Source organism: Patella vulgata, chromosome 6 (assembly GCF_932274485.2).
Source record: "Patella vulgata chromosome 6, xgPatVulg1.2, whole genome shotgun sequence".
Taxonomy (NCBI): Eukaryota; Metazoa; Mollusca; class Gastropoda; family Patellidae; genus Patella; species Patella vulgata.
This window is the reverse complement of record NC_065884.2, coordinates 49,804,301-49,863,294: the sequence shown is the minus strand read 5'-3', so window position 1 is coordinate 49,863,294 and position 58,994 is coordinate 49,804,301. Positions and strand designations below refer to the sequence as shown.

At 36.0% G+C, this 58,994-nt stretch overlaps 1 protein-coding gene across 2 annotated transcripts; it reads right to left on the bottom strand.

The window, feature by feature from the left end:
* Nucleotides 1-13,158: 13,158 nt before the first annotated feature.
* LOC126823208 (vesicular glutamate transporter 2.2) lies at nucleotides 13,159-47,291 on the bottom strand. Of its 2 annotated transcripts, none has more exons than XM_050551860.2 (12): nucleotides 46,862-47,291; nucleotides 33,061-33,179; nucleotides 24,722-24,839; nucleotides 24,151-24,238; nucleotides 23,271-23,357; nucleotides 22,402-22,535; nucleotides 21,730-21,876; nucleotides 20,938-21,070; nucleotides 19,814-19,924; nucleotides 19,081-19,208; nucleotides 16,352-16,436; nucleotides 13,159-15,005 (listed from the first exon to the last, which is right to left on the bottom strand). In XM_050551860.2, exons 1-12 carry the CDS (start codon nucleotides 47,156-47,158, stop codon nucleotides 14,884-14,886), a joined length of 1,569 nt encoding a protein of 522 aa, XP_050407817.1. In that variant the 5' UTR covers nucleotides 47,159-47,291; the 3' UTR covers nucleotides 13,159-14,883. The 2 variants fall into 2 exon arrangements, with proteins under 2 accessions (XP_050407817.1, XP_050407818.1); XM_050551861.2 differs by lacking the exon at nucleotides 46,862-47,291 and adding an exon at nucleotides 36,366-36,867.
* Between the last annotated feature and the right edge of the window lie 11,703 nt (nucleotides 47,292-58,994).

The following is a 58,994-nucleotide window of genomic DNA, read 5'->3' as shown; positions in this document are numbered from 1 at the left end:
AATTTGTTGACTAGAATGAAGATTGGGACATATTATTCAGTTACAACAAGAGTGATATTGGGTCTTTAAAGCCATTAGCATTTGAATATTTTAAATTTGAAGAGAGTACAAAATTATTTCAAGCTATTGTTAGCTGGTTTGGGAGACGATCCATCCAAAGTCACAGAAAGCACGTTTAATTAAGTAATAGGGCGAATCATATCTCAAATGAAGGTATGAGTACTATGGGACCAAGAATATTTTTTTTTATTGATCAAAACTACATGATTCTTAAGAGCTAGTGTTTGCATACTTGTTAAATTAAAGTTACAACATATATTTCTTAATCAATGTTGAGCTACATCTGCTCAGACACAGGTTTCAAAATGTCAACAATATGCATTCAAATTGAAGCTGTCTCTATAGTTTGTTTGTATAATAGAAAGACTACATATATAATATCATAAATTATTTATAAACATATATCTGAAAACTGACTTACCTAAGTCTGTACATCTTTTTTAAATTAACTGACTGATGAATGACTGAGTCTACTGAAATTTCTACTTTACTAAAATGACATAAATCATTACCGACTTACAGTTCTGACAACATTTCAATATCGATGATAATGAATATTTTAAGATTAAGAAAATGATTTGAAAAAATAGTTCCGAAAAATACTACTATTTTGGGAGTCTTTACACCCGCCTTCAATGGCCATATTTAATTGCCTACATGTAATCTTTATTCTCTCATAAATATACCACTGATAAATGCATTGCTGTGGAATCCTATGTTTTATTTCCATTATAATATAAGTAAATATTCCTATTCTCACACTAGAGGGGCTAAGAACACTGTCCAGGGTATTAATGTATCATAACTTTTACCTATAGTTTATAAGAGGTGTTGATGGAACAGCTAATAGTTGTTTAAACTGATGAGTATTTAAAACATGACCTTCTATATCAACCTATATATTAAATATAGTCAACAGATTTAATAGTATAAAGAAACAATCATTTTCTCTCTGATTTACAATTTTCAAAATGCAAGAGAATTAGGGTAGAAATAGGCTTTTATAAAATAAACTGCTTTGGAAGTTTGATTATCAAGTCGTTGGAGCCCAGATAGGAAAATCTAATGAATTTCAAAATATAAACTGCATTAGAAGTTTTGATTACAAAGTAATTGGGGCAAAAATAGGGGAAACTAATGACTTTTATAAAATAAACCGTGTTTAAAGTTCTTATTACAAAGTAATTGCGGCATAGATAGGGAAATCTTATGACTTCCATAAAATAAACTGTGTTGAAGCTTTGGTTATCAAGTCAGGGGGAATCTAATGACTGTCATCAAATAAACTGGGTTGAAATATTAGATTATCATGTGCTGCTCATAGGCAAATCTAATGGATTTCGCTGCCAACCTTGTATACTAGAGAAGCTCAAAGAATATTGATATAAATTTAATGTCATTACCTCCCACATTCTAGAACCTGGCCTAGAACAATATAAAACAGGAATTCTAGAAAATGGTTCCACAAAAAAACATGCACCAAACTCTCCTTCTCTGAAAATACACCAAATAAAAAGCTGGATTTTAATACATATCTATTTATAGCTCACAAGATATCAAGTATTTAGCAACAGATATATTTTTCTATGTAGTTTGAATATATTTTTCTATGTAGGTTGAATATACTTTTGAATATATTTTTCTATGTGAACTTTACCTTAATTTCTTTCCTATCTGTGAATACTGGTGTCTGTAAAATAAACAACATATAAAATATTTACATTCATATATTTTCCTAGAGGTGAAGAAAGTAGAAGATGATCTGTGCTGGAGTAAATGTTCTGTGAATGTTCTTTTTGTGGTTTTATGCATGTAAAATTGTAAGAGCATGTCCAAAATGTCTATGAATAAAGAATTTGAATACAGTCATATCTCAAATTTTATTTAACCATGTGATACATTTATCTAGAAGCAGTCAGAATTAATGTATATACGTACAAATATCCAGTGTATGTTCTACTTAAATTTTCGAAAAATCTGTTACCCAGTGTATAAGTTATAAGTTCATTTCTATTATTAATAAAAGGAATTTTCTTTCAAAATAAAATGAAGAATGACATATAATGTCACTCCACACATTAATTGTTATTGCACACTAATTTTGAAAAAACAAAAGAAAACCATTCATGCCACAACACCTTTAACACCAGTGCCATATTATTATTAGTATCACCCAGTGCCATATCTTTATTAGTATCACCCAGTGCCATATCTTTATTAGTATCACCCAGTGCCATATCATTATTAGTATTACCCAGTGCCATAATTAATAATTTTTATCATTTGCTCGATAACGTCTATAGACATACACAGAGAAATGGGTTTAACGTCCACCCGACACAAACTTGGACATTTCGAGACTAACATATGGTTCAATTTTATTTCAATAATTTCTTGCCCATATATGGGTATTAAGCAGTGGGATGAAACCGATGAATCCAGAGTAATCCCACAAGGTTGGACAATGGACAGGTGACCCTACTCCTTGTCGCGTACAACCGGGGAACGTTTATAGAACCCTCAACGAATTGTCGCTTTAATTAAAATAGTGTTCCATTTCATATAGTAAGTGCAGGAGGACTGCACTACACACAAAACAAAAATCTACAAGATAAACCTGCGCACAAGACAGAAAATAGACATTGCACCAAATAAACAAATATCAAATCGTGTTATTATTTAATACTTTTCAAATGGATCAGGAAATATTCATTAGTCAAAATAATTCATTCACAAATTACGACCACCATAACCAATTTATTAATCATAAATAAATGTATTCTTGAAATTGATAACTGACATGTGTATGGTGTATCACTGTGTAAAACGTACCTATTTGTATCAAAACCTACCTATTTGTAGCAAATCTGGGAATATTTTGTGCTGTCCAACTACTGGAAGTTACATTATGTAAAATGTATGATGGACAATGTAGCACAAAAAGACAAATAATATATTCAGATGTTGATGATACATAAATACATGTGATTTTATGTTTCTTCAACGTAATATTAACTCTAAAATAAACCATATTGAAAAAAAGCGGTTTAAAAACAAGGTTGCAACAACAAATGCAATAACTCTGCATAGAATTGATGCGGGATTCTGAATATTCAAGCAAATTTGGTAAAATAGGTCACATCCTCTGACCCGAAGAGTGATTATTATACGATTTTGATTGTCATGGGCAATAACTCTGCAAATAAATGATTCAGGACTCTGAATTTTGATAAGGTTTATCTTTATGACTAAGAGAACCTACAGAGAATTTGAAAAATAAATCTTAAAAACTGTAGATTAATTACAAGGTTTTAAACACAGTGGAATAATTGATGTGCAACCCTGAATTTCGATAAAGTTCATGTCTATGTCTAGTTGAAGTAAGTTTAAAAACAAACTCTCAGAAAATCTGACCTGTGGAGCATTACAAGCAGTTTGATGGACATCATGGGTAACAGCAATATACTACCACATTAAAATTAATTTCAATATAATTCATGTCTACGATTAGTTTAAGCTTTAAGAAAGTCTGACCCTGTAGAGAGAGAGAGAGAGAGAGAAATGGGGTTTAACGTCCACTCGACACAAACTAGGTCATTTCGGGACTAACATATGGTTTAATTTTCTTTAAATAATTTGCTTGCGCGTAGGGTTCTTTAGCAGTGGGAGGAAACCGGAGGACCCGGAGAAAACCCACGAGGTTGGACAGGCAACCCTACTGACCCTGTAGAGCAATTGCAAGAAATCTGATAAATGGTAATATACTACCACATTGATTTGTGGGCATATAAATATGGATGAATTTATAATTACCTGATAGTACTGAATAAATAACATCTTGTCATTGTTGAAACTAATAATTTATCCTCCATAAAGTCAACTTGTACAACAGCAGAATCTAATCTAGCTATTACCTCTGATGGTAGATTAAACAACACACTAGCCTGTATTATATTTATTACATGCTACTTTAGTATTAATGATTGCTTGTCAAGTGTAAAATTGTTTTATTTGATGAATGTTACAATTACCAATAATATACAGATTAGTATCCGGTACTAGTATAAACGTGTTAAAGACATTATTTGTTATGTTTGGATAGGAAAGGAATCGGGTTAACATATCGTCAACAAATTACATCAGTGATTCTATACCAGTGTGCCGAAATTTTGAACGGCACACGAGGAAATGTGAAAAACCATGTGATCCCAAATTCAGCATTCACTTGTGTCTACTGGTAAGTTCATAGCTGTGTTTTACTTTATTTAGTTTGATTCATTCTATGTGTCTTTGACTAGTCTCTGTCTACGGTTGTTTGTCTATGACTTGCCATGTTTTTTTTGCAAAATTCAAATATTTTTCATATATATTTAACCAGGTGTGCCACTATATTTTCATGTGTTTCAAGGTGTGCCGTTGGCAAAAAAAGGTTGATAACCACTGCATGACATGTACCTCTGTCATTTTCAGACTAACATATGGTATACCTTTTATTTTTATGGTTAAATGTGATATACAAGAATTTTATGATGGGATCTTTTACGTTCACTACCCATTTGCAAATGGGATCTTGTTTTTTAAGGGAGCCGTGTAAGACGTTAGCTTGCTAACCAGGACGTCTTGTGTTCGCTCCCTGTGTTGACTGAGAATGTTCTTCTGGATTTTTCGATGTGGTTCCCCCTTATCAGTGGTGCAGGATGGAGGGCCTGACTATTGCAGTGTCTATTCATTTGGATGGGACAAAAAAAATGAGGTCCTGTGCACGTAAAAGAACCCTTGACAGTTGGAATAGCACCATGTACTATTAGCCCAGTCTGTGCATTTCATTTCATTTCTAGCTTTTTAACAAATCCAAAGGACTAGACACACATTCATTGAGCCGCCCCTAAAAAGTGGGGACAGGGATATAAAATTACAAATATCTGAGATCAAACCTAGGATATTGCAGCCCAGCGAGGAGGTGGGAATCTAAGAAGTGAGAGAAATCTGTTTTAGACTAAAATATGGTGTTTCATATAGAATCTATGAACACTAAGGGTTGAGGCAGTTCTATATTACACATACCTTCGTAATTGGTACATGGACTACTGTAACCTTGCCAATATTATCACCGACATACAATCTATTACCATTTGTATTCCATTGTATATCAGTTATAATATACCCAACATGATCAGCTGTCAGACGGATTCTTTCTGGTTTCTGACGTTTTTCTATATTCATCTCCATGGCAACCACTTGACCAGAACTAGAACAATTTAATGAGGAAATTTTAGTAAAATGCACATTATATTAACTAAAGCAACATACTTTTCTGAAATGAAATTAATGTAAATCGTGAAATGCATTATTTAATTAATTACTGGTAAACCCCAAATTTTAAAATATTTACTAATAATATTTAAATCAGTATGGGTTATGGGTTTTTTTTTTTCACCTTGTTGGGAAGAGTGCTTGTAGTGATTCAAAATTGTACAGATTTGTGCCCATTTTCAAGTGGTACCATATTCAACAATGTCTAGAAACCCAGCTCATCTATTTAACAGTAGAAAGTTGTGGTAATGAAAATCGCTTAACTTACAATAGGCCTAAATGTATACAGAACATATACAGAAGGGTATATGACTTTGAGCTGAGTTTTACAGATTAATCAGACAATTTTTATTCTTGTTTCTAACTCATCAACCCACTTACAATATAAAATATTATATATGAGAGAACTGCAATCAGTGACATCAAATCAAGTTCTATCACTTGTCTTTCAGTCTAATTAACAGATATAATATGAAAAGCATCATGGTGATCATGAACATTTTGTTTATTCAGTTGGTGTAAACTTGTTCTTTTATTTACGAGAGGGGTTTTACATAGCCTAAGCCCAATCCCATTCAGACATCCTGAATAAAATATTGTTTAAAAAACCCCCAAAAAACTGTAATAATGTTTGTAGAATTCTAAGAATTTAATTCCTGAACATTTAATTGAGTAAGTAAATAAATATAATGATGCTGCTCTGTATTGACTTCCAAAGTATAACTTCCCACCACTTAAAATCCCAAGACACAGCAAGCTTAACATTTTTAATATTTTGTTAGTATTACTAACCTGGTTGTAAAAGCAACATGATTATCACTAGTTGGACTTAATGAAACTTGTAAAATTGATGTTGATTCCTGTAATAACAACATTAAAAATAAAACATATTTAACTTTTAAATGGTCCATAAACCATAAAAGATCCACAAACCATAAAAGATACATAAACCATAAAAGATAATCCTGCTATACATGTATGTCCAAATCGGAAAATTGAAAGTGTGATAAGAAATAATTTGATAAACTTATAAACATCAGTACAAAACAGATTTATCTTCCTGATTTATTGAAAACATTTAGCCTCTTCGTATTGGATTTGTTGCGATAATTAGAATTTTACCGATATTCGGATAAATTTACCCAAATAGCTGAAAAACTATGCCCTAAACATACAAAAAACACCTTTGCTACTTCTCAGTGTAATAGTCCCTCAAATATAAACAGGTCATGTATTCTACCCATAAAACATTATTATGATCTATCGGGCAAAAGTAAGTTGACATACACAAGAAAATCCAGGTTTATCTGTTATATTAATTGAGACATTATCAATGAACATTGTACAAAACACACCTTTTATACACATCGCAGGATTCATTGAATTGTAAAGACAGGATTATGAGTATTTTCTTAACATGCAGTGTTCATTTGTGGCAAAAATACTGGGTAAAACAGAGGGAAGGTGCAGTGTGACATAAAGAAACAAAACAGTACAGAGATGCCAGGATAAACACCAGAGGTACAACTCATCATTTTGGTCTCTCAACAGCAGTGCAATCACCATCATCAACCTTTATCCAGAGTTTTCAACATTCAAGCCAGAATAACATCCGGAAGGTCAAGGATCACAACCCAAGCTTGGTTAAAATAGATAATCTCAAATATTTCTTACCAAGTCGCCAAAAATAACTTGAAGATATTTAAGAGTATCTCGGCTAAAGATATACACACCACCTGTATTGCTACCTAGAGCTATATGTTTTCTTGATATAGATAAACATGTGTACTGAAAATATAGAGAAATTACACAATTAGTTTATTTTCTAATAACAGGTCAATATCGTTATTTTAAATGTTTATTGCATTGTTACTTCTGGTAATTTATTTCATCTTGTATATTCTTCTTCTGGGAGTCACGATGGCTCAGTGAGTAAGGTGCTAGCTCGTGAACCAGTAGGTTTGGGTGCGCTCTTGGAGTTGGCTGAGAAAGTTCCTCTTGATTTTCCAGGTTGGTTTCCCCTCACTTAAACGTTCGGATGGGACAAAAAACTGAGGTCCTGTGTACACATTGGTGTGCACATAACAGAATCTGTGACAGTTGTGATTCGAAATAAGATTAGGCTGGGCAAAACTTCCCTCGTATCACACTGCATGGTAGACGCCCGGTGTCATTATCCCAGTCGGTGCAAAAAAGTAAGATGTTAAACCACATTTCATATTTTTTTAATAGAGCTAAATCTCTATAATTATTGTGTTGTTTTATTTCATCTAATGTAATAAAGGAGGTAAATATCTTTAATTTGATAAAATCAATTTCATGTCTAATCCTTCAGTTTCCTGCTATTGCTATAATTAAATATGTTAGTCCCAAAATTACCTACTTTGTCTTGAGTGGATGTTAAAACCTAATTCCTCTCCTTCTCTGACTGACAAACACAGCGCACACAGTCATATAATATAACCAGTTGAAAAGGATCATGGAAGTAGAAAATGCAGAATTTCCATGATGCTTGTCATTTATTATAAAGTAGTCCTGAGTGTTGGGTGATAAGAGTGCAAATGTTCACAAATGTTGACAATTGTTTTCAATTGCATTGTGTTTGGGTGTTTTAATACTTGTCAAATAACAGGTGTCCCATAATTACCTGACAATACTCATATCTTCATTGCTCACCTTTAGTCTAGCTGATCTGTTTAATGGTACATTCAGGTCTTCAAGAGATGATATCTCTGCTAATACATGTACTGGTGCAGCCATCATTGTTCTAAATAGTGTTGTAATATTATTTTCTCAAAATTAACATTTTCGGATCATCTAGTCCTGTGAATTACACTGTAAAGCACGAAAAGATAGGTTTATAATTCATAGACAAAAAAAATGATCCCAAAAGCAGGTTTACATTTTTCAAACAGTTAATAAAGGGTGCCACCACATTGAGATTCGTTAGGAAAAAAAAGGGCAAAACCATTCTACTGATACACATTACTAAAGCTTTCACAAGACTTTATATGAAGTGCATAAACTTTGTGTACCAAATTTTTGATCATATTGACCAGGGGCTTGTTCTTATAGTGAGTTATACTGCTAGTTCTGACAAGAGAGGCATTCATTCAAATTGACTGGGTTCCATTAGTTGGACATTCTTTTGCCCTAATAAAGGATTTTGCTTATCCAGAAAAATCCCCTAGATTTAAAATCTGCAAGCAAATTCTAAACATGTAAGGATGATACAGCCCACTGACAAATTTATCTTTGAACTATGAGACGTTTTATTATTGCTTGCAATTGGTAGAATATTTTAAAATTTTTAATCATTAAAATATCTCCTTAATTAACTGTGGCTTGTGAATGCAATCAGGTAAGTAGAATTTTATCTGATTCCCAATCTCAAAAATCTGTATTGTTGCAATATTAGAAACTGCCCACCAATTGTTTCAATGATTTTAAGCTTACCAGAACTCTCTCAGCTAATGCAGTTAATTCTAATGGTAATAATGTAAATAAAATTATCATTTAAAATTCGAAGGTTGTGTGGCTATAATATAAATATAATACGATGTAACTGAGCTCCGAAAGATAGAACGTCAATCAAAATAGGTCTCAGATACCAAGGTAGCCTAAAGACAGTTTTTTGGGGGATACAAATTTAAGGGTCAATAAAAAGTGTCATTTAAAAAAGAATGAGACATATAAGATCTTTAAAATTATCGATTCACCTGTGTGTGTTTTTGTTTTTCGACAACTCCATTTTTATATCATGTGACCCACTAGGGCTAAACGTGTTTTCATTATAAAGAGTTTGCTATGGGAGCTAACAAAATTGGGTTGCCTTGGAATCAGACCATAGCTAACCGTCGAATCTGAATTTGTGTGGCGGCAGCTATATATTAGCATAATTTTGTCGTTTGAAACACAACTATCCAAAAATTGTTATCAGGGGTGTGTGTGTGCATTGAGAATGGTGTCACGGTATCAAAAGTCTAGCAAATTTGTCCTATAGTGAATTAGTCTTAGGCTACTAATTAGGATACAGCAGAACTACAAATCAAACAAGCTGAGTTGGCTGTTAGGGCTACGAAATGAAATGAAATTTAATGGGGTTTAATATCCTACTGTTCTGCTCCTATACTGGGCTAATGAAGACGGGCATACACCATACAGTGTGCTATGAGGGAAATTTTGCCCGGGCAGCGGCACTATCGCCTATTCTTATATCGAATTCCAACTGCCAAGGGATCTTTTACGTGCATTCCAATGTATACACGGGACCTCGGTTTTTCGTCTCATCCGAAGGACTAGACAGCTTTCCTTGTCAGGCCCTCCATTCTGCACCACTGTCAAGGGGGAACCAAGCGTGAAAATCTGGATCGAACACCCGACCTCCAGACTAGCGAGCCAGCGTCTTACCCACTTAGTGAAATTATGGGCGCATAAGTAATGTTTCCAAAATGTATAATAATTAGTCTAATTTGAAATATGGAAAGACCACATCTCGCCTCATTTAGAATCCCTTAAAGTTTTAGGACTCTAATTAAGAAAATGGAAAAATTTTTAATTTTGGCCCGATTCTACATCCTTATAGCGTGTTAAGTTACCCAAGACAGCTGACAATAATATAGATGTGAATGTTTATCGAAAATAAAACCCATTAAACTTTCTATTTTTTAGACTTTTCTGACAATATCTGTTGTCTGGTATTTGAAACAAAGATGTATATATGCACCCATTTCAATATTATTACTGCCTGAAAGGTTATAAATTTAATGAACGGTAAAACAGGTTGCCGTTTAACTCCTTATATGCCAATTTATTTCGTATTTAATATTGGATCTGGTGACATTGTGGTCAATATTGAGAGCCGGCTACCCAACCCTATTAGGAAGGGGGAGGGTAGGATTTCCCCAAGTGCACGATCAAATGGAAGTGTTTTCTCACTTTTAACCACAATACATTAAAAAAAACAACTAAACAATCAATTTATATAAAATCGAAGCTAATAATGAGTTTAAACCCAAAAGTTTATAAATTGTTCATTAGAAAAATGATACTTCAGCAATAATAGGTTCATTAATAGAAATGATAATTGATTATCCAATATAAACTATTGGAATCTAAAATGACTGCGGATGGGCCTTAAAGGGACAATAACACTCTAGCTGGCTGGACAGCTCCAGAAAATAAAAAAAATAGCCTTATTCTAAGTACTAGATGTGTTAATTTCCTACCTGTTGTGTAAATTATCCATTAAATCCTATTTTCCTTGTCCAGATGGTTCAAAAATATTTTTAAATCCAAGTCACGTTTAAAAAGCTTTACGTCAGGCTTTTCAAATCATTTAGTTGAATTTTTCCAATTTTTTAAATTAGGTGTGTTAAGATGAAATTTGTATCATCAATTAATTGGAATATTGTAAAATAGTACAATTTGTTGACCAGAATAAAGATTGGGACATATTATTCAGTTACAACAAGAGTGGTATTGAGCCTTTAAGATAATTAGATATAAGTAATTTGATTTAGATACATTGGCTTTTAGAGAAGGCGTCGGCTTAAATCTACGAAGAAATAGTACCGAATATTTGTTGTGTGCAAACGTATAGACAACCAGTAGCCTAAATTACTGTCTTTTACAACTTAATCCTTCTGCTTGACCAATTTCTTTAGCTTAGTTTTTGACAGTTGTTGATCTCTAACACTACCGAACCACCAAAATAAATCCCGCCAATTCTACAAATTTTAAATACCTGCCCGGTCTTGTTTCCTAATAGATACGCATTTAGTATAATTTTGGCTTCTCTCATTTAGCCTACCTTCTGTCCGTTTCCTAACCTTGACTCTTGAAGCGGAGCCTTTGCATTTTGCTCACTTTACCCGATGAGAGTTACTTCCCTTTGTCAACTTCTTTTTCAATTAACGATTTATGGGATTGGTCGATAAAAATAGCACAATCATCAAGTTGAAAGCGTGTCACCCAATAGATTAACCCAGGGTTAGTGGAGTAGAACGGAATGAGACCACTGGGGATACCGAGGATTAATAAAATGAAACTGAACTGGACTGTTCAGCTGATATCTCCCGAAGTGAGAGCCGACGGGCCCGCAGCCCGCCACCGCGCCCAAGAAAACGTCAAGTAGAAAACCTTTACTCTTCTTTTAAGGCAAATCGCTCGAACAGCCCACCGCTGCCTTGCCTGCATCCGCTCATCTGAGGCGCCAATCTGCATACACCAATCCGCGTGCTAAACAACAATCTAAGGGGTGGGAGGAGGGGCAATTAGTACATGTGCAATGACAAAATATCTTCAAGGAAAGCCAGATTTACTTCATCCTCACTAAAGTACCGGACAAGGAGTAGGGTCGCCTGACAACCTCGTGGGGTTTCTTTGGGTCCACCGCCCCCTCCCCACTCACTGCTAAATACCCATACGCGTAGTGAATTATTGAAATAAAACTGAACGATGTGTTAGTCCCAAAATGACCTAGTTTGTGTCGCATGTCCATGGTTACCGCCTCAAGCCCGACCGCATTTCGATAAAGATAGAGACAACGGTGTTTTTTTTTTTTAACATATTTTATTTTCAATTTGGGTGCGTGATGCATTTGCACCATTAGTCGACTTGTTAAATCGTACATCGATTAATACTGCTTTCCTGGAACGGATTTCAGGTTTCTAGAATAATCTATGGTGCCAAATGAAAGAGGGATAAACACTCTTTCGTTCCATGCCAAATATAGGGTGGCTCAAACAAGGAAATAGCAGCGGAAGTTTGGTAAATCTCAATCTATAAAAAAGAGTGCGGAGGGGGGGGGGGGTTGCTTTTCGGGGACGGATTTCAATCCATGCCATATATTGGGTGGCTCAAGAAAATAAAATAGCAGAGGACGTGTCTGTCAGGGATACCCCACCGCAAAAACTATCTGGCAGTGGTTATTCATGATCTCTGTGGTGGTGCTGAACAATTTATAATCATTTTAGGTGGTGCGGACTTCAGCTAATGTAGCCTAGTTGGGTAGGGGTGGGGGCGGTCATTTTGGGCGTGTTTGTCAGGGGTACCCCACCACACAAACTGTCTGGTGCTGAACAATTTCCTAGTAGTTTAAGGTGGTGTGAACATCAGCTAATCTAGCCTAGTTTGGGTGTGGCATTCTGGGCGTGGATACCACACCCACCAATAGATACCCGGCAGACTTACATTTTGATGATACTTGATATGAAGGCATTGATACCATATAGGAGAAAATTGGTACACTTTTCAGCTAGACTGACCCACCCCCACCCCCAGGCTCCCACTCTATATATAGTTTCACCGCGAAGCGAAGCAAGCCAGACCAGAATAGACTGTATGATAATACTCAAGTCTTTATCAAGCAAATGCAAAAAAGAATGACAAAAGCAGTGTCTTATAATTGTGCGGTCAACCACCACAACAGCCATACATGTAATGGCTAGGGAATGAGACGGTCACTTAAGGCAAATTCGAATAAAGACTTTCCCGACATCTTTTTGAATTCAGTTGATCTGATGTGTTATTCCAGTAACTGGTAGGACAACATCTAAGCGTTTAAAGTGTTTTGTTTATTAATTTTAGTTTCATCTTTGGCTTATATCGACAGTGGAACACAAAATCAGCTGTATCTCAGCATTAGCCCTATCCGTGGAACTAAACCCTTCAATTTCGACAGATATTCACTTCAACAAGATTATCAACACACTTCGCTTACTCAAACCGGCTTTTCTTATTTTACCCAAATGAAAAAGGGTTAGTCATAAATATTTTAAACAGTGGTTTTCATAACAGTAACATATACCGCCATCTTTATTATGATTCAACAAAATAACAATCCATTTTATAAATATACAGTAAATACCACGATGATTATCTAATTAATGATCGATGTTTTGATCCATTAAGCCAAGCAATGTTATAGATCATACAACGGGACATCAATGAAGCGCTTCAGAGATGTATAGTTCATTTCAGTTGGAGTGGCATTAAAGATACATTATGTAAGAGCTAAATCTGTCTATTACAGGTTTTTTATTTTGGCTTCAAATTATTATTTAGACATTTATTCACATGACGAAACCTATATTCAATTCTCTAGATCATCGGGTGACGCAGATTTAAAAGGAATAAAATACGATCGCAATTTAATGATTTAATTTTAAAATGGCGAAGCGAGGCTGAGTCTCGATTTATAAATAACGTTGCTATAATAATAAACAATCTATGTCAAAAGTCCAAAATAATGTCGCTCAGAATAAAGTAATTTGACTGAAATTTTCAATATATTAATTTTGAATGATCTATTTTAGAACTATTAAAACAAGAACGCCTAGCTCTTTATCTAAATCTTACATAATGCATCTTTAAAAGAGAAATTGTGAGATGAATATCGAGGCAACAAGGTGACTGAACCTGGCTCCTAGCGTAAGCCTGTTTTCCCCCTTTAGCCTTCTTCCAAGCAGAAGCCGGGCTGAAGGGAAAATTACTATCCGGAAACGCCACGTTACCATAGAACGTGTAGCTGATGGTAATTCTGATCAATTGTGTTTCCGTATCATTAGTCACCTATTACAAATAGTAATTTAATATATTGGTTTATAGTCCACCATAGCTATGTTTGTTGTGAGTTCAATTATTATACTGTATAATATGTGAACCTTTCAATTCAAATAAGTTATAGCTATATACATCAAATAGATTTTTGACAGATGGGCATCAATGTTTGATACAACACACATATTAATTATACATAGGTATATTATCACATCAAAATTATCACATTTTATTATTTTGAAAATATCACAACCAATTTCAATCTACATCTGTCCACTGACGTATTTATATCACTGTCCATTTTTAAATAACACGAAGAATTCACGATCAACATGCCCACTAGTTTCATTTTAAAACTCAATCTAATTACAAACAGCCCAAAAGTAAAACGAAACGAAATGTTGATATAATTTAATTTAGACTATTAAAACGTTTTATAATTTTATTTTCTGTAACATTTTAATAGATAACAGATTTACAGAATTACAGCTATACACTTGATCTAATTTAACGGCCAGATAGCGAAATCGACCAATTCTGTGACATGCCAGATGTTACTCAGTATACCGTATTCAATTCACAGGCACTTCGATTAATAATTATATGTAACGACAAACAAGTATTTCTTTATAGAATGCGATACCTAAATTTTTAATAGTATGTTAAGGGTGGGAGACATGCTGTTTTTAAACAGAAATATCTAAACTTCCGTTTTTCAACATAACCAAGACTGGAATAGCAAAATCCGCGCAAAAGTCCTTAGCGTGAAATAGAAGAAACAGTTTGAAAAGTTTGTACCTTAACAAAACGCTTTATACCTGAGATTTGTCTGTAAACTTGGTATTGTGTGTGCTGTTTAGGGTAACAACAACGTTTTATTAATGTCGTAATTAAGTCTCGATCGAGACTATGTCATAATTGCCCATTTATTACCGACACCGAACAAGTCTATGAAGTTGGTTTAATAGAGTCCTGTAATCGTTCTGCTTTGTATGGTGGGGCCTCCAAGGGATCTAATTGTTGAACGAGCAGCACCTTGTCTGGTGGATTTGACCAGGATTGTTGTTGACCTGAAAATAATTTGGCGAAATTAAAATAGTTTGTCATGATTAATGTCGAGCAAGCCAAGGGTTTAACGTCACTTTTCTGCAAACTCAGATCTTAGATTAAACACGCATTATGCAAGAGCCAAATCTACACATCAACTCTTGATGCCATCTGAAGGGTCCGATTTTAAACAGATTTGAATCCGATCTGCGGTTCAACGGCAATTGGTGATTAACAGTAAAAATGGATAATCCATTACGTTTATCATCGTAACAACGGTAACTTTGACAATCGTGGCTACGGTGTTAATGAAATGACAATTTCTCGGCTCAGAGTGAAGTAATTTGATTGAAATTTTCAGCACATTTCCTTTACACTTTACATTATCTATTTTGTAACTATTATTGCGAGATCGGTCAACGCTTTATCGTATCTTCCAAAATGCCGCTTTAAGTAATGTGCGGAGGATTCCTTATAATTGTCAGCCCCAACACATAATCCATTATATCATGCAATAAATTCAACATAGAAACCTAGATGACTATTAATATCTAGCCTGATCAACCATGGATATTGTTGTTTTAAAGTGGCTCACGTAAAATAATCCTTGAAAGAGAGAGAGAGAGAGAGAGAGAGGGAGAGAGATGGGGTTTAACGTCCACTCGACACAAACTAGGTCATTTCGGGACTAACATATGGTTTAATTTTATTTCAATAATTCGCTTGCGCGTAGGGGTCTTTAGCAGTGGGAGGAAACCGGAGGACCCGGAGAAAACCCACGAGGTTGGACAGGCGACCCTACTCCTTGTCACGTACAACCGGGGATTCGAAACCACGCCAGTTGACTCAATGACAGGCTTTATGATACAGCGCGCATGTGCTAACCATTCAGCCACCCAACCCCCCGTCTGGTTTATGGCCCTCTTCATTCACTTGATAGAAATGATATGAAATGGGGTTTAACGTCCTACTATTCTGCTCCGACTGGGCTAATGAAGACGAGCATACGCCATACAGTTTGCTATGAGGGAAATTTTGCCCGGACAGCGGCACTATGGCCTACACTTATATCGAATTTCAACTGCCAAGGGACCGTTTACGTTCACGCCAATGTATACATGAGACCTCAGGATTTTGTCCCGATAGCTAGATAGCCGTCCTTATCAGGCCAAACCACATCGGAATATCCCGATGAACTTTCTCAGCCAGCGTCTTACCCACTTCGCCACCGTGGCTCCCAACAAGGGGAAACCACGTCGGAAAATACCGGTGAACATTTTCGGCTAATGCAAGGATCGACCTCTAGGCTATAGAGCCAGCGTCTTACCCACTTAGCCACCGTGGCTCCCCACTTGATAGAAAACAGTACCTGAACCAAAAATTAGGAATGTAATCACTGCTACTCCCAACACACTCGATGTTATATAAAAAACAATACTCCATGATTCTAATGTCTGAAATGAAATAAAATTAAAAATAATCTACATTACTACAAATGTTCATCGGGTATGCGAAGCTTGCTGTACCACGGTGGCTCAGTGAGAAAGGCACCCTGGTTCCTTAAGCAGGGGATCCCAGGCTCGATCCCTGTGTTGGCCCAGAAACTTTCCGGTGGAGTTTTCGTCGACTACGTGATAAGTGTTTATACGCCCTCATTTTTACGTGGACGTATTGTCCTCGCCCCAGTACGTCTGTCTGTGAACACTCTACATAATTTTTATCCGATTTTGACGAAACTTAAAATATAGGTTTATCTCCAAAAGATCTCGGTTTCTTTCGATATTGGCATGTATCGGATCGTAACTTCGTGGATTATGGCCCCTGATTGTACGAAAAATCACGTTTTTAGCAGGTCACAATTTTTATCCGATGTTCATGAAACTTGAAATGTATGTCTTTAATCCAAAGATATCGGTTCCTTTCGATATTCGCGCAAATCAGACAATAACGTCTTGGAGTATGGCCCCTGATTGTACGAAAAAACACATTTTAGCTTGTGGACTCTAGAGGCTACAATGTTTATCCGATTTTATAAAACGTTTAAATATACCACCGTTACACTATAATGAAGGTTGAATTTGAATTTCGGGAAAATCGAAACGAAACTGTTCGAAAAAATTGACGATCCTTGTAAGCAAAATAATGTAAAGTATGTAATATGAAGGTTATAGACCCTCTAGAGGTTGGATTTTGATGAAACTTAAAATATATGTTTATATCACAAAGATTGTAGTTCCTTTTGATATTCGCGAATTTCAGACCATAACTTACTGGATTATGACCCCTGACTGTACGAAAAATCAAGTTTTTTTTTTTTAGCTTGTTCTCTTTCCATTTCTTGCAAAATGTGGGCGTACCTTGCATGACAAGCGCTAGTTAATTATTGTTTAAACTGTAAGCGTTTCTGTGTAATAAAAAACGTTTACATATATCACGATAGAATACATAACCGATAAGGCGTGTGAAATTGGTTGTCTGTCAAGTAATTGTAGACAATGACGTTATCTACATATGGTACAAAAGGGAAACATATTGAACTAACCGTGAAAACATTGAAAAAAGAATGAAATTAAATTAATATAGAATGCATAAATTTAAAAAAAAAAATAGTTAAAGAGCGTATATCTCTATTATACGGAACATTAAACCAGAGGAAAATGAGTTTGAAACATATATCAATGTAATGGAATGCATAATTATAAAGGGATTTATAATTATTTAAATTCTAAACGGTTATGTTCGGTGAAATACATTAACAGTCCAAATTGAACGGCAGTCGTTTACACATGCTTAGTCCATTCTACACGTTTTATACGCCCACATTTTCATGTGTACGTATATTGTCGTCGTCCCTGTCTGTCCATCAGGACATCCGTCCAGGTCACAATTTTTAACTGATTTTGACCAAACTTGAAATATAAGTTTGTATTCAAAGACAACGATCTCGGTTCCTTTCGATATTCACACCTATCGGACAATGATTGTAAAATAAATCACGTTTTTGCTTTTAGCTTGTGGTCCCCGTAGAGGTCATAATTTTATCCGATTTTAAAAACCGTTTAAATTTATCACCATTACATCCTAATAACAAGTTAGCTCTAATTTCGTGAAATTAGGACCAAAACTGCCCCACAAAATGGCCGCTCCTTGTACGCAAATAGTGTGAAAGTATGTAATACCAATGTTATGAACCCTCTGGAGGTCACAATTTTTTATATGCTTTTCATGAAACTTAAAATGTGTGTTTATATCCCTAAGATCTAGGTTCCCGTCGATATTCGCGCATATAGGACCGTAACTTCCTGGATTATGGCCCCTAATTGTACGAGAAATCGCTTTTGGTTATTATGTTCTCTGTCCACATCTTGCAAAATGTGGGCGTATCTTGCATGACAACCGATTTTATTTTGTCGTTTGTCAATCTGACATTACTAAGTACTTCCGCACTGTCTTGTATGTTATGTCTTTCTGTGTTCATTACAAAAGACGTCTAAAACCATAGAGTACACAACTCGTCTAATGATTTAACGGCAAGATATCAATATCAATATTAATTGAAATGGACCAATATTGAATTCTAATTCGTGTTTTTAATTCCGAATATTAAGGAAAATATTGAGTTTGAGGTTTAGCTCCTTTATTTATTACTTTGGTTGGCCGATTTCATTCGCATAGTATTTAACAAACCAATATATCCGGTGTACGATATATCGGTATATAGATATATATCGTGATACCATATTTGGAAGTCATTCACTATTTTTGTATAGCTATCGGTCCAATAGAACTACCTGCTCGTCTGTTTAGGGTTTGAGGACCACACCCCACAAAGACAATTATAAAAGAAACACGCCGACAGCCAATGATTGGTCCATACAGACTAGTCCATAAAAACGGGTTTTAATACATCGGGTTTAAATTTGGATGAACCCGAATAAAATTTCAAATTCAATGTAATTGCTCAATGTAATGCTCGATGAAATTAAATACGCAGTATTGAATTTGCACTAACATTTAAATGTTGCGCTGCATTTAACACATTTTCCTTTTGTTTTTGGAATATGTAAACTAGATTATAATTGAACTTTAATACTTTACATGATAAAATGTTATGTATCCCGTAACTAGTGGCACCGTTACAGAACCAATGTTACCCACTGTCGATGTTATGGCAACTAACAGACTGGCATGTCGAGCTGACAAATCATAGTGGTTTATTTGCCAACCTATAAATGAACAAATAATTATAAATCAAACACACATTTCATTTTGAGTACAAACAATTCAAAGTTATTTTTTAAAGTCTAAAAAATAATCAATAATGATTGAGTTTTTAGTTGCAGACCTAGAGCCAGGGAGTTTCTAGACGAAAGTCCATTATCCTACTCGATAGACTACCACGGACTCCTGTTATTATCTAAAGCAAACAGAACAACTTTGGAGATCAACCAAAAAAACAAAACATATTTGTATTCTATTTTAAAGATGCATTATGTATGATTTAGGTATAGAGCTGACAGTTCTCGATACAATAGTTTAAAAATGGATAATAAAAAAGAAATATATTATACATTTCAGTCAAATTACTTCATTCTGAGCGGAGTCTCCATTGTCATTGAAACAGATGTTAAGATGATAAAATGGCCGTCGTGGTTCAATCTGTTCAAAATCACAACGATCCGATGATCTAGAGAGTTGATTATTGGCTGTCATATGAATACATGTCTAATTAATAGTTTATATAACATTTAGGCCAAAAGAAAGATCTGCAATTGAAGGGTTTAGCTCTTGCATAATGCATCTTTACGACTGTAAAATAACGCAAGCCTACCTGATACAGCGAAACCGGTAAAGCCAACAGCCAGTGTCAAAAATATTAATACTATTGAGCCATCTTTTACAAATGTTAATATAAAAAATCCAATACATCCCACGCCAAATCCTTCAAAGAAAATATATTTGTGTACATTACTAGTGAAAGGGCCCAAAAGACGACAATCGGACCAATGGGTCGCTAAAAACATTCTTAGTTAACCGTTTGGTGATTTTTGAGTTTCGGTGAAAAACAAATGTTTAACGGGTAAGCTGCATCGCGGACGTACAAGTTAGTTTTTATGCAAAATTCAAAATAATCCCTGGTTGAGATACATACGTTTTAGGATTTCGAACGAGTCGCTTTGGGCACTATAGCGGAGCTCGTACAAAATGATTTGCTGAGTAAGGAGACCAGAGCTTCGGATTTCAATAATTAGTGGAATTTGAAATAATTTTAATGTTTAAGATTAATTACATTTATTTTCTTGTTGATAATGCCTACTTAAATCTATGAGCGAGTTTCACTTCTTTGCAACCTTCAAGCTATGCCACCGATACAGACAGTGTAGCGGTTTCATATGGTACCCGATTTGAACAGGATTCTTCTCATGGGACTATTTTATCACTGCCGGGAATCGAGTTTTCTCGTATTTTATGTAATTTCCTGCTAAAGTTCTTTTGACCTAGTTAGTCCTGTAGAACACCGGTTTATCTTTATTATCATATGATTACATTATTATATATCATATATACAGGCCCATCAACTTACTTGCAAAAATATCATGGTGGACTTTGTCTCGCTACCCTTGAGGTCCCGGGTTCGATCCCCGTTTTGGCAGAGGGGGTTCATCATGATTTTCCGGTGTGGTTCCCTCTTGTCAGTAGTGTAGAACTCGGGGCCCGACAAGGGGAAATGTATAGTTTTTTAGATGGGACGAAACAGCGAGTTCCCGTGTACACATTGGCGTGTACGTTAACCCTTGACAGTAAGGAATTCTGGCAAAATTTCCCTCATAGCACACTGTATGGCATATGACCGACTTCATTAGCCCAGTCGGTGCAGAAAAGTAGGATGTAAAACTCCAGATCATTTCCAAATCGGGTACCAAAGTTTACCACGGAATCAGTTAGTGGACTTACCTACACCAGTAAGTAATTTACGTATATGGGTTATAGTGAGTAGATTATCTAATAGTAAATAATCAGCGATATAACCACTAGAAGCCGCTGTTAGTACTTTCATTATATGTGGTATGGAAGCATATAAACCATTCTACAATAATAAAATAAAAACAATTTTCATTGCAAATGAAACATGCCAACTATTTTTATTATTATATAAAATTTATTTTAAAGGAATTAATGAAGGAGATCGAATTCCTCCCATGCCACAAATCAAAATTAAACGGCTTTCGTTTGGTCATGTTGAGATTAAAATTTAATATCCCTTCTCTGATATACAAGTGAAGAGAGCACTGTATAATTTATTTCTATACGGTAGACATAATGTTATAATAATGCATTTATTTTCGGACAATATTTAATTTTCAACACCGCTAAATCCAAGCTAATATGTACCCAGATTGGTCATTTAATATTTAAGAAACCCAAACCAAAATATCAACGGTAAATAGTCCCCAGACATGGATTCAGTCCGTCTGAAAAGAGCCCATCAAAATATTCTACTTATGGTTGGAAATGGCTTGATGGCTGTTGTTTTTATCTGCTACAGGGGAAACCGAATGATGTTAACAGTTTAATTCGTCATATCTTTGTAAATACTGAACAGAAATGAACCCTTTCTGGGCTGAAATTTCCGTTAGGGATTCAGCTTTCGAAATATTGTACCAACGGATTAAAAATCTCCGATATGTCGAACATAGCCTTTAAAGAGACCCTTTGTTTGGTTAAATGAATATTGAAAGGACTAACCTCTGCTACTGTAAAATTAAATAAACTCAGGTAATATGGTTCGTTTGTTAACATTAATATAAACACCCAATTACGTGCAAAATGACACAAACACAAACATAATACTGCTGGACACGTCAGTATTTCTTTTATCGGTATTTTTGTTTCCTGAAATATAAAATGAATAATCAAAATGTATTTATCTTTTTTTTACTATTCAAAGGTGAAGTATCAAATTCCAGACGCCAAAATGGGATAAAATTGCCTTCTAAATTGTCCAAAATATCCAAATCAAGATATAGAGTGGTTCGTAAATAGTCAACTGAATATCAATCGTGTTAATTAATTAAACGGTACTATATATTCATAGTACCAAAGAATTTGAAAACATGGATGATCTTTAGCTTCGCTGATCTAAAGGACAGCAAAATATGGTTACTTAATTCATTATGAAATTTTATTCTTAACTGTTATAGCTCGAATGAAATGGAGTTTAACGTCCTACTTTTCTGCACCGGCGGGACTTATGAAGACGGGAATTTTATAAGTGATTTTATTTTAACATCATATATATAACATTCCACTATAACTTCAGTCGGTAAGTATAAGGACATAGTTGTCTAGACAATTACATAGTGTGGCTTGTGGCTAACCGTCTCCTCCACAATTTCATAGCAACTGACGGGTACTCACCTTGCTATCTGTAACATCATATCCCTGCTCTTTGGTCATGTATTTCAACTCATTTTCACTTATAAAAGGGTGGTCTGAGGGTTTTTCACGCGCTAATACCAACCAGATCAATGCCCATAGAATACCAACACACCCTGTTAAGAGCAAATAATATGACACAGTTTAAAGATATGTGAAATGAAATGGGGTTTAACGTCCTGCTGTTCCGCTCCGATCTGGACTGATGAAGACGGGCATACAGTGTGCTATGAGGGAAATTTTGCCCAGACAACGACAATACTCTTTATCGAATTCCAACTGTCAAGGGATATTTTACGTACACGCCAATGTGTACACAGGACCTCGGTTTTTCGTCCCAACCTTACAACTAGACAGCTGTCCTTTTCAGAACCTTTGTCCTTCATCACTGACATTTTCCGGGTGAACCACGCCGGAAAATGTGGACGAACTTTCTCGGCCAGTGCAGGGATCGAACACCCGACCTCTAGGCTAGCGAGCCAGCGTCTTACCCACTTAGCCACCGCGACTCCCTTTCCTCGACAGTCGAGATCCTATAAATATAGATAACCTGATAATAGATTAATCATTTTCAAACTGTTTTCGAAAATTAGAAAACAATACTGGAATATTCTGATAAGTAACAGTTTTCAATTTGTTTTAAATAACAATTTTCATCAATGCCATTTACAAATTTCAGCTTTTACAACGGTGCATATGGGGATGCTTGACTATGAGTTCAGTGTCGAGGTTTACCCGTTTGGCTTGGTGTCTTGAACATGGTGCTGGAATTGAAAGCATCGGCGGAGAATCTTCGAAAATCGGCCTAAACTTAATCAGACAGTGATAAATTCTTTTAAGAAGGTGCTTACCGTTAAGATAAAATACGTACTGCCAACCTATATAATGAGTTATCACACCGGCTACTGGAAAACCAACCACAGCCCCAGCATACGCACCTTTAATAATAAACTACATCTAAACTACACAACTATAGATGTTATCAACTATATGATCAGCTTTTATAATGAACAAACATAGTCTAAACTATACAATCATATTATCCAATTTACAGGGAGAGAGGTTTAACATAGGCTGAGTCTGTTCCCCAATCCAATTCAGACATCCTGAATAAAAATATTGTTTAAATGTTATTTTTACAGAGTTATAATATGCTGCAATAATCTTTTCCATCCCGATATTTTCGGATTTGTGTTGATAGTGTGTGAAATTCTACCCTCTTTAAGACGTAAATTTCAAACGTGTAGAATTTTTCTTCAATCTCTATATTCGCCACATCATCAACCACCTGTGTCAACATGTATAACTAAATAACTAAATAAACACTCATTTCATATTTACATTATATTTAAATCAATGATTTTAGTTTTTCTAAGCTTTCATCATTGTTTTAGTTATGTCATATTGATACTACATACGTGTAACTCAAAAGGAGACCCTTTATGCAAATGACTATTAGCTTTTGTTTATATTTATTTCAAAACAACTAGGACGCTTTAATAATAATAATGAAGATTTGACTTTAATTACATATGTTAATTTCTTTGTTTTTGATCAAATATGTTGATGTCTTTGCGAAATATAATATATCTGGTGAAAAAGGTTAACGAACCAACTTGTCCGATTAATACTGTACTTGAAGCAGATCAAGCGTGTTCAGCAATTTATTTTGACCTATCTACTTTCAGTTAAGGCATATTATTGTGATCGAACGAAGCATTTTTATCTTACCTGTCAATACAGTCGACCCAGCACGACCTCGTTCTGAAGGTGTGGACCAATACCTTAACACTCCATAACATCCGGGATATAAAGATCCCTAAAAGAAAAAACACTTTTTAACGTTTACACATTCCATACATGATATTATAACATATTTATGTTTTTGTATTAACCGTGTATATTAAATTCTGGTGATAATTAAACGACATACTTTGTAAAAATTCAAAGCATTCTTGTTTCTAATATGATTGCCTCTTTTGAGAGAGAGAGAGAGAAATGGGGTTTAACGTCCACTCGACACAAACTAGGTCATTTCGGGACTAACATATGGTTTAATTTTATTTCAATAATTTGCTTGCGCGTAGGGGTCTTTAGCAGTCGGAGGAAACCGGAAGACTCGGAGAAAACTCACGAGGTTGGACAGGCAACCCTACTCCTTGTCAATACAACCGAGGAGTAGGGTTGCCTCTTTTGAGTTTGTTGGGTTTTCTGTTTGCTGCGAAATGAAGAAGGGAACAAAGATGATGAGTTTGTATAAAAGTATACTGTAAAAGATTTGTGTTGATCACTATTGTCTTACCTCAACTAATCCCTGAAGAAATCGAACTAAACAAGTTAAATAATATTCGTCGGCATTGATACATGCTGGTAAAAGTAGATTTAGAGCACAGGAAAGAAGAATACTTCCGGCAAATATTCTGAAAAACAGATTTTAAGTTCAGTTTAAAATGGTGAGAATAATATATATTGGGTATGTGGAATTTTGATGTTCATAGAGCATACTATGCTATACTTTATTCCACATACTTTAATAGATATGTATTATGTAGGATCTAGCTCACGAGATGACAGTTCTCGCTGTAAGTTTAAAAATATATAATGAAAAATGAATATATTGAAAATTTCAGTCAAAGTACTTCATTCTGAGTGAAATTATGGCTGTTTGGAGTCTCGATTGTCATTGCTACCGGTGTTACGATAGCATAAACAATCTCGAGCATCCGATAGTCTAGAGAGTTGATTATGGTCTTATATAATCATGTATATAACACTATCGGGCCACGGGCATGACATGACCTCCACCCCACCCCGCTTATCGCCGCCCATCGCCCCTTGCTTACACTCGTGTGTTAGTGACTCTTATAAAACACTTAAACATATTTTCAAAAACGGATGAGTGGATGTTGCTTATTCACTTTTATTCAAATTCAAATGTCTGCCACTTAATTGGATTCAATATCAATTTATGATAGACAGACTTGTAGACAGCTGTCAATCATCAATAAGATCATGTGCAAGATAAGTCGCAATACTATAACATTTATATAACTTCGAACGATAACTGGTGACAAACCGAGACGCAATTAAATGAAACGACCAATAAATAAAATTAATGTCAATTGTGATGAAATATTATGGTTTAACATCCTGCATTAACAGGGTTAATGAAGACGGCATTACATGGTCAACAATCTACCTAATTTAATTTCATCATCAACAAAATATTAGAATCATTACCATGCTTAATTTACATCTGTCATGTAGTAACAGGTGTCGTGCAACGAGACGATTATTATATTTGGAGCACCTGATACCACGTCTCATTTATTTGTGAAGTTCACACAGATTACAAGTTTGCTGTGTATAATATATCTAAAGAAGGGCTCGCCCGTTGCCCATAATAAGGACAACAATTTGTGTTTACTTATCTGGACTTCTCAAATCAAATAAAAGTGTTTTGCCAGCCGCGAGATATTATTCTTGAATAAATGGTCTCAGATGGCAAATGTGGTCGATGTTTTCATTGGTCTACACAGTTCTGAATTTTTGAGACCAGAAAAAAAATACTTATCTTTCTGGTTTTAATTAGTTGATAAGCGATCTTGGCTGACAATCGATCTTGATATAACAATGGTTAAAAAGTCTTTAGAGCTCGGGACATGGCCATAAAATGTTTTATTTCTTCCATATTAAAATTGACCAAGTATTACGTCGAAGCTGTATTAATCTTAGTGCTCATAAGGCCATAGTATTTATAAAATATTACTTTGTGTTTGTATCTTGGAGTCAGAAGAAAATAATTTTTCACTAAGTGACTTTTCATTATGCAAATGTTACAGCTGTTTCTGAAACTATTTTAACAATAAAATAATACAGATATACACATAAATGATAAAAAAAATAATAATATTAATATTAATCGATTTCTAAATAAAGAAATGGCGTTTCAGGCACAAACACGTTATGGTATATCAAAAATTATACCACAGAACAAAATGTAGGGGCAAAGTACGAAGCCCATTAGTTTCATTCAAATGAAAAAAAAAAAAAAAAATTCCGATTATCTTGTAATTACAAGATAGCGTAAGATAGCCTATCTTGTAATTACATGATACGCAGAAGCCCATGAGTAACTTATTTTACGAATGCTATTTATGGGAGCATGACATGAATGTGCCGATTCTGTAACTTAAAATAAAGTACGAAGTTGGCCTAGCTGTTCGCCTTAAATCGGTGTATGGCGACCTTAAAATAAGTTACTCATAAACCCGTTATTTTCATGCCTCCATTAAAATCATAAAGTTCATACTCTCATTAACTGCATACTCCCATCAACTTCATATTAATATCACGATTCATCAACTTTAAAGCTCGCCTTGAAGCCACGTAACGCTATTTATATTTTTCGGAAAACTTCTTTAAATTTTGATTTTCGCTGTTTTTTCCCCCCTTTATTTTGACTTTACACAATTTTTATTGTCTGCAGAAATTAACGAACGAAAACAAAAACCATTTTTATTGTTAATCATCAACGACCGTTAAACAACAGATATGATTCAAATCTTGTCATGTTAATAAATGTCTAATTAACAGTTTATATAACATTTAAGACCGAAAGAAAGACCTGCAATAGGCAGAATTAGTTCTTGCAAAATATATGTTTAAATGAGCTAAGTCTCTTACTCAATATTTTCCATAATATTTTAAATTAAAAACACGAATTCGAATTCAATATTGGTGTTGTTATCTTGCTGTGAAACTAGAGGATCCTAATAGCCAATATTTAAGACACAATTAACAGTTTATAATCAGTACACGAGTCGTGTACCCTATGGTTTCAGGTGCCATTTTGTAATGAAAAAATAAAACATATCCTACAACACAATGTGGAAGTAATTCGTAAAGGCTTATTCACAAAGGACAAAATAATAATTTAAAAATCGTGTAGAATGCACTAAGCAGGCGTAAACGACTGCCGTTCAATTTGAACTGTTCGCGTAATTCACCGAACATAATTGATTAGAAATTACAATATTATTTATTTTTTTTTTTTTCCAAAAATTGAATATTAATCACTTTACATATATTCATATTACATTAATATGTGCTTTTAGATATATTTTTTTTTATATATATATTTCAAGGTTCCAAAGGATAGAGCCATATAGACTTTAATAAGAACCCACTGACATAATTATATTTAGGTAAATTTTGATCACGTTTTAACTTTACACAGTCATATAAGTTTTGGTCGTTTTGGATTAGCGCCGTTTCGTCTATATCCCTTTTAAACAAGCCGTTGTCATCTTTACGTTTCGCTGAACCTCTTTGATGTGCCTCTATTTAATTCGATTGAATCCAAGTATGCAAATTATCTTGATTTTGGTGTATATTCAGGTTTTTTCAAAATTTTCTGAAAAATGTAAATGACATTCCGTGGTTTTAAAGATACGTTGTGCCGAAAGTATTTATCGGGTGGTTATTTCGTATAAAAGTATGGCAAATGTCGTATATATGGAAAGTATAGACACCCAATCTTACTTCAAAAATACTGGATTACCCGAAAACCACCAACGGGGCAAGCAATGGGCAAAAATGTCAGGGTAACCCGACTGTTGTCTACCAGCTTATTGTGTGCTAGCTTGACTGGGGAGCGGTTGTTATTTCTTGATCAAATAGTTACGCGGTTTTGGGAACATTGAGGGGTGTCAACGGAAAAAGTAGTTGACAGAAAATAATTAATAATTTACTTAGGTCTCAATATGTACGATAAATGGACAGTAAGTAACGAAAAATACATTCTGAAAAATGAACCCTCACTCAATGAAATGAGATGACTGACATATCGTCTAACAACAGTTTTTTTATAGCTTGCGGTATCTCCCAACGAATACAAAGTTTTAAGAGAGATTTGATGCAAATATTTGATAGATTAGTTAGTATGAATATGTTTTTAGTCCAAATATATCATCAAGTCACACAGTTTGTACACGGTAAAGTATCTTTAAGGAGAGCATGAAATCAATGTATTAATAATAATTGATATCAGTGAGGGTATGAAGTTTGTGGGACTATGAAGTTAATCAGAGTATGAACTTAATGAATGTTTTTTAATGAAGGCACGAAATAACTAATGATAATAATGGGAGCATGACCTGAGTGGGCCGATCCTGTAACATAAAAAAGTATTTCGTTGGCCTAGCTATCCGATTACTTAGTGTAGGGCGACCCTGAAATAAACTAATTAGAACACGGGCTTCTCCTTTTCTTGTAATTACAATATAGTTACAAGAAAACTTTATTGTAATTACAAGATAATTTTCTTGTAGCTATTTTGTAATTATAAGATAGTTATACCAAATTGTTATCTTGTAATTACAAGATAGCTATCTTGTAATTACAGGATACTCGGAATATTTTTTTTTCATTTCATTGGCCCTAATGGTCTTCCGTAAAACATTTCTGAAGTTGACTGTATTGGCCTAGCTATCCGATTACTTAGTGTAGGGCGACCTTGAAATAAACTAATTAGAACACGGGCTTCTCCTTTTCTTGTAATTACAATATAGTTACAAGAAAACTTTATTGTAATTACAAGATAATTTTCTTGTAGCTATTTTGTAATTATAAGATAGTTATACCAAATTGTTATCTTGTAATTACAAGATAGCTATCTTGTAATTACAGGATACTCGGAATATTTTTTTTTTCATTTCATTGGCCCTAATGGTCTTCCGTAAAACATTTCTGAAGTTGACTGTATTGGACTTCATTTTAGCATAATGTTTTGGAATGATACACACTGCTCAATTACTGGATTTATATAAGAGTTCAACAGCAAAGACGTAGGAACGCCTTGGAAGTTAAGCTGTGGCGACATTACTGAAAAGGTATAAAGATTGTGTTATCAGGTCCGTAGCTAGGGGTGGGGGTGGGGGCAAGGGCTTCTGGGGCGCCGATGTACGCACCCCCTTCGGAGAAAGGTCTAGGATGCTCTCCCCCCAGAAAGTTTTGAGGAGAGAAACTATGAAGATGACGGAAAATTTCAATTTTGAGGCTGGATTTGCGATATTGGCGTATTGATATGGACATTATAAAAATTTGAAAGAAAGGAATACGACTTTAGCGTACCTTTAATGATTTATGAGAAAACGAAAAGTTCGGGTGTAATACTATAGGGGTTATTTTAGTTCTAAGAAAGTTGAATCTCGCACAATAAATACTTAGCCCAGTTTTCTCGTTGTCCCATATTTCTTTAACCACTTCATTTCAATATATTAAACCAAGTACCGTTCATAGAACTAAAAAAAACTATAGTATTACAACACGCGCCTTGCAATGCGTTAAATAAGCACCGTTGCTTAATTAACGCCTATTACGTCAGTAATAAATACAATGCAATATCGATAAATCTTTTTTTTAAATATTCATGTTAAGTTGTGTGTTCGAAAGAATAGAGTCATACGCTATTTTAATAAGCCGGCAATACCATTAACCGAACTAGTCACCATGACCAAATTGCATAACTTTTAAAGCAGCTAAGTCCGTAACTCAATATCATCCAAAATCTTCGACATTGAAAACACGAATTTTTTTGCAATTTAAATCAGCATTGGTGTTGTGGTCTTACCTGGAAAAGATGGGCTTCTGATATCCAATATTTGAGACAAAATAAACATTTTACCATTGGTACACGAATCGTGTACCATAATGCGTTTCAGCGCCATTTGTAACAAGGTGCTCAAAGAATGAGGCTAGACATATTCCACAAGTCATGTCAAACGGTGAAGCCATATTCTTATTTGGAGAGCATGCGCAATATATACTATCGGTGTTGACTGGAATAACCAGACGCTAGAAACTGTCTTTCGGTTGAGACTTCTGGCGTATTTCGCCGAACATAACTGATGACAATACACAGTAAAACGGAAACGATTGAATGTAAAACAGTTTATATAAATTCATATTACATTATTATATGTGTTGCGACCTATTTGTGCCAATTTCTAGGCCCAAAATATTAGCGATTTAGCTCCTTTAAAGTCAATGTTCCTAAAATTACAACTAATTGTAAACTGATATTTATAAACCACATGTTGTGTATAATTTTAAACTTTTATTGACCGAGGTAACATTAAGGGCGTCATATTGCCTATATATGTATTAATTTGAACACGGTATTATAATAAGAAAATCAATATTCTATTCAGCTGTAAGACTCTCTTAATCATTTTATAACATCAAGATTGTTCTTCTACTCACTTTGCGATATTGGATGTCTTTCTAAAACTAAATTCCCTAATTTCGTAGAACGCAATTCAAGCACTTTCAACATGATCTATTTGGATATGTAGCCACACCGTATTTCTTATCTCTGGTAAATCCATACAGATACCCAATATCAACAATGCTGGTGCCAAATGCGAGCCAATGGCTGTTAAATACTAGAATCAAGATAGGTGATTCACATTTTAATACCTATTTGGTAAGAAGCTCTTTCGGCTACTCTAAAGAAAATATAGTTTGAACAATACAATGGCCGTTGAAATACTGGTGGTATCGTCGTCCGTTAATTTAGGGCTAAACTGAAAAGCAAGCCCAAATCTGCAACTGCCCGGCTATATATTAATCCTTTCATTGTTTTCATAAGCCGTATGCACTGTGTTGCACTATTCTTCAACACGGCACCAAAACAGATTTGAATGGTCACTTATGCACCAAAATGAAAGGAATTGTCCTATGGAAACAACTGTAAACAAGAATCTGAAAACTGCGCCTAAAATATTCTATAGTCGACAACCGGGATTGAAATCTAGATGACATTCTATTTACGCTATCAGTCTGTCAGATGAGTCTACAAGCTAGTTGCTAAATAGAATTCATAATTTGAAAACACGTTAAGTACGACTTAAAAACATATCTAACATTCCAGTCAGTTTGTTATCATATTCATGTTAGCTTGTTATATGGCATTAATCAATTATATATTACATTGCAAAGGAAGGGTTGTTAATGGCTAAAAACCAATAAATTTCAAGCAACCGAACACAACGATAAGCTTATTTTATGAAATTTAAACAATCATTTTCGATTTGTCACGATTGGCTTTATTTATCATAAACCCTTAAAAATGGCAGAAAGTAGTGTAAATTGCAAATGGAAGTACTTTTAATTAGTAGGTTTTGATAAAGGTACTTCTGATAGCGTCTGATCTGTTAAGACTTTAATTTATGCTTGCTCTTCAATTATTTTTAAAGGCGCTAAATCGCTATTCCTTGGTACATAGAAATGGACACAAATGGGTCGCAACGCATATAATAACGTATTATGAATGTATAAACTGATTTATATTCAATCGTTTCTGTTCTTACTGTAATTTCTAATCTGTTGATTTCACATAATTAAAGGAGCTAAATCTCTATTCTTTGGCACTCATAAATTGACACAATTAATAATGTAATCTGAATGTATATAAACTAGTCTACATTCAATCGTTTCTGTTACTACTGTAATTTTTAAATATTGAATGGCAGTCTTTGGCATCTGATTATTCCATTCTACACCGGTAGTATTCTCCAGTAGAGTATGTTAAGCCTCAATCATCAAGTCGCTTCATTAGAAATGGCGCTAGAAAGCAGTCTGGTGCGCGATTCGTGTCCCAATATTAAAATTTTCATTTTGACTTAAATATTGGATATCAGAAGCCCATCTTTTTTTTGGGGGGGGGGGTGTAAACAATATTTTATTTCAAATTTATGAAAAGGGATCGATCACCCCAAGCCCATCTTGTCACGGTAAGATAACAACATCGTGTTGAGTTGGCGACTGGCCCCCTTTAACAGGCTAGGGTGATAATCTCAATTACATGTATATACTTTACGTTAAAATAACACGTGACTTGACATACTCGTTAAAACAATTTGTAAAAATAACGAGATAACAGGTTCCAGTAACATCCTGTTGGATCTACCTTTATGGCTTTTTGATCTATCATATCTATTCCAGCTATTGGAACTAATAACTGAATTAGATATGATAGATCAAACAATTGTAGGTGTGTCTCGGTTTGTTTAGGGGCGTTTCCTTCCTTCGATAAATCACATTTTCATGATCTAACAAAGTAAATTAATCATTATATGTATAATCTGTTCATGTATTCTGGCAGCTGGTCAGTACAACCTAATAAAGACATTCCCTCTTTTATGTCTGTCACCAATAAAATGGTCGATTTTATCAGATTATAATTATATGTTGATTAGTTTTTTGAGGGTGACACTATGTTTTCGTCCGAAAGTCTATCTTGCAGATATGACTTTAGGCGAGGGGCCAAGAGCCGCCCTGAAGCTCTTGGGGGGTGTAGATCGTCGGAGATTCTTTCTGGTAATAAAATTACATAGCAGTGAAGTTTTAGTTCTTTTCTAAATCAATTACCACTAAATAAAACGCAGTCGACGGTGGTTTCCCTTGATGTTGAACTGAACAAATATATATTATACTAAGCTTGTGGACCACAAGTTAGGCAACCCAAAGAGTTACCCCATCCCCTCCCCACTGAAATATGAACTGGGTCCCGAAATGTTACTATATGATTATTCTTTTTCACTAATGAAGACATTTATATATCACAAACTTTCTTACCTGTATGAAGGAAGATATGTTGCTAGGTAACCAGCTGGCATGTGGGTCAATATGTACCCTATATAAAAACTACTATGTAAAAATCCCACCATCTTTGAATTCCAATCCACGTTTGGCAGCTGAAATAAAAAGCCCATGTACCATTATATTATACGTTATTTGTATTCCATTATCTACAAAATATCATCTGTAAACAATATACATGTACAGTTGTTAGAGACACGGTATACGAGATAGAGCTGGTCGTTTTTGCTATAATAATTCAAAAATATTGAAAATTTCAGTCAAATTACTTTATTCTGAAAAAAGTAGTTATGAATGTTTGAAGATTTGACAAGTAATAACAATAAATTGTCGAGATTGTCGCAAATTGCTGATTTTTGGCATTGAGCATGCATTTACACCAAAGGGGTAATTGTTATTAAGGAAACATTCCTAATACAGTGCTAACTTTACACCGTATGTTGTGCTGCAAGAGTGTGTGTGTACTCCAATTTGTTGGATAATTATTATTAAGGAAACATTCCTAATACAGTGCCAACTTTACACCATATGTTGCGCTGCAAAAGTGTGCGTCTATTCCAACTTGTTGGGGTTTTTTTTGTGCAAAATATGACTTAAATATTATTTTAAAAGATATAATGAATTTCATTACTACAACGAGGCATATAGCTTCTGATAACCTGCCCTAAACAGTTAAAAATAAACCTTTTTGGCATTTAGCAACAATTGTGGAAAAGTATCCCTTATTTTAGTTCGTTTTAATTTTAAAGAATATATACTCTTCAAAAAAGTAGGGGATATTGAAATGCAAATACCTATGCAGGTTGCGATATGATAAATAGTCATGGACATTTGACATGCTTTGAGAGTATGTTCACAGATGAAGAACTTATCGCCCCAACAGAACCACTGAGCTGCGCACGCGACACGCAATAGCACCATACACGTGGGAGGGGTTCATTGTCAGATTTGACACTTCATGGAAGGGTTGATGAAAACTGCCGCGTGCTGGTTTATCTATCCATGTTTGCTTTCCTATCGGTTCTTGCATAAGATTTACTGTGCAGCGTATCTTTGCTTTAGTGTGTTACCTTATAATTTGATCTGGAGACGTGTTCGTCGACGTCAGCGTCAACCGACAACACTGCAAGAATTGGCCGTGGCACTGCAAGAGGAGTGGGTCAGATTGCCCTCAATCGTGATTGGACGGTTGATTATGAGCATACCACGACGAATTGCTGAATGTCTGGGGATTGGTGGAGGAATTACTCATTATTAAGACAAAAATCAAAAACGTCCATTTTCACTTTTGACGGTGTATCTCTTTGCGAGTGAAATGGGGCCGTCAGATAAGCCGCCCATATGTAGGTAATTGGCCTGTTATTAACATACACTGGTTACCTCTAATAAAAACAGCAGTGCATTTTTTCGCAGTTTTGTATTGTTTCTGAATATCCCCTACTTTTTTTGAAGAGTATATGTCACATCATGTTTCATAATCGTAATTAATCATTTCAACGCCCCAAGAATAAATTATTTTTAGCCTATTCAAAATAATATCGCGTACCATATCTTATTTACTTATTCTAAATTCAGATGATGTGCATATAAATGAATAAACCACATTATTCATCTACTAAAGTTGTAAGGATGGGTGTATTGATTTTTCATTTAGGTTTCTATTCATTATAAATTTTGCTGGTTGTTTAATTGCTGAAGATTAAATTTGAATCAGTCTAGTGGGTAGTTGTAAATGAAGCTAGTTAGTCGGGCTATACTTATTTTCACAGAGGCATATTATATAGTTAATTTCAAGACTTATGAAATATCAAGTTGTTTGCTTTCAATAAATATCCAACCCAACACTGCTATGCAAAAATGCTTTCAATAAATTTGTATATACCAGCTTGGGATTACTAATTAACATGGAAGTGTAAATTATAAAATTGAGGTGTAAATGCTTAATTTACACCCATGAGTTTAAACTATTTAAATGTAAAAAAAAACATTATTTTGAGTGACACACTCATCCGCATGTGGTGTACCAGTTTACACCACTAAGGGCGAGTCATTACACTGCTCCGAATGGGCGTAATATTTCCCAATTTTGAGTCCAACACTCCTCCAAATATAGTTTTATCAGTCTACAACATTACATTTTGAAGTTACTCTATAAATTTGCCACCCGAATTGGACCTTATTATTTTTAACACTGAGAACTATTAGATAATATTCACATTTACACACTACGTTAGAGTAGTTGTTAATATTATGATGGTGTAAGATACACTATTTAACTTCTGTACCAGCATTTTGATTCTGTAGTAGCATATTTTGATAAAGCAGATTTGCTGTAATTGGTACGCTAGTCCTCAAGAGGAATCAAATTGATATTGCTCACCACAACCTTGTAAAAATTCTACTTACTGGGATTGTTTGACTAGTCCTAAGGGGGAATCCCATCACACATCAATTTAACACAGAGTTACATAACCTATCCCATCCCTGAAACCTTGTGCACTAAACCAGATCTCATACTTAATTTTAAAAAGAAATAATTTGCATGGCCAATTCGAAGTCACCTGTTGCAACAATATTCAAACATTTTTAAATAGACTTTTTAAGATGTATTGCGTGATTTGTGTTGCTCGTACAATTTCTAACATAGCATCATCCACACTAGTATCAACGCTAATATCAACGCTAGATAATCTGCCGGCTTTGATTCAATCGGATTTAAAACAGGCCCATTAATTAGATGCAAAGACACATAAAGATGGCGGTGGATGTGTTATGATATCATGGTGTCATTCGACAATATAAAGACCTGTAACTGGCGATTAGCCTACCGTAGATTGCAAAATAACGGAAAGTTCAACATCGAAGATATGTAGAACAGTGTTGTCGACAGATTTTGTGAAGAAAAAGAAGAGAGAAGATCAGAAAATTTAAAGTCTACCATTTACATAGGGTGCAGTATCGATCGATTAAATTTCAGTTAATCATATCTATGTAAATATTGAACGAAAATGAACCACTCTTAAACTGATATTCTTGAGGACTGATATTCTTGAGAGATTCAACTTTTACAATATTGTAGTTGGCAAGATAATACTATATCGCTCAAATCACTCTCAAATGCTTTGGTCTAAGTGCTAGGGTTTTCAATAGGTCAATGTATAAAAGCACAACAATGTGTTATCTCGTATAATCAATGTGCTCTAAAATCAGACTGTTATATTATTCTTGAAAGGGATAATACATCTTTAATATTATGTTCGCCTTTTATTTTAATTACTTACACTCATAATGGCCTCGATAGTGCCTACTTTTCGATGAGCCTCCTCGTCAAGAATTGTCAACACCGTGAATCCAATGTTTGTCCTCATTGCATTAATTAGCATCATGCCAATACAGGCAACGGCTATTACCACATGACGCATTCTAGAGAAACTTTTGGCCTGAAATCGTTTTCGTCTTGCATTAACATCATCTGATACCACATCTTCTTCTTTAGATTCGGAGCTGTCTTTGGTGGAATCGCTTGCCGCAACTTTGTCACCCGTGGGGTCATTTTTCCTCTTATTGATTCCCATTATGAAGGGCGTATTCCTGTAAATACCCTCTTTACTTCACCTTTGAACATTACTTAGGATGTCTCTTGGTAGGAATCAGACTGGTTTCCAAATATTTCCGGTTACTAAACACACCTTATTTATAGAAATACATTAAAACATACTGAACAACAGGTGACAATACATTATTAGATATCCCATATATACAATATATAATGATAATAGACAGTTAGTTTGTGTAGAGATATTGATGAAAACTGTTATAACAGTAATAACAGCTGTTACTCCTTATTAAAGTTGCCTAGAATTTCATTGGCTCACACATTGAACACCACACGGTTCGGGAAAAAGAATGTTATATATCGATCATTTTATATTGTTATTTTGATTTAATGGTGGAAGTTTTTTATTTATTACGATTGGGGGACCATAAAGACCCGAGTTATTCTAAAGGGATGTCCCAAACAAATGCCACAGCAATAATAACGTGCCTCTAATAATCCAAATATATAGTTCATTAAGAAAAGTGCCACCTTATTAAGAAAGTAACACATAGGCTGCCGGTATCGAAATACGTTTGATTTAGTAGTTGTCTTAACCCGGCTCATTACAATTAATTTATACTGCTTTAAGTCTGTATTACGTAAAATAATACGTAAATAAGAAAAACATTTAAACTGCAAGAGCTAAATCTGCCTAATGCAAGTCTTTATTTAGGCGTCAGATGTTACAGAAATTATTAATTAGACCTTTATTTACACGACAAGCTTAAAATCAACCCTGTAGACCCACGGATGGCTTGAATAGTTTGGATTTAAACAGCCTCGTCCATTTAAAATTAAATCAATAAATGGCGGACCAAGCTAACGTTTACCGTTACTCGCTGATGTCAAAACCGGAAATTGGTGATGAAAAGCCTGCCAAGCGAGGCTACCATAGCCATTGAGCATGTTATTTGATAATCGAGAATATGTGGGTGGAGTTATCGTTTGTCCAAACTTCTAACAGTGACAATTCCGTTCAGAACAAAGTAATTTGACTGAAATTTTCAACATTTTCTTTTTTATCATCTGTTTTGAATTATTATAGTAAGAATGGCGAACTCTTTATAAAACTCTTAACTAATGTATCTTTAAGAAATATATACTAATATACTTTGTATAAAACAATGAACATACAAAAACTATGAAATTAATAGATAATGTAACTGGTGCGGTTTTATCATGTCAAACATCTTCAGGAATCTTCCTTTTACGAAGTTAAGCAAACGTATACTATTATTACATAACGATTCAGTAAATGTGCTAAAAAGATTTGTTATCAAGGGGTATAAACCTCGGAATTTATCATTTTACGAAACTGTACAACATGTTCAAATTCAAATTAAAAGGATTATAAAGGTTACGTCAAAAATCGATATGCGTCTTTCATTTTCCAAAGTTGAAGAACGATTTATAATTTCATAATTTAATAATTGTTTGGTAATAAGGGAGCAAAATATGTAGTCCCTGGAGTGATAAAAGGAAATTTTAGGGTGGCAACTATATCATTGGGATAAAATTTTAAATTCACAATGTATATTTATATGTATTTCGAGTCAATGAAAGACGTTTCAGAGTTACAAAGATAACTAGCAAATGTCTAAATGATTTCTAGTTCGTCGTTCATTAATCTATTAAATTTTCGGCTTGATGTCTTGAACAGCTTGAAGAATGTCAACCAAACTTTGCAGTTATGTTGCGTTAAAGGTGCGAATTCAGATTTGTTCACCCAAACTGCTTGGTGATTTACAATCAAAATTGGTAGATACAATGTATCTTGGATGGCGCTTGTACAGGATGAGGTTCATCGGCGTTATAATAAAGGTGTGGTTCGGGCACCCCGAATTAGACAGTTTAGACTTCTTATAATAAACCACTGGATTAGTTTCGACTAAACTTGTTGTATATAAGGCAACTCAATTAGAATCAGCGTTATCGTGTTAAAAAAATTCTACAAATCGAATTGGTTATCTCTGCTTATTTTGCGCATACGCTCACCCCCTTCATCTACGGCTTGAATACGGATTGGATGCTGAGTGGAGTGATCACCAGAAGCTGTATTTACAAGTGAATAACTTTAAATAACTCGGTTGATGCCGAACGTTAACCCAATTTCAATTACAACTGAATACATACACATATGTATATCTTTCGATGAATCACCCAACAGTCGACGAGGTAGAACCTATGCGGATGAGAGGGTGGCAATTCATATACAAATTACTCATCCAAATGCAAAGATGGAGTTATTTTAACCGTTAGCTTTGTAACAGCATTTGGTGAATTTTCTTTGGCGTCACTATGGGATTTAACGAAATCAACCATGTTGTGATTTATTACTACGTATCTCTTTACCCTTACTTATGTGATAAGCTGACTGACGTAAATGCCTAAATATTAATGGAAATGTCCAAGAAAATCAATAAATCAAGGAACAATGCTGAATACAATCACAAATTTGCTAAACAATTAATTCGCCGACTCTCCCAAACCTTTCGGACCGAGGGATACTGGAAAGAAAATCATTGGATATCGACTTGGGTGTGGGTGTGGGGGTTTTTTTCACCCAAAAGGGCGATGGGTCTCAAAGGTCCATTAAAGTCTGAGACATTTTGTTCATCATAAAGTGGGTTGGTGTCAAGTGGTCCATTATAGCCTGGGAATTTAAGAGAGTTGGGGAAATGGGGTTTGACCTCCACTCGATACAAACTAGGTCAAACTCGACTATTTTGCTTTTAAAAAGGTGATGTAGCCTTTCATGAATGAAATAGGCGAGTACAGGTATGACTGGACAGTGTGGTATCTGTTATTACGATCATGGTATACCCCAGTCAAAAATCAGCATTTACGCTTCCTGGACCCTACCTGTAGCTTAAAAACTAATTCTAGGTCCTGGGGTAGCTTCTTCTTATATTAGGATTCACGCTAGTTCACATGTTTTTTAATATGCCGATGATCTTCCTCTTTATATCCCAACATATTGAAATGATAAATTTTTGCTACGCCCGGTCAAAGGAATCCTAATTTGTGTCCGCCTTATCATGACTATGCACCAAAACCTGACACAACACCTAAATTCAACAACTCTTCTTCGATTTTAGACCAAAATTCAGCAAAATCTTCCATGCAAAAGGAGTGAAAATCGGGAATTGCTATATACAGCGGAACATTCCAAACTAAAGTCTGTTATGTGCGTGTGTGAGTACACTGGAAAGTTTTGTAATTCTGTACGTTTTGGCTGATTTAATATTATAAGCAAAGTACGGTTTGTCAAATATTGATGTCTTTACACGAGGAAGTTTATATAGTATCTGTTTTTGAGATCTCGGATTTCTGGAATGATAGTGTATATTTATGTAATAATTGACAAAGGTAACTTGGGGCTAGGTCGTAGAAATATTTGTAGGCTTATAGGAGAATTTAGTATTCGGTTCTTCATTGCATGAGGGTTTATGTAGTAATGGTGTAATATGATGAAATCTACGAATCATGAAGATGATGAGGGCAGTTGAGTTCTGGTTGGATCATATTGAGCTTCTGATCAAGCCAAACGCCAAAATTCTTGAAAGACAAGATAGATTTATTTTAGATTCTTAGATCTTAACGACTGCCAATGATGTTATACTCTTGTCATCATTCCGTTTGTGTTAAGTTGGTCAGCTTCGAAGCTCATCTAATGGTATCTGAAGATTCGTTGACAGTAAATGCAGTGTAGAGTTGATTATCATAGGCGTACCGTACTGGCGTTGGCTGCTGTTATACGTCGCTGCAATTCGACTTAGTGGTGTCGTATATAGATGACTAGACCGAGTACCGATCCCCAGGGAACGCATCTTTAAGAAACTTTTATAGAATTGAGCTTTTGGTTTCGTTTGATATCGAATTCCATAAATTTGGAGCACAGACTGAAAATGGTCTATCGACAAAGTTATTTTTAAAAAATTGGCATAAGAGGTTGTCTGCTTGTGATCGAAGGTCCTGGAAGATTTATTAGTGTTGAGAAGGTATCTAAGGTGTTGAGGTGAAAAGTCGTCATACAGAGCAGAATATGGTATAGACAGTATTTTAAAATTGAGGCGTTGACGGACTGGAGATCAATTAAGATTGATGGCATATGTTCATTTGGTTTAGTTTTAGTTATTATCCGGGTTGCTTTATTTTGAAATTTCTGAGGTAGTTCTTATTTTCGTGTAGATTGCACAAAAATGAATTACAGTAGTCGAGTCTTGATGTAACCATAGTGTTTACCAGTATTTTAGTCGTGTCACTATACCCAGAATTTAAGTGCCGTCGGCGTACAGATGGTAGTTAAGACCGTGTTTACGAATGACATTTCCTGAAGATGATGTGTGTGTAGTAAATAATAAAGGATCCCAAAAACTTAAACCTGTGGCACGCCATACTTTAAAACACCGCAGTTGGATAGCTAACCCTTTATAACAACTGTAATTTTGAACATGCACTAAGACAGTTTCGGTGCTGTGTGTGCAGATTGGAATACTTCGTTGAGATTATTATTATGCAAATGTCTTTTAAATTCTGGTGGAACAGCTTTCTCAATAGCTTTTGAAATAAAAGAGAAGTTATAAATTCTTTATAAATGCTGATCTTCCTGTATAGCGGAAACACTAACGCCCCTTTCAGAACCTCCAACATACACCCAGAAGCCAAAGAGGAATTCACAATATTCGTGATAGCCGGGACCATCACGTCACTGTTTTAGTAGCCAGGTAGGAATGGGTTCTAGAGTGCACGATGCTGATGATGAAGCTTTGATGATCGATCTTACTTATATCTAGATCAGATACTGTTTTAACTGTTGAGAAGTAAGTGTTGTTTTCCTGGGAGTTCACGTGTGGAATATTTCCAAGATCTGGTCGTATAGTATCAACTTTGCTATAAAATTAACAAAATCATTTACCATAGCTTCCGACTCCCGATTGACTGGGGGGGGGGGGGGTCTTATCTGATAGTCTTTATTTAGAAGTTTATTGATAATCTTGTGAATTACACAGGTATTACCACGATTCTCAAGAATACTGTTCATAACATGGGCTATACTATATACCGGAAAACACCGAAAAACACCGGAAAACACCGAAAAACTACCGGAAAACACCATATTATCCTGAATACCGGAAAACACCGGGAAAACACTAAATACCGGAAAACACACTAAATAGGTAAGTCGGAGCCTGGTTCTCTGGAAAACACCGGAAAAACCTAACCCTAACCCTAACCCACCGCTGGTCCTCTCGAAAACATCGGAAAAACCTAACCCTAAACCTAACTCACCGCAAACAGAGAACCGGGCTCTGGGTTACCTATTTAGGGTGTTTTCCGGTATTTAGTGTGTTTTCCGGTATTAAGTGTTTTTCCGCTGATTCCGGTATTCAGTATAACATGGTGTTTTCCGGTAGTTTTCCGGTATATAGTATTGCCGCATAACATAGCGACGTTTTGCATTTCTTATTGTAATGTTTTATAGTCTAATTTTTACATTTCAAATATTTGTCTGTGTATTTCTAGATTTGATTTTCGCCACTGTTTTTCCGCATTTAAACAACATTTAAATATGACATACTACACGTACTACTTTCCCCTCGAACTAAAAATAAATTGTTTATTAGAATTTTCGATGAAACGGAAGCGTTGGTTCCGTATAGGAATTAGCTGAGAAGTGAGTTATGTTAGTGAGCCCATTTGTTTCCAGGACACCTATTTCACACAAAATTTTATTTCCTATCCAGGCGGACCCTACATTTAATAATCTATCTGCACGAAAAGGTTATTAAAATACACATTTAAACAACATTTGAATATGGTCTACCACGTGTAGCACTTTCCCCTCAAACTAAAAACAAATTGATTAAACGTAAACTTTCTTGTAGCTTTAAAATACGCGACCAATATACCAATTGTTAATTTTGATCATTTAAGGTCAGTCATGTAATACGTAAATTATATTTAATAGATAAAACGGAAATATTACGAATTTTATATGGCGTAATCAAGTAATGCGGAAATTTGCAACACGTTTTAACATCCTATCGTTCCCCTCCATTTTCAGGGATGGGCTGAAAAGGAGTATGGTAGTTTTTTGGGTCCCTAAACTAGTTAGTTAATGTTCTTGCGTAGTTTGGGGTCCCCTTTGGTCATGAATTAACGTCGTTTATGATGAATTGTTAAGATTGCTGCACGTTGAATATACACATAAGCTAGAAACACCAGGATATACTCTAGACGGCACCATATACAGCCAGTTTTTCAAAAGAAATATGGCTCCTGGTTGGAGAGAACCCCGCCGGACGCCCCCCACCCTTCATAGAATGGGATCCCCTCACTGAGCAAGGATCAGTCCGTCCCTGGTATTTTATAGACCGACGGGATAGTAACCACAGATTCTTTTATGGCTTATGTATTTATGTATTGTCTAGTGTCCTTTGCTGATGAAAAGCAGTACATTGTATTACTGTGGCAATCCCTGAACTTGTATTACCACTCTTTGGGGCCCTAGCATCCTCGTTATCCCCAGTGGCCTCATTCCACTATACCCTGGGTTTAATCATGGGGTATTAACGTATTCAAATTATCTGCCCTTGATCGTAGCTTGAGCCTGCGAAGCAATCAAAAACAGTTTACAAACCGGTCTAGGGTACGTTCACAACAATATGCCGAGATCAACCTGGCACCCTATAATTGAGGACACTATAAGGATAACCACCACACGATAAGCAGAAATCAAGCTGGCATGCTATAAGAAATTCGCTGGACGACCGTGACTGGAATGAAATCCGATCCGATCCTTCGGCAAATAACATAAATTGAAATTATAGTCGATGCTTTCGACAAAACAACGATGATTTGTCTCTATAGTACGTAATCATGAATGTGCCAGGAAACAATATGGCGTCTTTTTCGCTCGATAATAAGAACGTTTGCAATAAATTTAATGTAAAAGAACTGACATGCACACAAAAAATGTCCTAAGCATCTTTTTGATTGGAAAGTTATTTTTATGTCAGTTTTTATGTAATTAACGATTTTTTTAGATTGGACGATAAAACTACCACAAACATCAAGGGCAGATAATTTAAATACGTGTCCCCCCTCCCCCCCCCCCCACACACACCCCACCCCATGGATGAACCCAGGAGCCAGTGGACTGGAACGGAATGAGACCACTGGGGATAGCGAGGGTGGGGTCCGATGGGGTTCTCTCCTTCCCGGTGCGAAATTTCTTTTGAAAATCTGGCTTCTAGCCTATGCACAAATTTGGTGAGTGACAATCTTATCAGAAATTCATTTGTGAACTCAATATTGAATTCAGTAACCCTGAAAACCATATTCTATAAGCAATATTTGATTGCCGTTCTAAATTTACACCATCTGGGCTATTCATAATTAGTTTTTTTACATAGACATTGAACTTAGCAACCCCAGAACCCTTATATAAGACATATTACAAGCCATATCAAACAGAAGCAAATGACGATTAATTAAATTTCCACCATTTTGGATTTTGTTTTGAAACTCTGCCATCATGGATTCTCGAAATTCATTTTCGATATTAGAATTTAACCCAGTTACACGATAACAATGTTAATGCCATGTTACAACTACAAGTCAGATCCAACGGGGAAAAAATGACAATTAACTTAAAATACGTTGAGGTTTTAATTTTCTTATTATTTTTTCCAAATTTTTTTTTTTTTTTTTGGCACATTTCGTCTATATAACCACTTTGTGTTTGAAGAATTTAAAAAGAATTAGTTATTCTCCCACCACTAAAATACGCGAGTTTCGAGATTTCGCTCTTCGAAATTCCTGAAGACTGCCATATTGTCATTCCGCCTGGGCCGTATGACGCCAGATGTCAATGAAACCCGAGTTGACAAACAGCGATGAAATGATTAACCATAATAGTACAGCATACCCAGCCCTGCACTGACCGCATTGAGCAAATTAAGCACGTGCTTAGGGCACCATGGGATGGGGTTTTTTACACGCATATCTTCAGCAAAAATACAGTCCGTAACTCTCAACTAGAATGTCTCAGGTTCGAATCCCGATTGTGGCCGATAAGAACCGTGTCTGGTGTAGCTTAGCACTTGCATGCAGGGCTGAAAAGGAAAATGTTGCTCAGTTGAAAACCCGAAACACACCAGTGTACACACCTCAGTGCATGTAAACGAACGCTTGGCAGTTGGAATTCAACTAAGAGGAAGGCACGGAAACGCCACTGCCCGGCAAAATTCTCACCGCTGGCATTCAACGCGTGACCCTAGAACAACATACCCGTATGTTAGTCCTAAACTGACCTAAGTATTAAGTTTGGCCTGTGTATGGTACGGAGTTATTGGTGGCTAAAGATATATAAGAAGCGATTGACAACATACATTGGTATTATTTAATGCATTTGAATATTAGTATAATGTATTCTAGGTTGAATGCAGTAATTGACGTACATTGGGAGTATATATTTGAAATGAATAAGAAAAGAAAATAATTAGTCAGAGATTGAAAAAGAATAATCATATATGAGATACTCAAAATATGAAATTTCTAACCAATCCAGTATATATGCTAAATTGGTCAAAGTTTGTATTTTTATTTTATTCAGTGGTGGCGCCAGCCGCCGGTGGTTGTAGGGGTAAAGCTGAGGCAAAGTCCAAGGTTAAGGGAGTAAAGGCGCGAGCTTCAACTAGGGGTATGGGGAGGGGGGGGGTATGTCTGGCCTAGACATTTTTGAAAAACGGTCTGCCGGAAATGCAGTCTGGCAATGTTTTAGGCAATGGTCGTCGAGATAAAGAGATCTGACCATGCAGATACTGTCTGTCGCCTGACCACTAGTATACCCTGTTAGGGTGAAATGCAGTCTTACAGTAGTCGGGTACCAATTGTCGAGATCAATAGGGTTGACCACATACCGCCTGTCGCCAAATCACTAGTTTATCAGATCAGGCAGGAAAAGTGTCAAACGAACGGAGTGAGTGAATCAAATTCAAAGTGAATGAATATATTCGCCACGATATTTTGAGAAATAGACAGTTGGAAATGCAGCCTGGCAGTATTTTAAACACTGGTCGTCAAGATAAATAGAGCTGAACAGATACTGTCTGGCACCAAGTCACTATAGCTTATCCGAACAGAGAGGGATGTGTCAAACGAACGGATGGATTGAATCAAAGTAAATGACTATTCTTGCCGCGTTGAACTCATACCGTAAAAAGCACTTGTGGTTTATGTGTTATTGTTTTAAGCAGGATGGATTCGGTAAGAAAGCACTCGGACTTTGCACCCAATAAGATGTATATTATACATCTATGCGCGCGTGTTTATATAATTATGGTTGCAAATTCTAAGAAATGTTAAAAAAAGAAGCTTTGTATATTGTATCCCGATTTTCGTATTACGCGGCACCATAATTCAAACACTTCTCCCTAGAATTTTAATTTAATGGACAAAAATGATGCAATCCAAGAAACTAATGAATAATGCTCTCGAGGGTTTCTTATCAATGCCAGTTAGTGTGACTCAATACAGATGATATGATGGGAAACGTCATTATAATACCACTATAAAGGCTACTTTTAACTGTTGAAAGTCACTGATAAAAACGTAAAAAAAATCTATAAATATCAAGTTTTATTAGCGGTCCATGTACGTACCGTAGATTATACAACATGCAAAAACAAAGTCAATCTGTTAAAAATCATGAAAGTGTTTGTTTACATCTAGGCGCATCAATACAAGTAACAGGTCCGGGATGAATTGCCACTTTTATGCTTGCGCGTCCTAATTGGTTTTACCACATGCACGTACTAATTTATTTTACCATTTACAGTAATTACAATATACAAGTGCTTCAAATCTACTTTCAAATACTTCTTTTTTTTCTTTTTTAAATTTGAAAAATAGTTGACGTTTTAGTATTCCATTCCTCTCGGAGATAGTTTACTGCACGGATTACTTTGTAACGGCCGCGAAAATTTTCAGTATGGTACAGATTGCTTTGGGACACTTTCATCCTCCGAAACAGTGGCTAAATTCGTGATGCCCAACTCTGGATATGAATATATTTAAAATTAATTATATTTACCTTTTTGTTGACTATGATTAAAACTGTTCGTATGTTTGTTTTATATGAGAAACATTAGATATTGAAAATTCTATACTCACACTCGTTATAGCCTTAATAGTTCCTAGTTTTTGATGAGCTTTCTCGTCAAGAATTGTCAGCACCGTGAATCCAATGTTTGTCCTCATACCGTTAATTAGCGTCATACCTATACAGGCAATGGCTATGATTATATAACGAACTCCAGAGAAAGTTTTAAATCGAAATAGATGTTTTCTAGAAGTGCCATCCTCTGGCACCAAATTCCTTCTTTCATTAGCTTCACAACTCTCTTGGGTGGAATCGTTGCCTGCAACTTTGTCACCGGTTTTGCTTTTTTTTCTCTTCTCGGTCCCCATTATTATGAGGGTATTTTTGTAAATATTGATTTTACTGCATTTCTTGGATTGTCTACTGATACTTTTCAAGTTTTCAGGCTAGTTGCTAAATACATCAGCTTACCAAAAACACGATATTTAGATAAATGTCACCCCACATAGATAAGGCACGTTATCCAACAAAGCTTACAGGTATGAATATAGATTATCCAGTATATGTACAATGTATATAATGATAATTACTAGTAAGTATATATATATTTATATATGCAGATGCTTACGATATTGATGAAAACTGTTATAACAGCTGTTGCTGGTAATATACACCTCGTATGTCTTTGGGTCGCATAGTTAACCATAATGGATTGGGGATCGGGGGGTTGGGGTACGTATCCACTACGAATTTTATTGCTGTACTTTGCTGGCCAAAATAAAATAGTAATTTATGGCTTCACATAAAGTATATAACCAACCAACCACCAAATCTCACAATGATGCTCTTATCAGTTCGTCTAGTAGTTCGGAAGGGGCGAAAACCGAGGTCCCGTGTACACATTGGTGTGCGCGTAAAAGATCCCTTGGCAGTTGAAATTTGATATAAGAGTAGGGCATAGTGCCCTGCCCGGACAAGAGTTCCCTCATAGCACAATATATGGCGTATGCCCGTGTTTTCATTAGCCCAGTCGGAGCAGAACAGTAGGACGTTAAACCCCATTATCATTTCAGTTATGTTCAGTTATTTGGCGACCATGGCAAAATAAAATGGGTAGGAGGTGCGTGTCAGAAAGGCCTCCCCGCTTATTACGCCAATGTGTACGTCAATAAACAAATGTATTCCAAGATATTGCAAAAGAATTTGCTTAGCTAGTCGAAAACTCATTTGCAAGCTGTAATACGTCTAAACACTTCAAATGGTTTTGTCGCTATTTAAGACTAATATTGATTAAGTAGACTTAACGTGCCTCAGCATTAAGTGTTAAAGGGGCGTTATTATTTTCGAACAGAGAATTAATGAAACTTATTTCGTACTAAATACGATATTCAAAATGAATCTAGATTCCTCCGACTTTCCGAGGTCCAGTCCGCCTTTGAGTTGGACTAGTAAGAGGTATCTCAGCTTTTGATGAGCTGATATGCATATATGCAAACTCGATTTTTTTTACAATGACAAACGAAATCTACGAAGTTCTTTAAGCCCCCCCCCCCGTTTTACCGGGGAAAGTATCAAAAATGTAGGATAAATATTAATTAGCTCACTGTCTTAGTTACATTAATTAACTCTATAACTCCCCGGTTAAAATATTGATATAATTAATCCATAAGTTATCGTCAGAACCGTCTGTTCAACTTCAGAATAGTTCCAGTAGTATTCAAGGTGGTATTGGTAGGATACTCAATATTTAGACAGAGTATAGAAGGGATGACTTACAAAATGACATTTTAAAAATCATCTCAAGTGTCGGAGACATGCATTCATTTCAGTCAGGTAGAAGATCATGGTGCGCAGCATAGAATTGTGACATTTTGATGAAAGGGTTAAACTTGGCATCCACACTAGCCTGATGCGGCACACCAGAATCTACCTTGCTGGGTTTCACCGTTCTACTATCAACACAAGGTTTATAATTACATTATAATGAATCTTTAAAAACAAATTAAACTGGGACATTTTCTTTCAGGGACAAATTGAGACATTTTCTTTAAGGGGCACATTGGTATATTTTCTCCTTACTACCCATCTACCTTTAAACCAATACTGACTTTTCTAAACAAATATTGAAGATCATCAAAGATGAGTTAGGAAAAGGAGTACGTTATCAATAGTCAGGGACCATAAGTTTATGAAATGTGGCAAATGCAATCAGTTTATCTTAAAAAGTGTATCCTGTTTGCCAGACCATTTTGCTCTGATGTTCACGAACAATATTCATGGACAATATGGTGACTCTGGAGGTAGTCATTTACAACACGAGCGCGGTGGGCACGGGCATTATCATCTTGAAAGATAAAACGTCGACCTGCACATTGAACAAAAGGCAGAACTATCGGTGCCAGGATGCGGTCACGGTAGTAGACACCAGTGACCCTTCCTTGAACAATATGCAAGTCCGTTCTGCCAGTCATGGTGATTCCTCTACGAACAATATTCATGGACAATATGGTGACTCTGGAGGTAGTCATTCACAACACGAGTGCGGTGGGCACGGGCATTATCATCTTGAAAGATAAAACGTCGACCTGCACATTGAACAAAAGGCAGAACTATCGGTGCCAGGATGCGGTCACGGTAGTAGACACCAGTGACCCTTCCTTGAACAATATGCAAAAGGCAGAACTATCGGTGCCAGGATGCGGTCACGGTAGTAGACACCAGTGACCCTTCCTTGAACAATATGCAAGTCCGTTCTGCCAGTCATGGTGATTCCTCTACGAACAATATTCATGGACAATATGGTGACTCTGGAGGTAGTCATTCACAACACGAGAGCGGTGGGCACGGGCATTATCATCTTGAAAGATAAAACGTCGACCTGCACATTGAACAAAAGGCAGAACTATCGGTGCCAGGATGCGGTCACGGTAGTAGACACCAGTGACCCTTCCTTGAACAATATGCAAGTCCGTTCTGCCAGTCATGGTGATTCCTCTACACACCATAACAAACCCACACCAAATCTGTTATGCTGTCTGATGTTAACGTTAGCATGACGCTCATTTACACGCCTCCAAACGCGAGCACGACTATCGGTGAAATCCATAGTAAATCTGGACTCATCTGAGAACATTACATACACCCATCGACGATTAACCCAATTTCTACCCTGCCTACACCATTGACGCCTGTTTGCCATGTGCTGGCAAGTTAATGGAGGCACAACACGCTGTCGTCGCGCATGCAAATGGGCTGCATATAGCCGAATTCTAATCGTTTTGGGTGTAACTCGAATTCCTCTTACTTGGTACAAGTTTACAGAAAGCTGATTGGCTGTTTGTCCTCGATTTCGCAGGACCTGTGTACGAATGTATCGATCCTGGGCTTGTGTAGTGGCCCTAGGACGAACTGAACGAGGTCTATCATCAACATTGTGTGTTTGTTGGTACCGGTTCCTCAGTCTGCTGATCACAGACTGTGACACATTAAGCATGTTGGCTACTGTTCTCTGTGTAGAACCCATTTGAAGCATGCCGGTATCACGTAGACGTTCATCATGTTGAAGACGTCTCATTGCAAATTAAACGTAACACACTAAAGCAAAGATACGCTAAACAGTAATTTTTATGCAAGAACCGATAGGAAAGCAAACATGGATAGGATAAACCAGCACGCGGCAGTTTTCATCAACCCTTCCTTGAAGTGTCAAATTTGACTATGAACCATTCCAACGTGTATGACGCTATTGCGTGTCGCACGGGCAGCTCAGTGGTTCTGTTGGGGCGGTAAGTTCTTCATCTGTGAACTTACTCTCAAAGCATGTAAAGTGTCCATGACTATTTATCATATCACAACCTGCATAGGTATTTGCATTTTAATATCCCCTACGTTTTTGAAGAGTATATATATACCGATACGTGTCACCTTTCAAAGATAAGGTTGAGATTGACAGCTACTCCACTTCAAACCATCGACTGACAGTGTTACATTGGCTTTATCTACGAGTGTGTTTTTTAAAACAAAAATGACCCGAAGCTTTTTATCTCCCAATGGTTTTGACCCATATTAAAGATGTCTTATTGCTTTAAATTAATTAGAACAACAACGTGAATCTTCAGTTGAGAAGTGTTGTCATCAGACATATCCGCCCTTGGGCACGACACTGCCACTACAACCGAAAATTTAATCGTATAGAGCCGATGCTGACGATGAGATGTAAGAATAGACCCCTTAAAGCAGACAGCTGGCTGTTAATCAATCTGTTGGTCTTTTAATCTGAATATAGATCTGATATAACCTATTTTATTAATTATTTTATTTTATAAATAATTAATTTTATTTAATGCTTTTCTCGCTTTTCAAAAAGTCAATTTTGATTTTATACAAAGTAGGTCATGAACTCAATCGATCGATGAACTTTTATCAACTAATATGTGTATTTACAGAGAACTTACGTACATTAGATACACTACTTATGAAGCCCAAATCTGTTCAAATAGTCTCTTATGGTCAGCGCTCTTTTAGTTTTCAAGTCCCTGTTTTATGGAATATTCTACCTTTTAGTTTAAGATGCTGTACATCTCTATATTCTTTTAAAAAACAACTTAAAACACATTTATTTAATCAGGCTTTTAACTGACTCTGTATACAACTTTTAACAAGTCCATAATTTTGCTTTTATGCTTATATTGTCATTTTGTAAAGCGACCCTGAACACGTGATTAGATAGGGTGGACTATAAATATGCTGTAATAATAGTAATAATAATTCATTTAAAAATATGGAATTCGGCTTTAAAAAATTTCTGAAAAATGTGAGGGTAAAATTGAAAAAAGGCATAATATCGAGATGCCCTCATCTCCAACTCCCACAGAAACAAAGTGTTGTTACGAAAACATTCCCTGGATACAATGATCGCATATTGTCTTTGAAAAAAAAACTATATGAAGTGGCAGGTTATAGGTTTTTTTTTTAAATTTTTGATGAACATCAGGGTTCAGTGTCAAGACGTAAGTTGAACATTTTGCTATACACATCCCCCCAATGAACTTACGTAGACTCCATGGGTCCCAAGTGGATAATAATACGTAGCTTTTAACTTATTTTAATCCATCTTTAGCTTTTGAATTTGATGGAAATGTTGAAAACTATTAATGTTGTCAAGGGTATCGAAATATATACGTTTTCCTTCGGCGTAACATCCCTTTAATGTGAATTTATTGAAGTAGACTTGCATGTATAATGAGAGATAAATATAAGATAGATAGCCGTAGCGTTAACATGTAACTGATAGAGTTCATATGGACTTTGTACATGCACCCGATCATGTATTAGTTAATCTGCTGAACTTCTAACATGTATTCTGTGCGACAAGTAAAACCTATTATAATTTTGACAGAGAGCCTGTTTACCAGAAAAATTTATGGATTTCGTTCAAGTAATATTTTGAGGGATAACAAAGAAAGAGTTACGCTTAATATTTGGTCTAAAGTTGGAGACTCACAGCCAAGCAGTTCCACAAAAAATGGCGAAGCCTTATCAGAACAGGGAAAGCCTACGCTGGACGTTGAAGACCGCAAAGGTTTGGAAGTACATGTATCATTCAATGAAATGAGAGTTAAAGACAACACATGTGGAGAGATTAACCAAAGCAGCACCAACAGTGCAGCCAACCAATATACTACTCATAATTTTAAGGATCTATCCGTGGCCAATCAGACCATGTTATACACCTTGTAACATTAAATGATGTAATAAATTTGTCGTGTTTAGTTATGTAAGTTGCAGTGAATTTAGGGCAAGATAAAATTGGTGGAGGTCTAAAATCGCCCTGTTTGGTGTATATATAAGGATAAACATTATTACAGTAACCCAATATACAATTTGGATGTTAGAATTTCTTGGTTGTATCTCAGAGATGAATTCAGGGCTAATCACTAACCATATATTAGTATATTATATGCTTATTGGTGGATTGAACGTTCAAGAAATGGATAATATTAAGATAAACTGATGAACTCTGTATTCATTAAGACAAACTTTGACACTATGACCTTTGTAAACAAACATATCGTGCACGGTAATATAATTCTATTATAATCAAATGACAAATAAAGATACATTTCAAGTTTGCGGTTTCATTTTCATTATAATGCTAGAATCAGAGCTTCGTTAATTGTGGCTAAAAAAGATTTTTGTAACACAATTCTTTTTGAAATCTTTACGATGGACATGTAAACTATCTAAACTAGTCGGTTTTCCCGTCCAATACCAACTAGAACTTAATAGTGTACTGCTATTGATAGGACAATGGACTATTAGTGCATAGCTGAGTATATTCCTCTTTAACAGAAACAATGCCATTTGAACCCCTGTTTTTGTTGTTAATGGTTTTACCGTTCATGGGTGATCTTAAATTTGATTTTTAGTCTGGTTATTTGGTGTTCCTTTACGCAGTGGACTAAGAATGCGAGTATCTTGTCCCATTTGCACGTCCACACAAGCAGTTTTTTCCCCCAACCCCACCACTACTGGAACATGGATAGGCCCCGCACCAGACGCCCACTCCTTCCCACACCAACTCAACTACCAATGGAATGGCCACAGCTACGAAGCAGATTCCAACCACCACCAGGCTTCCACCAACCACCACCAGGCTTCCACCAACCACCACCAGGCTTCAACCGACCACCACCAGGATTCCACCAACCACCACCAGGCTTCAACCGACCACCACCAGGATTCCACCAACCACCACCCGGATTCCGCTACCAGCACCAACCAAGTCGACAACCAAACCAACCAAGTCGACAACCAAACCAGCGCCAACCAAAACGACAACCAAACCAGCGCCAACCACCCCCAGAAAATGCAGGTGTCGTGAAAGCCTTCTTTCAGGTCCTCCAATGCCTCCACCACTTGACCATTATGGAGAGTCAGGAGAATGGAACACCAACCAGAAGTTTCACTTGGAAGATCCAAGACCTGAATAAGTTCGTGAAGCCGGCCATGAAGACGCCTACCATAGCCACTACCATTGAGACATTGAACTTGAAATGGGCCAAGGACGTCGCCTCATCCCTGTCGACACACTACCGAGCCATGCTAGCGGAGAAACTGGAGTACTTGAAGTCACGTCACTTTTCCAAAGATGCTGTACAAGAGTACTCTAGCCACGCCCTAGCATGGGCCAAGAAGTCCTACGGCAAGCGACTTCAGGATAGTGTGAAGACAGAGTTCCACCGCCTACTGTCCACGGTCTCTAAAACTGTCACACCCCCTCCCCCATCACCCATGCACATAACGCACAACCTTCTCCGGGACACACCAAAACGATACACACCCAACAAGAGAAAATTATCCCCTGGAGAAGGCACTTGCATTAACACTCCCTCGAAGCATGCAGCTAGATCAACCAGTTCGCCCCGGGCTGTGTCTGGCTCACCTACTTCCTCGGGATCTATATCGCCACTAAACGCGCTTGTCGACTGTCTGTCCCCTAGATCGCCCATCATTCCTAACCCTAGAATCGCCACCAGATCTTCCACCAGATGTAGGCGATCACTCAACCTATCCCTAAAGAGACCTCACAGCTACAAAGGTAAAGACGAGAAGGATTTATGGTTCCTACCACCCGTCATGGCAAAGACCCTGGTTATTGGATCCTCTAACCTGGCTAGGATTGCATCCTTCGTCGGGGACTGGGAGATCCATAGCTACTCTGGAGCCAAGATCAGCCACATCAGACAGATAATCCAGAACTACATGGGTCCTGCACCAGAGGAATTAGTGATACACGTCGGGCTCAACAACAGGGAGGAAAGTGGACCAAGGATACACGAGCAGATGCTAGATCTACTCAAGGTGACCAGAGCAGCTTTCCCAACAACCAAGCTCTTCGCCACACAGATCCCCACTTCTTCCCGACTCCGACAAGAAAATCCGATCGCCTACCAAAACATCACCAGCTACAACCAACTGATCTCCACTGCACCCTCACCAAACGCCACCACATTACCAACCTTCAAGGGCAAAATAGAACTGAAAGGTAACGACGCAATCCACTGGAGCCCAGACACGGCCAGAGAGATCATCAACTGCTGGATGAGGAATTTAAACTAGGATTAGGGAAAAGGAATGAGAAGCCGTCTTTAGGACAGACAGTTGTCAATTTGAGCGACAGACTTCTCAACCCCCTAGAAATGAACATTCTTGATAAAGGCCTTAAATTCATCCCAACCCCCACAATAACATCCATAGACCCCATCACCCAGGCAACCGATCGCTTCCAAAGAACACTTTCGTTGACTTATTTTTTTAGGAACAAACCCGGCAGAGGTAAAAAATTATTCACAGTAAAATCCACATGGAAACCACCTAAAAAGTCATTATCACCAGCCATCCTAAAAACTTTCGACGAAATGAATATAGAAATATCATCCATTCAACCACAGTCACAAAAACCAAATCTCAACCGAGCAACTAAAACGGCATTAAACACCCTTAAAAAGGACAAAAACATAATAATTAAGAAAAGCGACAAAGGCTCGTGTTGTGTCATAATGAATCGTGCAGACTATATCTCAGAGGCAGAAAAACAATTAAGTAATCCTATACATTACACTAAATTAGACCAACCAATCTTTAAGGACACCGCAAATTTAATAAACAACATCTTATATGAATTGCAGGATAAGGAATACATAACAGCAAAACAATATGATTATCTATCTGCTAAATCTGACTGCCGACAAAGACATCTCTATACACTACCAAAAATACATAAAAATCCAGAATCAGAATGGTTTATACCTAATAAAATACCCAAGGGACGCCCAATAATATCAGACTGTGGCAGCGAATCATACAACGTATCACAATATATAGACCATTTCTTATTACCCCTAGCATGCCAACACCCATCCTACCTTAAAGACACTAACGATTTCATTCAGAAAATCAAACAGTTAAGAGTCCCCGAACACACCGTTTTAATATCCATCGACGTACAAAGCATGTACACGAACATTGATAATAACATAGGTATTGAAGCAGTTAGGAAAGCATTTCTTAGGAACCCGCAAGCATCCAGGCCGGACGAAGAAATCCTCAAATTACTCAACATTTGTCTGAGGAGGAATGACTTCGCTTTTAACGACCAAGTATACCTTCAGTCTTCCGGAACTGCGATGGGAAAACGATTTGCCCCGAGTTATGCAAATCTCTTCATGGCGGAGTGGGAAAGGGAAGTTCTGCCACTCTGTCCATTAAAACCAGATTTCTATGGGCGGTTTTTAGATGACGTTTTCATAGTCTGGACCTACACACTAGACGAATTTTGGACGTTTTTCAACATCCTGAACAATCATCATCCATCTATCAAATTAACCGCAAATGTAAGCCATAACAGCATAGATTTCCTTGATACTACCGTTTTTAAAAGTAACAACACCAAAATCACAGGCCAATTGGAAACTAAAGTATTTTTCAAAGAAACCGACACACATCAATTATTGTTCAAAAGCTCCTTTCACCCAAAACATACATTCTCTGGCATCATAAAATCTCAGATTCTCCGTTTTCATAGGATATGTACTCAGAAGACCGACTTTGAGTCAGCATGTACATTGGTATTTAGCAAACTACGGGAAAGGGGATACTCCAAACGCTATCTACGACGTATAAAAAACAACACTCTAGCTGAGCTTGCCGCCAAAGAAACAAATAATATACAATCAGCACATAAAACCAATATTTGTGGCCATCCAAGATGTCAAACATGCAAAATCTTAAACATATCCGACCATTTCCATAACAAAACATCTGGCACAAAATTCCCAATATTAGACCAACTTTCATGCAGTAGTTCAAACATAATTTATCTTATCTCATGCAGAAAATGTGACAAGCAATACGTAGGGGAGACTCAAAATGCACTTAGGGAAAGAATTAACGGTCACCGGTCTGACATAGTCACCAAAAAAGACAAACCTGTCTCAATTCATTTCAACCAACCAAATCATGACATTTCAGATCTCATTGTCACGCCAATAGAAAAGACCAAGAGCGACTTTGAAACTTCAGAAGAAATTAAAACGTTTAGGCTAACAAGAGAAAAATTCTGGATTGACAAATTGAAAACAACAGCCCCCCTAGGTTTGAATATTCATACGGCTAGCGCAATAGCTCCTTTTGTAGTTCCATTTAGCGCAACAGCAGCAAGTGCGTCCAAAATCATCAGAAAACACTATACTGATCTCCAAGAAAATCACCCGAAAATATTCACACAGAAACTTATAATTGCATATTCTAAAAATAAAAATCTGAACGACATCCTAGTGCACAGTAAATTAGATTAAATAAGACCAGTCTCCACCCTGACCCAAAACAAACCATATATCAAATCCTATGCCTAACCGTTAGTAATTAAAATCAAGTAGATATAAGAATCCCTAGCCGTAACCCGGTGATGTGGAACAAACACGATTTTTTTATAAAATCCAATCCGTTGTAGGAAACACACTAATGTGGCTCTCTCCCGAGAGCCTCAAATTTATTTTCTTTTCTCTTCAGAAACAACAATACCAGAATACCAGAAGCACCACCCAAGGAAGACCATCAGCGCCACCAACACCAATAAACAGTGAAATCGCCTTTGTATATAAATCTAATGTATTGTATGTATTTTAATAAAACTAGGAAATATCACGAACTAATTTTTCATCATCCTAGGTCAGTGCTTATGTGGAGACTTAACCTCTCCCCCCAAATTCTTAAACCTAACCCAAACAATGCCAGTCCTTGAACCCTATTTGACTCCCTGCGTCCCGCACTCTTAATGTTATTAGCGTACGTGGGTGATCTAAAATTTGACTTTTAATCTGATGACTAAGGATGGGAGTAACAGAAGTCATTTGTTCTTATATCAGGTTGCCTTTCCAGTAAAGGAATCCATCATGGGTATATTCCTTTTTAAAAGAAACAATGCCAGTCCTTGTACCTTATTTGACTCCCTGCATCCTGCACTCTTAATGTTGTTGTTCTTAGTGTTTAACGTCCGCTTCCACCGAAGGTGATATCGCAGACAAGTCTTATTTTTCATTTTCATTATCTCAGTGCACGCAAAGAGGTCTTTCCTGTGGGAGGAACCCGGAGTACCCGAAGTAAACCCACGAGGATAAGAAGGCGTCCCTATCTCCAAGCCACATACGCTCACACCAGGGATCGAAACCAGAGGTGACCGGCCAGCTAGAGGTCGAAGCGCGGCACTATAGACGACTAGGACATCCAAAACCCTTGATTCTTAATGTCCAAAAAGAATGCTGTATAATGTTATTCATCATCGACAACTAAAGAAGTACTGTTATTAGTCTGATGATGTGGTGTTCCTTTACGCAGTGTACTAAGGATGTGAGTTTACAGAAGTCATTTGTGCTTATATTAGGTTGCCTCGCCAGTAAAAGAATCCATCATCCAATCCATGTATTGGGAACATTGGCTGTAGATTTTGTTAGTATTATAGGATTGGATATTCACAGTGTACAAGTCAAGCAAACCATTCGCTTATATCACCTGTTTATACACAACAGATACATACATTATAAATTAGAACGATTAGATATTGACAGTGTACAAGTCACACAAACCATTCATTTATAACACATGTTTATATACGACAAATACACATATTATAAATTAGGATTTTTATTACAAAATTAAAAAAAAGGAAAAAAACATGTAAAAACTGTATTCTTGTATAAATTTGGTCCAAAAAGTATTTATTTAATACCCGTATATTCCCAATTAATTATATTAATTTTAGATTTTTATTACAAAATTCAAAAATTCTTGTATAATATTAATATAGATTTAATAAAATGGATTACTGTAAAAATAAATATGACGTAACGATATTATGCTAAAATGATAATAAATAAATAAATAAATAGATATCCCCCCCATCTATTCAAATAATAAAACACAATGTGTTTATTCATTCATCTAGAATCATTTTACTTACTAGCAAAAAAACAAATATATATTATTACGACTGTTTACAAGAATTGTGACTCGTAATATTACTTCATAGTTAAATTAACACCTAAAACAACTTTTAAACACGCTTATTCACAAATATAACGATTAAATTAACACTCAGCAACAACTCACTTCAATTCTTATTCATAAACATATACACATAAATGA

Excerpts from the sequence above, each read along its gene's own strand:
- LOC126823208 (XM_050551860.2), bottom strand. The coding sequence starts at position 47,158 with ATGGGGACCGAGAAGAGAAAAAAAAGCAAAACCGGTGACAAAGTTGCA. Across the intron at positions 33,180-46,861 it reads CTATTAAGGCTATAACGAGT|CTGCCAAACGTGGATTGGAA; the intron begins GTGAGTATAGAA and ends TTTTTATTTCAG. Across the intron at positions 15,006-16,351 it reads ATTCCTAATTTTTGGTTCAG|GTCAACAACAATCCTGGTCA; the intron begins GTACTGTTTTCT and ends AATTATTTTCAG.